The sequence below is a fragment of the Pongo abelii genome, chromosome 5 (assembly GCF_028885655.2).
Source record: "Pongo abelii isolate AG06213 chromosome 5, NHGRI_mPonAbe1-v2.0_pri, whole genome shotgun sequence".
NCBI lineage: Eukaryota > Metazoa > Chordata > Mammalia > Primates > Hominidae > Pongo > Pongo abelii.
This window is the reverse complement of record NC_071990.2, coordinates 50,005,408-50,077,496: the sequence shown is the minus strand read 5'-3', so window position 1 is coordinate 50,077,496 and position 72,089 is coordinate 50,005,408. Positions and strand designations below refer to the sequence as shown.

Genomic DNA, 72,089 nt, shown 5'->3' with positions numbered 1-72,089 from the left:
TTTAAATAGCTAACGGAAACTAACCATGGAAATTGTATGGGAACTGACAGTCTGATTTAATGCCCAAAGATGCGGGACCCTTGGTGCTGACTTAATTCTCTAGAAACGTCCAAATTTCCAAATGCCTAATCAGATATAGTTGTAGGTAAAACAATTAAATTAATAAAGTTTACTTTATATCCTCTCTCTCTCTCATCTCTTAAAAAAAAAATCCTTCTCCTTTTCAGAGGCTCTCTCATCTGCCCTGTCTCAACCAGTTACCTGGGAGCTTCAGGGTTCCAGTCCCACATCTACTAGGTCCCTAAAAACTTGTTGGGAAATTGTCGACTGTATCACCCCTCCCAGAGATATTTTTTACAGTCTTTGTGTCGGCAAAGAACATGAACAAGCACTTCTCAAAAAAAGACATACAAGCAGCCAACAAGTATATGAAAAAATGCTCAACATTACTAATCATTCTAGAAATGCAAATCAAAACTACAATGAGAAACCATCTCACACCAGTCAAAATGATCTTTATTTAAAGTCTAAAAATAACAGATGTTGGTGAGGTTGCAGAGAAAAGGAAAAGCGTATACATTGTTGGTGGGAATGCAAATTAGTTCAGCCACTATGGAAAGCAGTTTAAGATTTCTCAAAGAACTAAAAATAGAATTACCATTCCAGCCAGCAATCCCAGTACTGGGTATATATTCTGTATATGTGGGATTGCTGGGTATATACCTAAAGGAAAATAAATTGTTCTTTCCAAAAAGACACCTGCACTCATATGTTTAGTGCAGCACTCATCATAATAGCAAAGACATGGAATCAACCCAGGTGTCTATCAGTGGTGTTACATATGTGCTATAAAATTCTACGCAGACATAAAAAAAAGAATGAAATAATGTCCCTTGCAGCAACATGGGTGCAGCTAGAGGCCATTATCCAAGGCAAATTAATACAGAAACAAAACCAAATACTGCATGTTTTCACTTATAAGTGGCAGCTAAACATTGGGTACATGTGAACATAAAGACAGAAACAATAGACAATGTGGGACGATAGACATTCTGGGAAATATTGTAAATAATTCATGTGGTGACAGACACAAAGAAACAGAAAAAGAATCTGTATAAATCTCAAATGCACAGAAAGTTATTTCCACCTAAAAATACTTTTTGGCAATTCATGAAGATAAGAAAAATATTAAAGGTTTTGTTGTTAATTTCTATCATTAGCTTTATTAAATTTTATAGACTTTCTTTTTAACTCTATTGTATTTTGGATAGTGTCTTTTTGTTTCCTAATCTCTCATTAATTTCATTTTTTCTACTATAATTACCACGTAGATATTTATTGAACACATACTATGTCATAATAATGTTGAAGAGTTGTATAGATTATCTAGTGACAAATAGGTTTGGCCTCTTTGGTAAAAAATCTTACAGTCAAGTTATGGTATACATTAACACAAGAAGATATGAAGGTTGGGATGTGCAAGTGACAATTATAATAATCCTTTTCTTAACAGTTACCTGTGATTTTTATGCATTTAAAATTATAAAAACATGATATTTTGGTGTAAATTATTTTACTATGTAAATTGCCTGTCAATGGGTTAATACCATGTGAAAAATAACATATTGGTAAGTAAAAAGAAAACTATCTTTGCAAAGTTTTATTTCTAAAGAACGTGGGCAGAATTCTGTCCTTTGAGAACTGAGATACTGGAAAGAACTTTCCCAAATGCCCACACTATCAAATTTAGTTAAGAATGAACATGTTTAAAATACAATCTGGACAATATTTGCCTTTTCTCCTAATCTAGCAGATAAAAATAGTTCAACAAAGAGAAATGTTTATAAATTTCCTGCTGTTGCCTCCAAAAATTGTGCATGTAAAAATATTTTGCTATACAGCTAAAAGTAAAGGGCTTATCATTTTAACCCAATAAAAGTTCTAACTGTATTCAGGGAAATAGTATCACAGGAATGTGAGGAGAGTATTTAGGGTGTCCTCTTGAGACTTTTTGATAATTCCTAAAATTAAAATAACCTGCTAGAGATAGTCTCCAGTTTTTGACATTTTACCACAACCTTGTTTCAGAATTATAATAATTCAACCTCTTAATTGGAAAGATAAAAATTTATAGTTCAGGGTTGCTGACTCTAAAATATCACACAGCCAGATAGTATCGGTGCTGAAACTCAAATCTAAATGTTCCAGTTCAGAACGTTTCTAATTATACCCATTTATCTGCTGCACATTTAGAATTGATATTCATCTTCATTAGCATACAGGCTTAATGAGAAGAAAATCGCACGTTGATAGCAAATTGATAGTTGAAAGTTACACATTGATAGTATACTTGTCATTAATTTTTCAAAAATGTCAAAGATCATAAAGGAAGATTCTGCTTTAGACATAATCTATCTCTTTGCTGTTGAGCATTTGAAGACTCTTTAGAGCGAGTCTTCAGTGCTGTCAACAGACGATAATGTATTAGCCTGTGATCTGAATGATGTTTAAAATCTTCTCTCCAATAGTATGCCATTAGATGTATTTTTTTACATTTAAGCAGGAAGTGTAGGCAACTACAATTTTTAGAGGAAGTAATTTCTTTTTCAACCAGTTTACTGTTATTTCAGCTGTTTCAATTCAGCTTAGCAAATATTCATTGAGTGCATATTTTATAAGAATTGCAAAGATGAACATGACACAATTTTAGATCACAAATTTATCAGCAGCTAAGAAACAATTATATATATAAATATATATAATAGATATGTGCACACATATGATGACGTCAGTCTTTCTGATCTATTCTGAGAATAACATAAATTTTAATGAGTTTTAAAATATGGAAATGGGTAATAGAATTATTTTAAGCTCTAATAGGGTAAATATTGATGGCTGTAAGCCATGTAAGCTAAAGCTCTTTGAATCCTCACTAATTTTTAAAAGTATAAAAAGGTTCTGAAACCAGAAAGTTTGAAAACCGCTGCCTTAAGGCATTCATCATACATAAGAAAGTAACCTCACTTTTCTGCATCTAAGATAGGAGAATAGAGAAAAAAGTCCCTCCAATAATTTTCTGCTTCTTCCAGAAACAGAAATACAGTGCCATTGTTTGCCAGAATGGAGAATACAATTTATTTCAAAAAACTTTCTAGCACATGGCTAATGTTCAAGAAATATAGTTAGGAAAAATATAATGACTTGGAAAACAAATTAAATTAAGAAAACAAAACCTAGATGAGAAAGATCATGCTTCAGAACTTCTAACAATCCAAAATATACCCAGGTGTATTGTGGATTTATCACTGCAAATTACATATAATAAATTTACCCTCATGGTTGAGGGAGAAGCCATGAGAGGATGTAAGCACATTGAGATCTGAATGTACTGTTCTAGTAGCTATCAATCTTGAGTATGAATAAAGATTATGTGAGGAATTTGTTTAAAATTCATGTTTGTCATCTTCAGAAATGTTGATTATGTAAGATCTAGGAATCTGTACTTTAACGAGCATCCCGAATGTTGCTGATATAGGTTCACTATAGATCATACTTTGAGAAACACCATATTTATCAAAACTGAGATAATAGTTTAATAAGATCGTGAGACTCAAATGCTGAAAAAAAAGTTATAAGTTGTGAAGGATTATTACCTTTAGTGTTTGTATCTAAGAAGAGGTAAGTACTAGACTGACATCAAAATGATGATGATGATCATCATCATCAGTGTACTTCTCATTAGAGAAGAATAATGAGATGAGTTGTTTGTGAGGGCATTTGTGGGGTTAAACTGAGTGACAGAGGCTCTGCAAGGAGGAAGGCTACTGTCACTGCTTGTTCCTGGGAGATGACAAACCAGTCACTCTGGGGGAGGTGCAGAATAATTGCAATTGTTTAAAACAGGATTTTCCCCCCTCTTTTAAGGATGTCTCTACTCCATCTGCTGCTATGTGTGTTCTCTGTTCTTCATTACTCCATGCAACAGGTAGGATCTATGAATATAACACAGAAAAACAAATTGAAACTGTCTCTTCATAAAGCCCCCTGAATGTATGGGAAGCCCCTATAAATGTCTTGTCATCTCCTAATTCTTACAGCAAACTTTATTAATCTGTGAAGAGAAATAAGAAGAAAGCTGTCAAGAAAGAAAGGATGAAAATGTACAAATTTATATTTTAAAATAGCAAGCAAAATACATATGGCCTATATATACACAAAATATATGCAACACACACACACACATATATATATACAGAGTACTATGAAACTAGTTAAATCTAGTAGTAAAGTATAGATTTAAATCTAGTACTATACTTTAGTACTAGATTTTAAACCAAGTATTCAGAAATTCTACCTGAAAGGAGTAATTTTACATCCCTGGCTTTCTGCCTCTTTTCTAGCAATGATGTTCCTATTTAATTACTTGATAATTTAAAATTGTCAGTTTTATAAAATGTGGAATATATACCCAATGGAATACTATTCAGTTTAAGGTAATCCTGCCATTTGTGACAACATGGATCAACGTGGAGGACATTATGTTAAATGAAAAAAGCCAGACACAGAAAGAGAAATACTGGATAATTTCACTTACATGTGGAATCTAAAATAGTCAATGCCATAAAAGCAGAGAGTAGAATGGTGGTTGCCAAGGGAGAGAAGGAGGAAAAATCTGAGAGATGTTGTTTTAAGGTACAAAGTATCAGTTAAGCAAAATGAGTAAGTTCTGGAGATCTAATGTATAGCATGGTAACTATAATCAACCATGCTGTGTTGTATGCTTGAAATTTGCTAATAGGGTAGACCTTAAGTATTCTCACTACAAAAGAAAAAGAAGAAGAAAGGAATTGGATGTGGTGAAGACAGACAGAGAGAGAGAAAGAAGAAAGAAAGAAAAGAAAAAAAAGGAAAGGAAAAGAGAAAAAAGAAGAGAAGGGTAGAGAAGAGAAGAGAAGGGAAGGGAAGGGAAGGGAAGGGAAGAGGAGAAGGGAAGGGAAGGGAAGGGAAGGGAAGGGAAGGGAAGAGAAGAGAAGAGAAGAGAAGAGAAGAGAAGAGAAGAGAAGAGAAGAGAAGAGAAGAGAAGAGAAGAGAAGAGAAGAGAAGGGAAGGGAAGAGAAGAAAAGAGAAGAGAAGAGAAGAAAAGAGAAGGAAGGGAAGGGAAGGGAAAGGAAGAGAAGGAGAGAGGGAGGGAGGGAAGAAGGAAGAAGGAAGGAAGGAAGGGAGGAAAGAAGGAAAGAAGGAAGATTACTTTCAGAGAATAGGTTATCTAAAAATGTATTGAATCATGATTTTTTTGAAGATTTAATGGCTTATTTTTTTGAAGATTTAATGGCTATTAATTTTAAAACCAAAGTTGGGCACAGAAATAACTCACTGAATATCCCAAAATCTTATAATATATTTAAAGACAGCCATTTACCTACTGCTTTACTCTAACAAGAGGTTGGGACTGTCTCATAACTTTCAAAGCCTGCAAGAATGGTAATACTGAATAAAATACAGAGAATGCTAAATTTCGAGCCAGAAGTCTTTGCCCTTTCAATTATCCATTACCTTTTTCCTTTTTGAAATAAGGGTCAGTAAAATTCCCTGCACAGAATTGCACAAGAGAAAAGGAAAACTACAAAATGCTTTTAAAATGAAAGATATACTTGGTACTTAAGGGCACTGACAAACTTTCAGGAGTCCTGAGATAAGTTGCTGGTCTTCTTCCTTCTTTCACAGTAGCAAAAAACTGTTTGAGTGTAGGAATAACAGTGCTATTCTATAAATATTGATTAAGTTGAGGACTGTAAACGATTGAAGCTAGAGCTAGATTAAGGAAAAAATGTCTTCTGCCTAAACAAGTAGAATTGCATTTCATGGTACTCAAGATACAATGGTTATGCCAAAATTTCCTGTATATTTGGTTCCAGAATAAAAGACGGTCAAAAGGAAAGGGGTGCATAAAAGAAAGTGCACTTCCTGTCCAAACACATGTTCTCTGAGTGTGGAGTCATTCAAAATCAGAGTGGTAATATAGCATCATGATTATGGGAACAGGCTCCAGAGACTATTCAATGAGCTCAAATTCTAATTCCAACGTTTACTAGCACTGTGACTTAGGTCAAGTTCCTTAGTTTCTTGGGCCTTGAGTTTCTTTATTTAAGAAAAGAGTAAAATAATGCCTATTATATAAAGTGATTGGGAGGATTCAGTGAAAGAATAAAGGAAAAGTGCTTATCAGCTAACAGAGTTATAAATGCTCAATAAATTATCATATTATTCTTAAACTTTAATCTCACATGGCACTGGTTGTCATTTCACCTTGAAAAAGAGTTTCCTCAGGTAACCTTTTATGAATGGGCAATGTCCCAAGGCATCTACAGTCTGTAGTGTTCCTCCAAGGAGGAGTGTTTTTCATAATCAATGTTATTAAATAATTATTCATGAGTAGTATTTAAAAGTCTCTGAAGACTAGATCTGAGACAATCTTGCATCAAAGCAAGTTCTATGAGTCATATCTGAATAGACAGAATATAGAGAAAATTGTCATATCTGAATAGACAAAATGTAGATAAAATTGTGAAGATTATTAAGTCAAGAACTACTTATGCTCTGTTTCAGAGGTTTTTATGCTGAAGTTCATGGGAAGGTTACTCAGAAAGATTCATGAATCCTTTCATAGTGTATGCAAAATATTGCAGATATGAATGTTTGACAATTTCTCATGAAAAGCAATTAAACTTTTCATTAGATTCTCAAAAGGCTCTATGATACAAAAAAGGTTAAAAAATCTCTGTCCTAGCCTAATTTTACAAATTTTCCCACCTATGTCTGGATTGGTGTAAGCAGTAGTGCTGAGAAATGCAAAAATGTTTTAGCATTCCTTGGAATGCTATACTTATTATCTAGTTCAACGTGAGCAAGATAAACGCATAGCACATATTCTGCCTCTCAAAGGCTTTAAACTGAGTTGGAACACTAAATATATACACAAAATAATTAACTATATCAAGTGGTTATGATTAAATGTTAAAATTGAAGGAAAATATAAAAGGGGTAAGGGTGTAGTAGGTCATTGAAGGGAATGGGGAATGGAGCACAGCCATCCCTTGGTGTCCATGGGGATTTGTTCCAGGACCCATTCAGACACCAAAATTTGTAGATGCTCAAGTTCTTATGTAAAATAACCTAGTATTTGTATATAACCTATACACATCCTCCCATAAACTTTAAATGATTGCTAGATTGCTTGTAATATCTAATACAATGTCTACACTTCATTTCATTTGCATAGATTCAACATGGAATTTTTTTCTTAATATTTTCAAATCCACAAATGCCAAGCCCACAGATACATAGAACAGACTGTAATTAGGAAAGCTGTTGCAGAGGAGAAAAATTGAGTGGGGACAATGATAAATGGATGGAAGATAGTTTTTTAAGAGGACAGTGGCCCTCTTAGACAGAAGTAAAGATTTAAATCCAAAACAAAAGTCACTAGAAAAAAGAAGTGACTCTGGCCTAGCTTAATTGTGAAGAGCATACTTAAGGTATGTATAATGATTTGACTAGGTAGAGAAGATTTTGAGGAGCTCATTATAATACTTAATAATTTTTGGCTTAAAGTGTTAAGGAGCAGAAGTTGCTGAACACAAGACTTGTAAAGGGGAAAAACAGTATTTAAGAGAATAGAACATGGTTGGAATGTGAAGAATAAACAATTATTCCTGAGAGAGGGGAAGTCTGGAGTAAGTTAAGAGAGTGGCATTTTTCAGGAGTGTTCATAATTTATCCAGTGTATAATGTATTATGCAATACATTTATGTGTTTCTGTAAGGTTTGGAGTTCTCAAGCTGCTATACCAGCTCAGAGTATAGCAGATACATATAAGATGGCAAACAGTTCATCAGTTGAAAGACAACTTGAGTATAAGTGATGGCAGTCTCCAAGGGACTGTATGCTGCAGATCACTAACAAAGCCTTGAAAAAAGGCCTTTTTGGAGGAGGATGTGTAACTCTCCATTGATTTCACACACATCCAGGAGTCAAGCAATACCAACAAAAGCCTTGTCCCAACATTTGATATCATTCAGAATAGTAAAAGAACACTACTGTTTTGTCTATGAATATTATGTGGCATTATCCAAAAGTCACCTTGCCTTTCCTCTCAAGTCCCCCGCCTTGACAGAATATCAGCTTTCAGAAGATTAAATTATCATGTGTTCAAAAGTTTGAAAACAACCATGAAACTAAGGCTTTAAACCATCTCTTTTTTTTCTGCAGCTTCAAATGTTTTAATAACTTCATTCGTCTCTTTCTCCTGCCTTGCTTACTTTGAGTAATAGACCACTGTCTTGCACCTTTTCAAAGATTATTCTCAACTTTCATCTCTTGATCACATTAGGACTGTGAGCCATCAATAAGCACCCCAGCACCTCCTACTCTCAGTATCTTCCTTTTCGAAAAGTTTTCCTCTCATCCTACAAATATGCTAAGATTCTAATATTCCATTATTCTCTTTATTTTCATTGCCATTTAAAAGAGTGTGCACTTAGTGTCTCTACCTTCTTATTGATCATGTCTATCTTCTTCCTGGTTTCTTACCCCATCATTATCATCGTACTGATGTTTCCAAATTTTTTGATAAAAGGAACATACAACAGTTCTCTTCTTGTAGGATTATGGCATATAAATCCCACAGGAAGGAAAAATGAAAAGGAGGAAAGATTTCTCACACAATCTATGCCAAACATTGTGTATTTGTGCATAACCTTTCTATACTTGAACATTTCCTAAGTTATTTACTTTTCCCAAAAGACTGAGTATCTTTTCTGGAAAGTGCACACATATGACCCAGATTTCCTGAACTTTAAGTTAAACTTTCTCAACTTTCAAATATTTGTTCTTTTCAAATATATGTATCTTAAAATAACTTTAATGTTCTTTCAAACATCAAAGTTATTTTAACCATTCTATCCTTTTTTTAACTACAAATTGCCTTGAAAAGGAGAAATTTTATTAACATATATTTCATTATAATGCTTTGTGATATGAAAGGAAATATAATCTACTACAGATTCTAATGTTATCTTTGGGAATTATTTTTACAATTGAGAAGAGTTAATTTTCCATTAGTGCAAAATGTGAAAATGTAGCACTAAAGACAGCAAAACATGTGAAGGTCGAAGAGTGACTCAGCAATGAAGGTACAAGTCCACATTCTTATCACTAGTTTTATTACTTATGAACTAAATCATTCAACTGGACCTCTTCTTTCTATTCAGGTAAGCCATGTGGTGAAAATATATTTCAATCACCTAAAGCTGTCTCCTGGGAATCTGCCCTCTTTGACTGGACTGATCGAAGATGTAATTTCCTTTATGATATTGGAGCCATTTCATGAGATGCTCCAATTCATTCTTACACACAGATATGAAGGAAGAAGTTTAATATTTCACAATTATTGATGATTTCTCCATCATTAACAATTAGATCATCTTTGCCTCCCCTTCTACTGACACACACACACACACACATACAGGGTCACACTAGAGGATATCATTCCACTTGAATAATTTCTTTGCATTTAAAATATCTTTGAGATGCCTAATAACAGACTTCCATAATCAATGTCACTTCTCTCTGATCTGAATGAAGTTCTTCACTTTTTTAAATTTTTTTTATACTTTAAGTTCCGGGATACATGTGCAGAACATGCAGGTTTGTTACATAGGTATACATGTGTCATGGTGGTTTGCTGTACCCATCAACCCATCATCTACATATCTACATTAGTATTTCTCTTAATGCTATCCCTCCACTAGCCCTCCCCTTCCCTGACAGACCCCAGTGTGTGATGTTCCCCTCTCTGTGTCCATGTGTTGTCATAGTTCAACTCCCACTTATGAGTGAGAACATGTGGTGTTTGGTTTTTTGTTCCTGTGTTAGTTTGCTGAGAATGATGGTTTCCAGCTTCATCCATGTCCCTGCAAAGTACATGAACTCATCCTTTTTATGGCTGCATAGTATTCCATGGTGTATATGTGCCGCATTTTCTTTATCCAGTCTATCATTGATCAGCATTCGGGTTGGTTCCAAGTCTTTGCTTTTGTGAATAGTGCTGAAGTAAACATACGTGTGCATGTGTCTTTATAGTAGAATGATTTATAATCCTTTAGGTATATACCCAGTAATGGGATTGCTGGGTCAAATGGTATTTCTGATTCTAGATTCTTGAGGAATCGCCACACTGTCTTCCACAATGGTTGAACTAATTTACACTCCCATCAACAGTGTAAAAATGTTCCTATTTCTCCATATCTTCTCCAGCATCTGTTGTTTCCTGACTTTTTAATGATCACTTTGACAAACCTGACAAAAACAAGCAATGGGAAAATAATTCCCTATTTAATAAATGCTATTGGGAAAACTAGCTAGCCATATGCAGAAAACTGAAAATGGACCCCTGCTTTACACCTTATACAAAAATTAACTCAACATGGATTAAAGACTTAAACATAAGACCTAAAACTATAAAAACTCTAGAAGAAAACCTAGGCAATACCATTCAGGACATTTAGGTATGGGCAAACACCTCATGACTAAAACACCAAAAGCAATGGCAACAGAAGCCAAAATTGACAAATGGGATCTAATTAAACTAAAGATCTTCTGCTAAGCAAAAGAAACTATCATCAGAGTTAACAGGTAACCTACAGAATGGGAGAAAATTTTTGAAATCTATCCATCTGACAAAGGGCTAATATCCAGAATCTACAAGGAACTTAAACAAACTTACAAGAAAAAAAAACCATCAAGAAGTTCATCACTTTTAAGGATGCAACAGTTTTAGACATTGGCAATTTCTAGAATAGTTCTAGACACTGGAAAATAGGTTAAGTTTATCTTGTCCTTAAAACTTTTGCAAATATTCTGTATCTTATTGGCAACACTTACATTTACACCCCCATAGCATCCATATATCTAAATGTTTTGTTAAGCACTCACTTCTTTAGTTTCTACTATATGTGCCAGATATTGTGTACTTTCTCTTTTTTTAATTCAAACTTCTAGATTGATATTGTTTTATTTGCTTCAGTACTGTGTACTTTCAATTATATTAAATTTAATAACTGGAAGGAGAATAAAGAAAAGATGCTTCTACTGGCATACTGGCATTTTACAAGTACTGCTAAGTTGCACCTACTTCAACAGAAAATGATGTAATCACAGTAATGTGTCTTTTATAAGCAGTTACACAAAGAGATAGAACTACATTAATATTTTCATGCAATGAACATGGCCTTTTTCTTACCACCTAAGAAGGCCTGTATCTGAAGACTAAGGAATAAAATAGCAAAATAAAAACAAGAAGTTATAATGTCAGCTCCTAGTAATTTCTTCCATTTAGTTTTTGGATGGTTTCTTGAATTGTCCAGCAGAAATGAGACAGTAAATACAAATGTGGTCTATTGCCTCACAAATAAACATTTTAAAAAGCAAAGCTTTAATAAGCCTCAACTGAGAGAAAAGCAATAAGGAAAGGAAAGCTTGCATGGAGAAAGTGATGGGAAGGCAAGTTAATCATTAGACATTTTGGAGACAGAGAGGCCACTCAGAAGACTATAAAGAAAGCAGAACAGAGCATTTGTGATACATTAGGGGGGCCAGGATGGATAACAGTTTCAAGATGACATAGCTAACGCATTTATCTTCAGATGATCCAGTATAACAATTATCAGATTGGGTGTGCTATTGCTCACTGCCCAAGTGATGAATACCTTTATGTCTGTCATTACTGCCCGTCATACACATTATTTATTTTATATCAATTCTTCTATAACTGCTTACTTTTTTTTCTTTTAGCAGCTCCTCACGTGTTGAAACTGTTTACCTTAAAAGCAATGCTTAATCCTTCTTTACTGGCATATATATGTTTTTTTGCTATGGGAGTTATTTTTTCATAGTGGAAAGCAAAATTTTAACACAGGAGAAGAGAAAGAGGAATAAGAGGAAGAACTTTGAATCAAAAGCATGAGCTCTATGCAGAAGCAAAATTGAAATTTGAGAGCTGTATAATGCTGTTTTAGGACTTAAGATATTTTCTTTAAATGTAGTAATTTTAGATCACATATTTAAATGGATTCTTATCTGAAGAATACACATGTCAACACATTCTAGAAAAGAAAGAGCTTCCTTTCAGACTCATTCCTAGTCAAGTGTTGCATTCCACTCATATTCCCCAAAGTTAGGTCACCTGCAAGACACCCCAAGAGATTCTGGAACTATGCAAGCTATTCAGAGCCCTTGATATTATTGGATTTAGCAGAAGACCAAATCATAAGCTCAGATATCTATAGAACAGTCACCTGGATGTAGAATATCCTTCCAAAATTTGGTTTAGTTCAATGTTCATGCCAATATCCCAACCTCTGGCCTTGGAGTATTTCCCACAAACTTCAATGAACATAGAGGAGATAGCTCAATCCCATAAAGAGAGAAATCCCAAGAAATTATAGAGCCTATTTTGAAAAATTTTACTGGTTCTAAGGTTTAAGGTAGGTTAATGGGATGTCTTACTTTATGATCATTGCAATGACGAGGTCTAAAACCACAAGCAAAGACTTGAAATCAGACAGTGAGTAAAGCCTGTGGTCAAGTACAGGGATAGTGAAATGTGAAGTCTGGGGGATTATTTTGCCATGACTCTTAATGCATATAAAAGTTTAAATTGGGAAGTAGAATTACCCAAGTAGAGAAAAACTTGATTCATTTTTTAAGCAATTAAGGCACAGTTATTAATTCATTAAATAGTCTTACTAGGCTTTATATTAAATTAAATCTTTGGTCCGGGCGCGGTTGCTCACGTCTATAATCCCAGCACTTTGGAAGGCCAAGGCAGGTGGATCACGAGGTCAGGAGATCGAGACCATCCTGGCTAACATGGTAAAACCCCGTCTCTACTAAAAATACAAAAAATTAGCCGGGAGTGGTGGTGGGCACCTGTAGTTCCAGCTACGCGGGAGGCTGAGGCAGGAGAATGGCGTGAACACGGGAGGCGGAGCTTGCAGTGAGCCGAGATGGGGCCACTGCACTCCAGCCTGGGCGACAGAGCAAGACTCTGTCTCCAAAAAAAAAAAATAAAACAATAAAAAAATAAATAAATAAATAAGTCTTTGCTTTCCATTTCACAATAAAAGATGGGGGGCAGTAGGCAGGCAAGATAGTACCATAACTTTTCTGTGTGTATATACATCCTTAGTAATAGCACATTCTGAAAGCCCTTACTATGTTCTAGGCTCTGTGCTAAGCACTTTAAATGCATTTTCTTGTGTGTGTAATGCTAGATGCATCAGTCACATGCACTGTCTCACATGTAATAGCCTTTTAACAGCACAATAAGTTGAGAACTATTATTATTTTCATTTCAGAGAGAGGACAGATTAAATATTGTGCCCATAGATACTGAGCTAATAAGAGATAGAGTCTAAATTTGAACCTGGGCTCCAACACCAACGCTCCTGTGCCTAACTGATATGCAGATCTCTCCTTTACAATTCTTGTCTTCTAACAGGGAGATTCATCTTCTGTTCAAAGTTAACCTGTGTTCTTAGCCCCAACCCTCCTGTCTTCTGGAGTTTGCTTCATCCATTATCTATCCTTTCTCCACTCTCTTTGATATCTCCACCTTTATTCGTTTCTTTCCAAGAGAATAAAGGTAATAACTGTCCATTAAGTTAAAAATGAAAGATCTAATTCACTGATTTCCATAAAGCTCCATTATAGACAGCACCTTGGGAACACTTCTATTACAAAGCAATACAGAGGATAGAGGAGTCATTCTATGCACACCCTGACATCCACTCCTCTGCCTTCGTCACTAACAATGGTGTGAGCTGAGCAAAGCACCAAGTGGGAATTGCCATACCTGGTGAAGCAGCACTGGTGCCTGCCATGCCTGAAGGAAGATGTTGGCCACAAAGCATCAGGAAAGACAACAGGGCTTGGTAGAGAAGAGCAAAGTGGTAACATGATGGAAGACCAACAGAAACTGTTAGGGACCTCTGTACTCAGCGGAGGATTGGGAGCCACCAGGTAGAAACTATTGTCCTAGAAGAACAGCAAGAAAGGTGACAGTATTCAGGGGAGTATCCCTTAATAGCTGCAACTAACAAGAGTCATGAGTTTGCAATATCCACTGGGGCTCTGTAACCACAGCAGAAACTACAAGGTAATTAAAAAGCAAGAAAATTATTGCGTCTGAGAGAGAACACAAGTGAAGTAGCAGCAACACTCAGAAACTATAGGACCCAGTAGAGCCACTACCATTCTATCATGTGAAGCAGAATAGTGACTACTGCTGGCAAAATTTTCTTCATCACCGTAGGTGAGGCACCACCCAGAAAGCCCTCAAAATTCTTGGGAGAGAATTTATAATATAAAAAAAATTACTGTTTTTATAAAATAATAAAACATTAATAATTAATAAAATAGTTAATGATAGCAAAACTTTTCAAGGAAGCTGATATACTAGAAGAATTTACTTCCTAGTATGACTCTACGTGCCTTAATTTAAAATTGTGTCTGATATGTACAGTAAATCCTAAAATGAAAAAAGTTTTGTTCTAGGATTTCCCAAATCGTAGATGCTTCTTCTGACTGGAAAAGACCCATTTCATCAAGGGAGCCCTGAGAAGTATTCCATACTCTTTATTTTGAAGATGAGGACAGGAAAAGTATGAAACTGGGTAGCTGCCATGTTAATTTCCTAGGGCTGCTGTAACAAAGTACCACAAACTGAGTGGCTTAAAACGACAGAAATTTATTCTCTCACAAGTCTAGAAACCAGAATCCAAAACTGAAGTATAGCAGGATAGTTTCTTCTGGAGGCTCTGGGGAGAGAAACCATTCATGCTTATCTCTTAACTTCTGGTGACGGCTCTTCTTGGCATTCCTTGGTTTGTAGTTGCTTCATTCTGGTTCCTGCCTCCTTCTTCACCTTGCTGTCTACCCTCTGTGTGTGTTTCCTCTGTTTCTTCGAATCTCTCTCTTTTTAGAAGGACAACAGTTATTGGATTTAGGCCTACCCCAATTCAATACTACCTTATCTTAATTTGATTACATCTGCAAAGACCCTATTTCCAAATGAGGTCATTCTCACAGGTACTGGGGGTTAGGATTTCAGCCTGTCTTAAGGGGTGGATACAGAGGCACAATTTAACCCACAACAGCTGGTTTTCCTTCCTCTTTTCCTCCCTCTCTTTCTTTTTTTTTTCCTCTCTTTTTATCTTTTTTTTCTTTCTTTCTTTCTTACTTGTTACTGAAACCAGTTTCTTCTCCTGTAATCCCTGCCTCCCAGTGCTGCTATCTCTCTGTTAGCTGGGCTTATGGATAAAAACTGTGAGCCACAGATTATAATTATGTTGATCCATCCTTTCAACTGGTTTAGTAAATTGAGTTCAGCAGAGTAAATTTTGAGTAAATTACTGGTTTGTTTAAATTAATCAGCCAATTTGGGCAAAAAGGTCAATATAGTTGCAGATATAAACCAATATAATTTTAAAATAATAATGTATTTACCTTTTTGATAGTTCTCTAAAATAATGAATTTGATTTTCTTTAACTTTTAAGTTTTCTGATAGCTTGAATAAATTAACTAAACTTGGTAGGAACCTGACACCATCAAAGGATGAAGAATTCTGATGTTTCCATTCTGATTTTCTGTTGTTGTTTTTGTTGTTGTTGTTAGGAAACAAAACAATATATTTAGCCTCTTATTTTCAACTTAAATTGAGGATAACTGTAGACCTTGATGGGGAAAAGATAAACTCATAAATAACTATTTGCTAGTTATAGATCTGACAAATGGACTTTTAAAATATTAATCAATGGTACATATAAGCAAGAGCAGTTTTTCTTTATTTAGTAAATCTGTGCTCACTGATTTTTATTCAACTTACATATTGTCCAGAAACATTTCACTATTCCACGTGGCTCTTGTATTTCTTTTCCAAGTAGTTGGCTCTCTCTTTCATACTAGCTAAAAGCCAGATATAGAGATTTATTTGCTTAAAATAAAAAAATGCCATCTATTTTGCTGATATTCCATTTGCCTAAATAACAGCCATTATCATCCATTGTTGTATTAATGATGATTCAGTCACATTGTGACTTGCATCTAAAGAGGTCTGCCATAAATGTATTCATTAACTTAAAACAATCTGTTTTCTCCCAGTTCAAGAAACACAATATGTTATGTATCCACAAGCCTAAATATTAAAGAGTAACTTCCTGTGTTTGCCTACAGGTATAATAGTACACTGTTAAATAGATGATGAATCAAGGTGTACTGCAAGCCATGGAGCTGTTCCAAAGTTAGGCACATCCCTGGGCTAAAGAAAGCACATAAAGACCTTTAAGTATTTTTATGTGACTTCATGATTTTAGTTCCAAGGCCTTTCATTTTTATCACCAATGAAAAATAAAACGTCCTTTTGAGTTAGAGTTTGCAAAAATTTTAGCTTCTTTTTATATCCCTACTGGTTCCTCTAATATATCAATGTTTTTAAATGTTTATGTCTTCATTAGTATAAAAATAATGCATCTAAGTTTAAGAAAATTTGAAAATATAAAAATATAAGAACCACATTTATTATTATCCATAATCCTACCACCAAGAAATTATAATCAAAATGATCACTGGTATAATTTTCACCCTGTGATTAGAGCCAGTTCTACAGATTGTGGGAACCAGAGCAAATCAACCAGTGTGTTGACTTCTTTCATTCAAATATTTGAACATGGATAAAATCTAGTTTACAATAACAGTACAGGGAAGCATTAAATGGACCACAAAAACTCTAAAGGAAGTGATCTTTACGAGCAAAAAGTAGAGGACACATAATGGATAAATTAATATCACTTTTTCATATAAAACCTGAGGTTTCCTTTCGGTAGTTGAGAAGTTGGGTTTGAGTCAGATAAAAGGGAAAGAGCCTTAAGCTCATGCATTGTGTCAGCAGAAGCCACTGTAAATTGACAGACTGTTCTAGTCATAAGAATAAGCCAATGCCAATTTGACAGGGAGTCTCCACAGAAATTCAATCAAAACCAGAAATTGCAGTTATTACGCCTGGATAATACCTAGTAATTTGCTTTTCCTACATGCAAAATGATTGTGAAACAATATTACTGAATTCAAAAATCTTTTTAAAAAACATTAATAGACAAAATTTTTTATTTAGCTTAACATGACTTTCTTTTCTCCAGAAGTGTGTGTTTATAGATAAGCAATCTCTTGATTCTGACTTGCAAAAACACCCAAATTCAACCTCTCTGAATTTGTTAAGGAGGAGCAATATCATATACTGTAGCTTTTTTTCCAATACAGAGGAAGTCCTCAATAAATGTTTTGAGTGAATAATGAGATTACAGGGGGTACAGAGACGATACTGAATCACCAAGCTTCTTAGTTACAAACTACAGAAACGAAATATCTATGGAGAAAATGGCATTTTTGGGGAGGGTACCAGGAAGCTCACAAAACCGACTTCAGCCTTGAAACCCAAAGTCAAGAAACAAATCCCACCAAAGCAAGCTGATGTCACAGGCAAATAATACCATAAGAATATTCTAGTTTATAAAAATGCCACTACTGCTGTCACAAACATCCCCCAAGTTTTCAATTCCCATGCATTCTGCATAACTGCCTTCAAAATTCTCTAAGTTCTAGATATGAGAATCCAACTGATCAAGCTGAAGTCATAGACTTTAACCTGGCAAATGGCTGGGGACAAGGATTGGAAATATCTGCCCCAATGTGAGACTCAACAGTAGGAAACAAGGCTCTTATTTTAAAATTCCTTCAAAATAGAGTCTTGGATGTGGGTAGCCAAAAATGACAAAATAAAAGTAATATTGCACTTACTGTATCCCTACTGTGTCTCAGGCTTTGTTTGTAACTTTTTACTCAGTAACATTATGATCCTTATTGTGACTTCATTATGATTCTGCAAAGTCGTTATTATTCGTATGTTTTACAGAATAAAATAAATTACAGAATTTGTTACTTGCCCAGATTCACACATCAAGTCAACACTGTAGTTAGGATAGGAAACTAGGCAGTCTGGATTCAAGGTCTGAGGCTCTAAGCATCGATCTATACTGAAGGCTCCAAAATATTCCTAAACATCTCCCTTCCCTGCTTGTTATAATCCCTGAAGTTTCAGCACGCAGGGTTGTAATCCTCTAATAAAAACCTTTATTGATCTACCAAAATATCCATACATGTGACCCACCTATACCATGAAATATGTTTACCACCTTTAAAACTAAAAAGGTAAAACTGATATTCCAAGACACGTGATGAAGTTTTTGAAGTATTATAATGTTGATATTATAAAATCAGAAATACGTATATGAGGACATATTTATGTATAAATGTTTAGAGGGAGACCAGAAAGATGAATATCAAACTATTGCCAGGAGCATAAGAGTGAATGGATGGACATTCATACTTCACGTAGTTCTGTACAGTATGAATAAGTTAAAAAAACTTTAGATTTCATCATCTAAAAACTAGAATATATGTAATTATTTATATTTCTATTAGGAGAAGCACTTTTTCTAGGATGTAAGTAATACCTGAAAAACAGTAGAAGAGCACTGAAACCAATTTAGCTGAAGAAAAAGAATGACACAGTTTTAGAGTCAGACTGACTGACTTTCATTTTAATGTGGATACTGGAATTTTCTAAATGGCATTAGACTTCAACAGCCATTTCATGTCTTAGTTTTCCCATTTGTATAATGACAATAAGAAGAAAAAAAAAGCCCTATCTTGCTGCACTGTTTTAAGGATTATAGTTAGCATGGGTAAAGAGCCTGGCATGTATCAGCTGCCAGTAGATGTTAAAAATGCCACCAAATGCTTACTCTGAAGACATATCTGTGCCTAAGGCTCAGCAAGCTGAGGCATGCTGATAAACTATAGTGGGACATGAGACCAAGTTCTGGAAAAAAAAAAAAAAGAAATAAAGATCTGTCATATTTTCTGGGAAGCTCTTCAATTCCAACCTTATCTTTGAAAAGCAGCTTGCTCAAGACCATGTCTGGCTTATGTGACTTCCCCTTCACTTAAGCTGTGTACTCCCATGAGCCCAACTGCCAGGACACTAATCAGGCGGGATCTCTCTTGTACCCATACACAGGTTTCTGTCCCCCGCTCTCCTCCTCCACCACCTACCCCTTCTCTAGCTCCTTCTTCTCTTTTGTTCTTTATTTTATTTTGTGTAGTGGTTGCCACAGTCATTTATTATTAGTAAAATTAGGAATATATGTTTGGGACATAATCCTCTCTTGGCAAGGCTGTGGAGAGAAATATTTCAAAATTAAAACTCTTCTCTACCTTGACCAAGTAATCAAGATTGATGTCACCAATAGTAATGCATATTTATATTAAGTACCCCCTATAGGATGTGATGAGAAGGGCATTCCACCTCTGTAATCGTCAACCCAAAAATGTATAACCCCAGTCCAATTATGAGAAAATATCAGCAAATCCCAACTAAAGAATATTCTACAATATATCTGACTAGTACTCTTCAAAAGAGTCAGGATTATGAAAGACAAAGAAAGACTGAGGAACTGTCATAAAACATAGGAGACTAAGAAATTGTGGTGACTAAATGCAGTGTAGGACCCAGGATTGGACTCTGGAACAGAAAAAGGATTCTAGTGAAAAGTCTGGTGTTTAGTTAATAGTATTATAACAATGTTAATCTCCTGATTTCTATCATCATACTATGATTGTGTTAGATGTTAGCATTAGAGGAAAGTGAACATAGGGCAATAAGAGACTCTGTAATCTTTGCAACTCATCTGTAAATCTAAAATTATTCAAAATAAAACATTTAAAAATGTTGTCTGATTGCTAATGTTTTGGTTTTTTGTGGGTTTTGCAGTTGTTCGTGTTGTTTATTTGGTTGGTTTTTGAGACAGAGTCTCATTCTGTTGCCCAGGTTGGAGTGCAGTGGCATAATCACAGCTGACTGCAGCCTCCACCTCCCAGGCCCAATTGGTCCTCACCTCAGCCTCCTAAGTAACTGAGACCACAAGTGTGTGCCACCCACTTTTTTGTTTTTCTTTGTATTTTTGTAGAGATAGGGTCTCACTATGTTGCCCAGTCTGGTCTTGAACTCCTGGGCTCAAGCAATCCTCTCACCTCAGCCTCTCAAAGTGTTAGGATTATGGAGTGAGCCACCGTGCCTGGCTTGATTCCTGAAGTTGATGAGCTATAACCAGTTTTGATGACTTTATTGCCTAAATAGTATTTCTTCATTTTCACAATTCATTGTACTTATACAAAGGCTTTAATTTTAATCCAAAACACTGCCCCATCTATTATCGCCATATTTCTCTTTAATAACTTAGATTTTCTTATCTCTTCAAAATGTATAAAGTGCCTTTATATACACTCTCTCACCTAATCTTACAACAACTGCTTCAAGTGGACAAAGCAAGAATTCTCACTGCCACACTAAGGATGAGAAAAACAGTGACAAAGACAGTTTAAGAGATTTGCTTTATGGTATGTGAGTTAGTGACAATCTTAAGGAGAACATGGTTTGGTGCAATTCAACAATGCTTTTTTAAAAAAGAGCAAAGAATCTGAATAGACAGTTCATCAAGAAAGATACTATACAAATGGACAAAAGCACACAAAAGATGCTTGACATCATTAGTTGTCAGGGAAATTAAGATCAAAGCCACAAGAACACATCACTTTACACCCACGAGGATAGCTAGAATTAAAATTAAAAAAAATATATTGGTGAGGATGTGAAGAAATCAGAACCATCATATACTTTGGGTGAGAAGATAAAGAGAAAAGTCACTTCTGAAAATTGTTGGCAGTTCTTCAAATGATTAATTGTCAAGTTACCATAGGATCCAGCAATTCTACTTACTATATATTCAAGAAAAATGAAAACATATATCTACAACAAAAGCTTATACATAAATGTTTCTATCAGCATTATTTATAATAGCCAAAAGTTGAAAATAATCCTAATGTCTGCCAAGAAAAGGAAGAATAGACAAATGTGTTATAGCCATATATGAAATATTATTTGGCCACGAAAAGTAATGAAGTACTGATAGGTGCTTCAAGTGGATAGATCTTGAAAACATTATGCTAAGTAAAAGAAACCTATCACAAAAGACCTCACACTATTTGATTCCACTCATATGATAGTCCAGAATAGGGGACTCGATAGAGAAAGGGTAGATTTGTGGTTAGTTAGGGCTAGGAAAAGGGGGTAAGAATTGCTAAAGAATATGGGGTTTTTTTGAGGTGATGAAAATGTCTAAAATTGACTGTGGTAATAGCAAAGATACGGAATCAACCTAGATGCCCATAAATGATGGACTGCATAAAGAAAATGTGGTACATATACATCATGAAATACCACACAGCCATAAAAAGGAATAAAATCATGTCCTTTGCAGCAACATGGATGCAGCTGGAGGCCATTATCCTAAATGAATTAATACAGGAACCAAAAACCAAATACCACATATTCTCACTTGTAAGTGGGAGCTAAATATTGAGTACACATGGATACAAAGAAGGGAACAATAGACGCCAAGATCTGTTTGAGGGTGGAGGGTGGGAGGAGGCTGAGGACTGAAAAACTACCTATCCAGTACTATGCTGATTACCTGGGTGACAAAATTATCTGTACACCAAACCCCCATGACATGCAATTTATCCTTGTAAAAACCCTGAACATGTACCCCTTGAGCCTAAAATAAATGTTGGGGAAAAAAAAATAAGATGACAAATGGGCAAAATCTACAAACACATAATTCATAAAAGAAATATGCATGCCTAATAAATAAATGAGAATTTTTTAAATGTGCTGTGGTGATGCTTAAATGTATCTGTGGATGTACCAAAAACCATTGAATTGTATGCTTCAAATGGGTGAATTGTATGGTGTGTGAATTATATCTCGATAAAGTTGTTTTGAAAAATTAAAATTAAAAGATTATTTTCCACAATGAGTCGTCAGAAATAAAAATGTGAATAACGCATGATGCTCAAATCTAATAGATGAAGTAATTAATAATTGTGTAAAAACTGTGGTCTAGACATTCTAATTCTTAAACCATGAATTTTTTTTACATGTAATATAAATCATCAGCTGAGTAGTCAGGCAATTATCCCCCTTTTCAAAGCAGGAAAGCAACACATATGCTCCATAGAAGATCAATTTCTGTTTTTTTGTTTTTTTGTTTTTTTTGTCTTTTGTTTTGTTTTGTTTTGTTTGAGATGGGGTCTGGCTCTGTTGCCAGGCTGGAGTCCAGTGGCACAATCTCGGCTCACTGCAACCTCCAACTCCTGGGTTCAAGTGATTCTCCTGCCTCAGCCTCCTGAGTAGCTGGGACTACAGGCGTGCACCACCACACCCAGCTAATTTGTGTGTTTTTAGTAGAGACGGGGTTTCACCGTGTTGGCCAGAATGGTCTTGATCTCGTCTCCATCTCCTGACCACGTGATCCGCCCACCTCGGCCTCCCAAAGTGCTGGGATTACAGCGTTGAGCCACCACGCCTGGCCCATTTCTTCAGTTCAACAATACCAGACCAAGATGAAAGAAAAGAGAGAAGGAAATATTAGCCATGTACTTAATGAAACACTACCTTCAGCCACAATCCTGACACTTTCAAGGCTCTGTTCATCCTTGCTACAGATAAGGTGTCTCATTCTGAAAATTCTGGAAGTGTAAATAGTGAAGAGTAACCCACAAAAAGGGGATGCCTTTACAGAATGTAAACTCCAGCTCAACACTTACACGTGGTGATGATCATATTTGAAAACACTTTGTGCCTGATCTTTGGTTGATGGCATTTGTTCATTTAATATGCGTGTGGAGGTAAAGAGTGAATCTCTTTCCAGCAGATAAACTACATATATATGTGCATACAATTATATATAATCATATATATAATCATATATAATTACATTTAAATATGTAACATATGTTATATATAATATACATATACACATAAAACAGTCCCCAACAGAAAAAAGATGTAGTTTCAATATTCTCAATTTTAAAAGTACATACATATATTTTTTCTCGGTCTACAAAGTTTGAAATTCATATCAATTTTAGGATTCTGTAATTAAGCCTAAGTTTGGGAATATCTATTGAATATCTAAATGGAGACACACAAAGGTTCTCTATGATGTAGATCTCTCCTAGTTGAGAAAAAGAGTGATCCAAGTAGAAAAGTTGATATCATCATTTGATAGTACTTTCCAAGTTAAAGTAAAATAAAAAACTATAAACAGAAAATAGTTTTAAATTTTTTTTTTTTTTTTTTTAGAGACGGAGTCTTGCTCTTTCTCCCAGGCCGGACTGCAGTGGCGCTATCTCGGCTCACTGCAAGCTCCGCCTCCCGGGTTCATGCCATTCTCCTGCCTCAGCCTCCCGAGTAGCTGGGATTACAGGCGCCCGCCACCGCGCCTGGCTAATTTTTTGTATTTTTAGTAGAGACGAGGTTTCACCGTGTTAGCCAAGATGGTCTCGATTTCCTGACCTCGTGATCCGCCCGCCTCGGCCTCCCAAAGTGCTGGGATTACAGGAGTGAGCCACCGCGCCCGGCGAGTTCTAAAATTTTTAATTCTCTTTTTATGTTTCAGAAGTTTCTTTGATATTGTCAGTACCTTGAGATCAGTGTGAGCATAAGTTATCTCACATAGAAAAACAGTATGGGGTATATGAGATATCTTGCTACAAGCAATTATGTAGCCATATAAATAAATAAATAATAAATGGTTATAGAAAGAAAAACAATATGGTATAGCTGAAGGAAGTTAAATTTAGGAAATTGGGCAAACCTGTATTCATTATGGCTCTGCCATCTACCCGCTGTGCAACTTTGAACAAGTTGCTGAAACTCTCTGAGCCTCAAGCTTATCATCTCTCTATAGAGTTCTCTTTTAACTTGGAGAAGTTAGTTTTGTTGTCTTTGCTAAAGATCACTTCAGAGGCGCTCTAGCTCTTCTTCTGCAAAGTTAATCACATGAAAGGTGAAAAATCAACTTGTCTAAAGAATACAGGGGCCTCCTGGGAAGATTTTAACTGATATTCTTCAACATCTCCCTGGAATTCAGAATTAACACAATTCATAGACATAAACTAATATGTCCGTGAGAATTACCAGGGGCAAGAAATGATAGGAAGCCTCCTGAGACTGTAGAAAAAGAGAAATAAAGCTGTTGGCCATAGTTAAAACAGGCATTTTTAACTTGGAGTTCTATAAATATAATTCAGATGGTCCATATATTTAAATAGGGAAACAACAGTGCATTTAACTGAAATTTAACATTTTTTCTATTGTGAATGTAGAAAATAAACAACAGCATCATTAATAGTATTGGTAACTGCCACTAATATAAATCACAAATAATTTTCTCTCCTATTTTACTTGTTTCAGATATCTCAAAATATTATTTACACTCATTACTCCAACTTGGAAATTATGCTCATTATTAGACATGCCACAAGATTTATTTCATCCATTATAGAGAAGCACCTACATCAGATAGTTGGGTATAGGTGCTTCTTTTATATTACAGTATTTTGATCAGTGTATTTCAATAGAACTGGTTTCCTTGGTAATCCTATGTATTTTATTTTGTGCATTTAAAATCTATTTTGATATGGGATTTAGAGGCTTGTGTCAAAAGTGTCCATAGCACAAAAATGTTAAGGGTCCCTAGCTTAAGGTAAGTTCCAAAGCCTTGGGCAGCTGCTTTGGAGATGCTGGTGCTGATTTCTCTGGTCCTGTAACCCTGCTCAATTCCAGCGTTCTGTGAAATAATGCTGAGTGCCACCAGGTAAGAAAGCCCTAGGAAAGAAAGCCCTAGGGGAGGGCACAGGGCCATCCACCATAGATCTGAGAAGTTGCAAAGAACCTGTATGGGAAGAAAGACCTTTTTTTTCACCAGATCCCCTATGGCAGCAAGAAATGTTTGTGTCTGCTCCTCACTTGGGAAGAGAAGTTGGACTGGCCATCCTATTAGACTAAATAAAACCCACGGTCTCTTTTTGGAAGGAAAACATTAAAGAAGCACCAAAAAAGAGTCACTGGACCTCATACCAGTATGGCAGTTGGGCGCTTGAGTAGCTACACATATAAACCAATGGAGCAAGTTATGTTTGCAAAGTGTAAAAATATATCAAATTGCAGGCCAGTCACAGTGGCTCACACCTGTAATCCCAGCACTTTGGGAGGCCAAGGTGGGTGGATCACCTGAGGTCAGGAGTTTGAGACCAGCCTGCCCAACATGGTGAAACCCCACCTCTACTGAAAGTACAAATATTAGCTGGATGTGGTGGCACACGCCTGTAATCCCAGCTACTCGGGAGGCTGAGGCAGGATAATCACTTAAACATGGGAGGTGGAAGTTGCAGTGAGCCGAGATCATGCCATTGCACTCCAGCCTGGGCAACAGAGAAAGATTCCGTCTCAAAAAAATAATAATATGTGTGTGTGCGTATAAAATTGCAGTGGGACTAAACAAGGTGGGTAAATAGCCACCTAACACAGTCTCCAGAACAGAAAATGCTAAAGGTATTTTAGTACCTTCATCTTCCTAAATACCTCCCACCCTCCCGCCACCATTACAGATACACAAAGGTAGAGAGAAAGAGACAGTTTAAAACAGTGGTGGTCCTGTTTCAATTATTCTTTGCTATTAAAAATAAGCAAACTCAAATTAAAATTCCAAATAATAACAATTAGCTATGTTTTACATATATTCAGAAAATAAGACAAAGAAACTATGTTTCTTTCCTAAAGTCACACAGCAAGTTGAGGATCAGTCTAAGATCCCGTGTAGCCCACTGGCTCCTGCATTAACCCAGGAACACTTCGTTTATATCTGTGTATTTAGCTGGGAACTTGAAGGTTCATTTGCATGGTGTGTGTTTTATTTTGTTTGGTTTGGTTTGCATGAGAACGTGGCTTACCCATTCATGATTCTTTCCGATTTCACCTCATTTACTGAAGGCACTAGAAGAAAGCCATCCTGTAGTTTCATAGGCAGACAAGGCAACAGATAAATCATTTCCACTTTAGTACACCCACACCCTCAGCCTGTTGTCTTTGTGATTCAGAAATGTCAGGAGAGAGATTTCTAAAAAGCTGTTGAAATCTTCAGGTTCACGCTACCAGGTGTTGGTCTGCCAGGAATTTGGCCCTCCCAAGCTTCATGGCTAGAGCTTGATCCTCCCTTTTGTTCCAGGCGCAGAGAACCTGATGATAAGCCCTCACTGATTGAAATAATGAGAGAGTAGACAGCAGTATGAACGCTACTGTCAGGATTCTACATATTTATAATTTAAAATGAAATTTATTAGAGTAAAGCTGTTCCTCTCTCCCTTCCTCACACCGCTGACCTGCTTGCTGAGTCTTTCTGCCTTTAAGTCTGCCCTTAATTAATTCACTCAAATGATGTTTATCAATTATATATTGTGCTAGACATGGTATTATTCACTCTAGATAACAAATGAGGTGCAAAAGAGACACAGCCCCTGTCCTGGAGCTAACAGGCCAGTAAGGGAAATGGCCATTCTTAAAAATTACATATAAATACAAACACTACATAAATACAGCACACACAGCCAACTGTACTAAATGCAAAGAAAAGACCACAGTTCAGTGAGAGATAATAGTGGAAACCAGGTTCAAAATGGGAGACCAATGAGGGCTTTTCTGAGGAAGTGTCACTTCATCTGAAAACTGAAGAATGATGGATGATGTATATAGGCTAGGGGGCAGAGAATATGTGGGAAGATTTCCAATTAGAAAGAGAAGCTTATGTGAAGAACTGAACAAGAGAAATAATTTCCCAGATGGTACATGATGCAGCTTATTTCAATACAAATGTCTACATTCAGAATAAGGCAAAAAATCTGAATTCTTCAAAGTTGAACAGACTGAAGTCAAGTCCTGGCATAGTCCCATCACCTATATGAGTAGAATCCTCTACTCCCCATGTGTTGAGTGGTTGCTGAGCTGCTGGAAATGTCCCAGAGAAAGAGAGATGCCATCGGTCTTGGATTATTTAATATACTGTGTCATTTTTTATTAAAGAGTTTAAAACTGCATTGATTTATGATATTGTTTAGATGTTCTTGCAATTTATTATTTGATACTTGGTTTTCACAAGCTTATGCATAGTTTATTAACATATACTCTTTTCATTTAGGATTTGTTGGAGTTCTCATGAACACTCTTTAGGCTACTGCAAAACCAAAAATTAAAGTGTGAGATGTACACATGTATTTTCATAGCTAAGCATGGGAGCCCACTCCTCTTGTACTATGCTGTAAGGAGCAATGGAAATACTCATTTTTCAAAGTATTTGTATATTTATAAAATTTCAAATATCACTTAGTCCTAACATATCATGTTCTACTGTGGAAAATCATACCAGAAAGACCAAAAAATCCTGCTGCTTTGTTTTATAAATATTTATTACAATGTATGTATCCTGGCAGTCAGTTGCACTCTCTCTCCAAATTCTGCATAGAATATTTTGGAAATTGGGCTTCGTGAAAGAAATTGTATTTAACTGGTAGCTCTTAGTTCTCAAAAACAGGTTTATTCTGCCATAAGAACAATTCCAAAGGGGAGACAAGAATTCCTCTACCCATATGGTAGTTTTGAATTGCTTAGCATCTTATTTACACTTGACTATCTATCAGGATGATAGATTAGTTATGTTCCTGTTTAAGTTTACTCTCTTCCTATTTAAGACTAAAACATATATCACAACCCATTTGTGTACTTCCATATTTTCACTTGTGTAAATCCGAGTAAGGAGTCAAAAACTTCATAAATACACAAAACTGCTCCTTAAAGTCCTATATATTCCCCATTACTCATGGGATAATATTTAGCATCTAGCATCCTTGGTACCGAATGTGACGGTCTTTACAACACAGCCACCTCCATTACAACATTATTTCTGCCACTTCCTCCTTCTCTCTTCATCTCTTTTATAGTCCAGCTTTTCTTGACTGATTGCCATTTCCAAAACATGCCCTGTTCTTCCAAGATTTATACCATTCCCTCTATCTGTTTTACTTGCAAAACCCTATTTATTTTTTAGTTCTCACATCCATATTGTTTTATATGCTAATGTTCTTGGCCTAAGGCAAAAAGTGTCACTGCCTTATTTATGTGTTATAATACTTTTATAACCACTATCATATCACGTATTTGTTTTTATATAATCATTCACTTATATTTATGTTTTCCCAACTAGATTCTTAATTTTCTTAAGAAGTTAACAGACCAGTTATATATTTTGCTTTAGATTCATGTCTTCTACAAAGCCTACCACAATATTTGGCATACAATAAGCCCTCAAGAAATGTCTACTGAATTAAGTTAAACATGATTCTAGATGCCTGTGCAATAGATCACTGGCATCATCCAGCTTCTCACAATTTCATTGCATATTCTTCAAATCAACATTTAGAACAACAATTAGATTACAGAGCATAATTTTCCCCAGTGGGTGGGGCATTTTAACCAGTCTTGCCCATTTTTTTTTCTTGTGATGTCATTGGGGTGCCTTGAACATGCAGTCAAATTCCACACACAGAGCAGTCCTTTGTTCTTATCAACATCTCACAGCCTGTGAAGCTCTCAGTGTGCCTCTGACCTTTGCCACAAACATGAGGTTCAACTTCCCTCTCATGGCCATAGTCCTGGAAATTGCCATGATTGTTTTATTTGGATTATTTGTTGAGTATGAAATGGACCAGACTGTTCTCGAGCAGCTCAGCAGCACCAAGTCAACAGACATGGGCACATTCTTTGAGTTATATCCTCGTGAGTAGGCAATTTACTACTTTCTATATATTTTTGGGTTCTTCATTTTCTCAGAATGTAAAACAATTGAATACTACAAACCCTTGAGCTCTTTGTAGAATTATATGATGGTTATGAGTTCTAAGGATATTACATGTTTGTACTGTGACATCTGGTCTTCTTCTCTGTGATTAAGGTGTTTGGTTAGAACTTTTTCCTATTAAAATATCAGAACAAGAAGCTGAAAATTAAAATAATTGATGCCTTTTGTATTGCTTATCTACTGCTAAATGACCTTTTTCCTTCAGTTGGTCACTAGTTCTGCAAAGAAAAGTATCACACTTCCTTTGCATTCCCAACTGAAAGGGCCAAAGGTAACTTTGGAGGACAGAGAGTTCTAAGAAAATGGAGTTATAAGAAGGGAAACCTAGATTTCATGTGAGGACCCTAAGGAATGAGAAGGGGTATTTAGTATGATGTAAGAAGTTAATGGAGTTTTAATCAAAAAGGTGTACTCAGAGTTTTACAATATTCTGAAAGGAAGTCAGTTTGTTCCTTTGAGATGAAAAGAAATGTGTGAATACTTAACATATTTTAAAGACAAAATCCTTCCTTGGGAATGATGATTGAGCAAAGAGAGAAATTTAGTTTCAAGTTTGGAAGGGTAGGCTGTAAAATAGTTAACATAACAATGATAACTACCATTTACTGAGTCCTTATTATAAACCAACACATCCATTACCTCATTAGCCAAGAAGGAAGACAGTAGTATGTCACTATTACATAGACTATTTGCTTTTCTTAAGTAAGGTTCAAATAATCTAAAAAATTTAAAAATTATTTAAAATGGTACAATGTTTATTATACTTCATAGCATATGTCTAAGCTTTTTAAAAAACAATTTGAAACTCTTTTTTTTATTCCGACATTTTTTGAGGGAATTAATATAATGGGGGTACTCCCATGTAGAAATAGTGGCCTAGAATTGCTAAGTGACATAGGAAAAATATAAAATTGAAAGTTAAGGACAGAGTTAGGGTAATAAGACAGAGAAAACTAGACTCCAAGTTTAGCTGTCTTTACACTGCATAGATGTCCGAGAGGGTTCTTGATTAAATAAGTTTTATAATTTGCAAGTTAGAGAATAAAACAGAAAAAATTCTGTTCAACTATGTATGCTTTTGTACATTTCATTCATTCATCCATTTATTCATTTAGTACATATTTTATTAAGCACTAAGCATGTGCTACAGCAAATTTATTCAAAAATAAAACAGATATGATTCTTTTATTCTAAGACTCCACTATGTGATACATTTGTAAACAAAGAGATGCAATACAATGTTAAAAATGCCAAAAATATGATCTAAGATTAATATGATTTAAATAAAATTATCTTAAGACTTTAAGAGCTTAATAATTGTATCATTCAAGCTGAACTTTCTAATTTCCAGCACCAAAGCTCCTAGGTAAAACTTCAATTCACAATTTGAGATCAAGACTAGGTTGAAGGAAAGTCACTAAACATGGTCATTTTTCAGTAGCCTAGCAATAGATGTATAATTTTTGAACATCTAGTGTGCAGCATAATGATGATAGTTAACAATACCGTATGGATACTTGTAATTTGCTGAGCGGATATTGCTTCAATTTAATCTGATCACCCCCCGCCCCACCCCCACCGACACACACAGGTACACATACACACACACACACAGGTGTACACACACAATAATAACAATGTAGAGGTAATGAATGTGTTAACTAGCTTGATTGTAGTGATCATTTCACAAAATATATGCATATCAAAATGTCAAGTTGTATACCTCAAATGTATATAATTTTATATGTCAATTATATCTCAATAAATCTGTTTAAAAATATAGTTTAGTAGTCACATCACTCTTCTACACTACTTGTAAAAACATGAAAATTTATTGATTTTATGATTCATGAAGAAAATATTTATTAAGCTACCAATTCTTGTAAGCAGTCTTCAACTCTCCCAAGCTTGTAGGCACTAGGCAGTGAATAAAACAAACAAAATGGGATTCCATTGTGTGTATATGCCACAATTTTTTTTATCTGTTCATCCACTGATGGATACTTAGGTTGATTCCGTATCTGGGCTATTGTGAATCGTGCTGCAATAAACATAAGAATGCAGATATCTCTTTCTCTTCAATATACTGATTTCATTTTCTTTGGAAAATCTCTAGTAGTGAGATTGCTGGTTCATGTGATAGTTATACTTTTAGTTTTTTGAGAAACTTCCATATTGTTTACATTATAATTTACATTCCCACCAACAGTGTGTAAGAATTTCCTTTTCTCTGCATGGAGGTAGAGAGTAGAATGATGATTACTAGAGACTGGGAAGGGTGTTGGAACAGGGAAAGTGATGAAGAAAGTTTGGTTAATGGCTACAAATATACAGTTAGATAAAAGGAAAAAGTTCTAGTGTTTGTCGTACAGTAAGGTGACTGTAGTTAACAACAATATATTGTATATTTTGAGATAACTAGAAGAGAAGATTTGAAAGGTTTCCTATACAAAGAAATGATAAATGTTAAAGGTGATGGATATCCTGAATAACATGATTTGCTTATTACAATTCATATGCATTTATCAAAATACCATCCACATGTATCCCATAAATGTATATAAATATTATATATCAATTTTAAACAGAAAAGAAAATGAAAAAAAGACAAAATGGGCAAAGTCCATGTCCTCAGGAAGTTTATATTCCACAGAGGAAGACAGACAAGGAGATGTGTGACCAGACACATCTGAATGTCTAATTGTATACCATATATTTAGATGGTTAAAAAAAAATGCCATGGCTGTAAACGAAGCAAGATTAGAGACATAAATGCATTTGGACAAGAGATGTTTTTTCAGCCTCTCTCCACCAGGGTTATGTGAGAGAACAAAATCCTAATAACTCAAGGCATCCATTGCATGCAATTAATTAACTTGTCTCCTATGCACCTAGAATGCCACAAAGTGAAATTTTACATGAAAGGTAGCCTTCATTCACTCAAAATGCTGTCCATAACCCAGTCTATTCACAATTAAAAGTTCTCTCTTCAGTAAAGGTGGGTCTCAAGACTCAAAATTCTGGAAAATTCTCATCTTCCAGTTCAGTTATATTACTCCTGCTTAAAATCGTTCATAGAATAGACTGAGAAAGTACATGACTGAGGTGTTATATACATATATATAATATGTTATATGTATTTCCCTACATTTCAAATAATTGACTTACACAAAGTTTATGTAATGGTATAAGTTAATGGAGAACAGATTGTTAATATTCATTAATAGAAAACAATGTTCAAGTCAAATGAGTAAACATTTTGGGTGCCTACCTAGTTCCATGCCCAGTGCCAGTGCAAGGATTCAAGCAAAGAAAAGGCTCGGTTCCTCCCCAAGAAGTTCACAGTACATTATGATAGTTCTCAATTGTAGTGCGGTAAAAGATTTGAGTATTTCAAAAATAAATGAAATTGTATATTAATCTACATTTTAAGTAAACTACAGAAAATACAAATTTATTCTCATTACTTGTATTCTGTCGTGCTTTTTTAAACAGTAGAGAAGGGAATTAGGTTACAGAACCCTTGGATTTGCACACAACCCTAAGCACAATTATGAAACTATGTTATGTACCTGAATATCATGTTTCATGCCATGAATAACCCCTGAGATACTCATTTTGATAAACTAGCTATACTCCATGGTTTTTGGCTTCCATAGCACCTATCAAAGTGCTGGTCACCCTGTTGAGTCAAATAATTTAACAAGCTCTGAAGTTTGACTGTGTCTGTCAGCTAATCCTTGCTAACATGTAGACGGACTAGAGAAAATTAAGGTTAAAGAGAAGGCTCTCTGGGGACTGTTTACATTTTATTAGAGATTCCACAGATGCTAGGTATTTAATATCTAGGGGACATTAAAATCATATTAATGATCTTTTTATACTCTGTGGCATTAAAAATCCTTTAGTTTATCTTGTACTTTGACTGGCTCATTTACTCATGTGTCACACTGTAATACTGTTACATTGTCCATTTGAAAAATATTGATTCACTGACTTATACAGGTCTTCCAAAAGTTGACATATTTCCATATATAACATAAAAAAGAATATTCGTTAATATCATCAACAGTCTCTCTAGAAAAGCCTTGCCAAGTATCAGGAAGTTGATAAGCTTGTGATAGCAGACACCAAATTTTCTGAAATTCTAATTGTTTAAAAACTGAGAATATATCATAGCTATAAATACTGTCAGTTCTTTAAATTGAGATGATAGCCTCATTTCATGCATTTTTCAGAAAATATCTGCCAGACACTCAAGTCTGAGAAGCAACAATGTATGTGTCAGTCTTTCTTTCAAGCAACAATGGAATCTTATTAAAATGTTTCTTGTTCAATTAGCAACTCAATCAATCACAGAAGTGCTTTTTTTCTAAGATATCATCACATTTCAGTAGTGCTTTACTTATATTTGTATTTCACCAGGCTAATTCATACATATTAAAAAGACATGTCATACACGAAAGGCAAATACAATCCTAGAATTGTCATGAAAATAGTTTTAACTTCTCAGACTCCCTGAAAGTCAGTCTGCAGGACACCCAGATATCTGTGGGTCACACTTTGGGAATCACTGAAGATAGAGGTGAACTGGCAAAGGATCTACACATCACTTGAAATCCTTTCATGACTTTCACCAAAAGATTCAGCAAATCTTCATGTTACAAACAAAGGTAGCTGATTTGTGCTGTGTAAACAATTCCTAGGAAATGGTTTGCTGCTGCTTTGTTACCTGGAATTGTCATGATAACTGAATTAATATACTGTCTGTAATATGTGACCTAACAATAAGATACTAGTCTCTAGCAGAACCGATGTGATGCCTTTGAATTGAACAGTTTTGCCTGCTTAAAAGGCCTGGAAGCCATGGGCACAAATAGAACTAAGACCTTGGATTTGAAATATCATTCCCCACTCAGGGACTCATTGGAGAAATTGATGGTTCCAGGTTGGGACAAAGAAAGCACAAGGTAACCCAAGTGGTTAAAGACTAACAGGGCCATGTGAAAAGGACACAGGATCCTGCTTGAATGGGGCATCAACAGGCCAAATTAGGAATACATGCAGTGTTAAAATAATAATAACATAATGGTAATAGAAATTCAAATAAGGAAAAAGGGATTCAATAAGCCCACAGAAATATTGCATAAAAGAGAAAAAGAGGAGAAGGAGGAAGCTCTTCTTTATAGAAGAATACTAATTAATATAAAAGGAGAATAGACATAGAAAATTACAATTTTGAAATTACCAATGTAATAATTCATTTCAGCAATGTTCATCATGGAAGCCAAAATCATTGGGTGAAAAGTTATTGGATAACATGGCATTCACATGTTCTGAAAAAGTCACCCAGAGATTACTTGATACTTACAGGGTCAAAGTTACATTTATAGTGGAGAGATCTGGCAACACCAGTTTTAACCAAGTGGTCAAACCTACCATTATCAGTAATAGGAAAAACAAATTATGTGCTTCCTGGTGTGATCTAGTGGGAAGTACACAATACTATCTGTATAATATTCTTGACAAAAATATTTAGTCTGATTCTAATCATGGTGAAACAATCAAAAAAATCCAAATTGTAGTGCATTCTACATAAAAAATGAAATAATACCAGCAATGAAAAGCATGTAAGAGAACTGCTCTAAATCAAAGGCGTCTAAAGACACATGACAAAGTAAATGTATGAAACTTGAGTGAATAATTAATCCAGAAATTTTATAAAAAGACAGTCTGGGGATAGTTGGAGTAATCTGAATACAATTCTATGTTAGATCATATTATTATATCAATGTTGGCATTTCTTGGATGTGATGCTGATATTATGGTATTTAGAATTCTATGGTATTTTACTTAGGAGATGTACACCCACACACACAGAGAGAAAGGAAGTGTGAAAATGCTATTAACTGATAAATCTGAGTGAATAGTATGTAAGTGTTTATTGTATTCTCTTTTCTAAATATTTGAAACATGTAAAAATAACATATTTAGAGGGAGGAAGGAAGATACTGCCCTAAGGATACTATTCTCTCAAAAAAGATGAGTTTAGAATACAACCCCACTGGTTCAAAAGACTGCCAAAAAGTTATATGTATAGCAAACTACCTTGCCAGCCTTGAGCCACTAAAAAGCTGGCCCTCACCAGTAATCTATTTATTTATGAATAACTCAGGCTGTTCCTAAAAAGCTACAGGTGGCAGACTTTCTGTTGAGTTCTCTGAGACAAGCCACCTAATGACTCCTATCTTCAGACTTGCATTCACTTTCTCCTGCAGAAGTGTTTAACTGGCAGTGTTCCATCAAGTCTATTTGAATAACTGACGAATGAGCACACAGAGCAACAAAACAGACAAACAAACGAAATAAAAGAAGAGGGATATGCACAACATGGGTAACACTCAGAGAATGATTCTTAAAAGGTATCTAGAAGATTTTCAGGTAAAGGAGTATTGTGGCTGGGCTCATACCTGCACTTTGGGAGGCTGAAGCAAGAAGATAACTTGGGCCCAGGAGTTTGAGATCAGCATGGAAAACATAGTGAGACCCTATCACTACAAAACATAAAATAAAAATTTAGCTGAGTGTGGTAGTGTGCACCTGTAATCCCAGCTACTCAGGAGGCAGAGGCAGGAGGAGGTCAAGGCTGTAGTGAGTTATGTTCATGCCACTGCATTCCAGCCTGGGCAACAGAGCAAGACCCTGTCTCTCTCTGTCTCTCTCTCTCTCTCTCTCTCTCTCTCTGTCTCTCTCTCTGTCTCTCTCTCTCTCTCTCTCTCTCTCACACACACACACACACACACACACACAAAGTGTTGGGTGTGAGATGGAGTGGACATCATTCCAAGCAGCTGGCATATATACATATCTATATAGGAAATAGAGGAAAAGGAGAGTTTTGTTTCATTTTGTTTCTTTTGGGTGGTAGAGAGCGTTAGAATAATCAGTTACATCTTAACATGTTGAGTTATTAAGTGATATGATTTGGTTGTGTCCCCAACCAAATCTCATCTTGAACTGTAGTTCCCATAATTCCCACATGTCGTGGGAGGGACCCAGTGGGAGGTAATTGGATCATGAGGGCAAGTCTTTCCTGTGCTGTTCTTGTGATAGTAAGTCTCACAAGATCTGATGATTTTATAAAGGGGAGTTCTCCTACACCAGCTCTCTCACCTGCCACTATGTAAGACATGAGTTTACTCCTCATTCGCCTTCCACCACGATTGTGAGGCCTCTCCAGTCATGTGGAACTGTGAGTCAATTAAACCTTTCCTTTAGGAATTACCCAGTCTCAGGTATGTTTTCATTAGCAGTGTGAGACAGATTAATGCAGTAAATTGGTACAGGTAGAGTGGGATGCTGCTGTAAAGATACCTGAAAATGTGAAGTAACTTTGGAACTGGGTAACAAGCAGAGGTTGAAACAGTTTGGAGGGCTCAGAGGAAGACACGACGGTGTGGGAAAGTTTGGAAGTTCCTTGAGACTTGTTAAATGGCTTAGACCAAAATGGTGATAGTGAGATGGGGAACTTGTTGGGAATTGGAGTAAAGGTCACTCTTGCTATACAAAGAGGCTGGCATAGTTTTGCCCCTCCCCTGAAGATCTGCAGAACTTTGAACTTGAGAGAGATGATTTAGGGTATCTGGCGGAAGAAATTTCTTAGCAGCAAAGCATTCGAGAGGTGACAGCGCATAACAGTTTAGAAAATTTTCGGCCTGATGATGCAGTAGAAAAGAAAAACCCATTTCCTGAGGAGAAATTTAAGACAGTTGCAGAAATTTGCATAAGTAACCAGGAGCCAAATGTTCCCTCATCACCAAGATGATGTGGAAAATGTCTCCAGGGCATGTCAGAGACCCTCATGGCCATCCCTCCCATCACAGGCCAGGAGGCCTAAGAGGGAAAAATGGCTTCATGGGCCAGGCCCAGGGCTTCCCTGCTCTATGCAACCTCAGGACATGGTGCTCTGTATCCCAGCTGCTTCAGCGCCAGTCATGGCTTAAAGGGGTCAATGTACAGCTCCGGTTGTTTCTTCAGCGGGTGCAAGCCCCAAGCCCTGGCAGTTTACATGTGGTATTGGGACTGTGGGAGCACAGAAGTCAAGAATTGAGGTTTCAGAACTTCTGCCTAGATTTCACAGGATGTATGGAAGTGCCTGGATATCCAGACAGAAACTTGCTGCAGGGGAAGAGCCATCATGGAGAACCTCTGATAGGGCAGTGCAGAAGAGAAATGTGGGGTGCAAGCCCAAACACAGAGTCACTACTAAAGCACTGTGTAGTGGAGGTGAGAAGAGGGCCACTGTCCTCCAGACCCCAGAATGGTAGATCCACTGACAGCTTGCACCGTGCCCCTGGAAAAGCCACAGACACTCAACTCTAGCTGTGAAAGTAGCCTGGAGAGGGGGCTGTACCCTGAAAAGCCACAGAGGCAGACTGCCCAAGGCCATGGGAGCCCGCCTCTTGCATCAGTGTGACCCGGATGTGAGACATGGAAGCAAAGGAGACCATTTTGGAAATTTAAGATTTAAGGACTGCCCATTGGATTTCAGGCTTGCATGGGGCCTGTAGCAGCTTTGCTTTTGCCAATTTCTCACATTTGGAATGGGAGTATTTACCCAATGCCTATACCCCCATTGTGTCTAGGAAGTAACTAATTTGTATTTCATTTTACAGGCTCACAGGTAGAAGGGACTTGCCTTGTCTCACATGAAACTGTGGACTTTTCAGTTAATTCTGAAATGAGTTAAGACTTTGGGGGACTGTTGGGAAGGCATGATTGGTTTTGAAATGCAAGAATATGAGATTTTGGAGGGGCTGGAGCAAAATGAGATGGTTTGTCTGTGTTCCCACTCAAATCTCATCTTGAATTGTAGTTCCCATAATTCCCATGTGTTGTGGGAGAGAACCAGTGGGAGGTAATTGAAACATGGGAGCCAGTCTTTCCTGCGCTGTTCCCATGATAGTGAATAAGTCTCATGAGAGCTGATGGTTTTATAAAGGAGAGTTGTCCTACACAAGCTCTCTTGCCTGCCGCCATGTAAGACATGACTTTGCTCCTCCTTTGCCTTTCACCATGATTGTGAGGCCTCCCCAACCTTGTGGAACTGTGAGTCAATTAAACCTTTTTCCTCTACAGATTACCTAGTCCTGGGTATGTCTTTATTAGAACTGTGAGAACAGAGTAACACATTAGGGCTTGCAAGATATCCTATTGCAAGATATAAAAGTAGAATAGAACAAAATTAACAACATAAATTAAACTCTACTAATGAATGAGATGATGCTGAGGATGCTGCTGCTGCTGATGGTGGTGGTAATGGTGATGATGATGGTGAAATTGTATCCTGTCAGGTTCTGGTTACCAACCTCAAATCCAAATTTATTTTTAGCAGAAAAGTAGAACAAATTTTAAATTATAATAAAACCACTGATTATAATGATGCTTAATTTGTCATAGGCACTGTATAAACTTATTGTGTATTTATTTTCTAATCCTCAAAACTACCCTTGGAATACACATGTTAAGAAGAAATACCTGCGGTAAAGTTGAGGTTTAGAAAGATTAAGCAATTTGCCCGAGGTCGAATGTTTAATAAATGAAAGAGCTTAGTCAGATTCCAACCCAGATTGTCTGCCTCCAAAACCTGTGTTTTAACCACTACGTTCTATAGGCAGCATTGTTTATCAGGTAGGAATTTGGGCCACATTTGTCTACATGGATTGATTGTCTCCAACAGATTTGCCAAAATATTTATTGGTCTTCACTAACATCAGTCAACTTTTAAAGGGTGAGAATATATTCTTTGTGGGAAAATGAGTTCACTCAGTGAAAACACCAAGGTGAGTGATCTTATATCCCTGTATTCTAAACAAAAATTGTAGAATTCAAAGCAATTGCTGATGTTTTCCAAGATAAGGCACTGTGAGCTTAAAATATATAAAGATATATACAGACAAACACATACTTACACATAGAGATAAAATTGTTTTTTACACAAGTGATAATATGGGGGGCTTTATGCATGTCATCAACTAATAGCAAAGAAACAGGTTTGGCTATTTGAAAACGGCTAAATATTGTGGTTTCCCTGAAGATTGATTCTACATGTGATAGTCCTAAATATACACCAATATCAAAACATAAAAGTGTGTTAGATGTTAGATGTACACCAGAGTTTACATGTTTATTCTGGATATATTTCACATGCACTCTGTACCAGATACTGGAGACATAGGAGGTAAATAAAGCACATGCCCTCATGGAGCCTTATGAAGTATTAGTCCCATTTTACAGGTGAGGAAATCACTGACTATCCAAAGACACACAGCTAGTAAACAATTAGAATGGAATATAAACTACCAGCTAGCATACAGCTAACACAGTGTCTTTGATCAGTGTGATGCCTCTCTAAATGTGACAGATGCCAGGCACAGTGGCTCATGCCTGTAATCCCAGCACTTTGGGATGCCGAGGCTGGTGGCTCACCTGAGGTCAGGAGTTCGAGACCAACCTGGCCAACATGGTGAAACCCTGTCTCTACTGAAAATACAAAATTAACCAGGTGTGGTGGCACACGTCTGTAGTCCCAGCTACTCAGGAGGCTGAGAGAGAAGAATCGCTTGAACCCAGGAGGCAGAGGCTGCAGTGAGCCGAGATCGCACCACTGCACTCCAGCCTGGGCAAGACAGAGTGAGACTCCATCTCAAAATAAATTAATTAATTAATAAAAATAATAAGTAATGAATAAATAAATGTGAAAGACACAACTTATCACAGCCAGGGGGATGGGAATGCTAAGAACAGTGTAGGATTCTAATGCCTTGAGATTTCTCCACTTTTATAGTTTTCACTATTCTCTTTCATTTTCTGTTAACAACTTTCAGGAAAATACTTGAAATAAAAACACTGAGTTGCTATGATCTCAGGGAGCAGCAAGGAATGGGAGAAGGGAGCAAGGAAAATGTAGGCACCTGGTTCCATCTCCCCTGCTATCTTGGCCCAAAACAGAGTGCAAAATTTGCTGTGCTGCTGGGCAGAAATTTTTAAGTAAATCAAGCCAGCACTTTCTGTTTTGGTCTAAAACGTTTAAAGAAAATGAAAGTTTTACACTGCTTACTATGAATCCTTAAAAGCATAGTTGATTTAGATGAGGGTTTCTCCGCAGCAGCACCCTTAACACTTTGAGCCCAATACTTCCTTGTGGGAAGCTGTCCTATTCACCACAGGATGTTTGGCAGCATCCCTAGTCTGTACCCTCAGGACATCAGCGACACCACTCTAACTCCTCAAGTTGCAACAACCACAAATGTCTCCAGACATTGTCAAATGTACTCTGGGGGTTAATATTACCTTTTGTTGAGAATCACTGATTTAGACAAGACTTGATAATCCTTAAAACCTGTTGGAAGATTTCTCCAAAGTGCAAACCCCTAAAGAAATTCCTTTTCTTCTATAAAATGGACACTGTATTCCTTTAGTGGCAGAGCCTTGTACCACACAACTATAGTTGTGGCCCTCTCCCTGGTCCCCACCTACAAACTCTTAAAGCAGGATAAATGATAATGCAATAATCCTAGTTGTTTATAAACCTTTTTATTCGTATATTTCACACGGAATCATTATCTGTCAAGAGCCTCCACAACTTTTAAGCTCTTATTAATTTAAATCATAAATGAGGTTCTTAAGCCCCCTTGTGGCGAAAAGCAGTAACAAGAATTACATCAGAAGAGGGAAAAATATTGAAGCACAGTTAATATATGAAATTTCTTTACCCCAATATAAAATGTCTGGTTTTCGGCCGGGCGCGGTGGCTCACGCCTGTAATCCCCGCACTTTGGGAGGCCGAGGCGGGCGGATCACGAGATCAGGAGATCGAGACCATCCTGGCTAACACGGTGAAAACCCCGTCTCTACTAAAAATACAAAAAAATTAGCCGGGCGTAGTGGCGGGCGCCTGTAGTCCCAGCTACTCGGGAGGCTGAGGCAGGAGAATGGTGTGAACCCGGGAGGCGGAGCTTGCAGTGAGCCGAGATAGCGCCACTGCAGTCCGGCCTGGGCGACAGAGCGAGACTCTGTCTCAAAAAAAGAAAAAAAAAAAAAAAAAAAAAAGTCTGGTTTTCCATCAAAGGAGAAGGGGGGGTGAAATCTGCAGAATAATTGTTCCACTAACAGAAATTATGAAATTAGATAAAACAATTTCTTAAATTAGTTGGTGTATTAGCTCGTTTTCACACTGCTGATAAAAACATACCAAAGACTGGCAATTTACGAACTAAAGTTTATTTGACTTACAGTTCCACATGGCTGAGGAGGCCTCACAATCATGGTGGAAGGCAAGGAGGAGCAAGTCACCTCTTACATGGGTGTCAGCAGGCAAAGAGAGAGCTTGTGCAGAGAAACTCCTGTTTTTAAAACCATCAGATTGCCAGGCGCGGTGGCTCACACCTGTAATCCAGCACTTTGGGAAGCCAGGGAGGGTGGATCACAAGGTCAGGAGTTCGAGACCAGCCTGACCAACATGGTGAAACCCTGTCCCCACTAAAAGTACCAAGTCGGGCATGGTGGCCCATGCCTGTAACCCCAGCTACTTGGGAGGCTGAGACAGGAGAATCACTTAAGACTGGGAGGCGGAGCTTGCAGTGAGCCAAGATCGCACCACTGCACTCCAGCCTGAGGGACAAGAATGAGACTCTGTCTAAAAAAAAAAAAGAAAAACCATCAGATCTCGTGACACCCACTCACTGTCACGAGAACAGCACGGGAAGGACCTGCCTCCATTATTTAGTCATCTCCTACCGGGTCCCTCCCACAACACATGGGAATTATGGGAGCTACAAGATGAGATTTGGGTGGAGACACAGAGCCAAACCATATCAGTTGGTAACTGCACAGTTTAAAACCAATAAATTACAGGCAGAACCAGAGTGCTCTAAGAAAAAAAAAAAAAAAAGAATGTTAGAAAAAACTTCGTGTAATTAAAAAAAATGAACAAAATGAAAAAAACTGAGTCTTTATTTTTATTCTAGTTTGTGACTATAAACAAGTAACCTAACTTCTCTGTGTCTTAGTGTCCTGACCTAAATGCAAAATAAAATAAATTGTAGAGCTAAGACACTTTAGACATCATGTAATCCAAGTATTCCTTAAAAGATAACTGAGTCCCATAAAGGTTTAGTAAAACCATAGTAAGAATCATGCATATCCCCTGAGTTCCTGTCCAATTTATTCTATGATCTAGATCAAATTTTTACATACAAAAATTAAATGGTGGGTGACAAATCAATGTGTAAAGGAAAATGAATATATGTGATTATCTCTACTTCAAAAAGCAAAAAGGGAAACAGGTTGATATTAATTGACAAATGCCCATCAGCGAGTGAGGTAAAATCTCAGTTCCAGGGTACCCTGGGTAGGTATGGGATGGGAATCAACACCTTAAGGATCAACACCTGAGGGAAAAGAATTTGGGCAGAGAAGGAGAAAGCCTCAGCTGACCCTGCAGGAGGCTCTGAAGCTAGGATTGTCCAGTTTTAGGTGGTCCTTTTCTGAGACAAGCGGTTGCTCATGTGAATCAGTTATTGTGTCCAGACTACTCGAGGGAAGAACTATGATCTTGAGCAAAACAAGAACATTTTCCAGAGAGAATTGAGAGCTTAGGGCTTCATCTGGCGGCACTCCTGACAGCCAGGGAAAATGGGAGGAATAAGTCTTTTGATCTGAAGGGGGCATCTGGGCAGCACATCTCAGCATCCACTGCAGTAGACAAGCCTGAGTAGTGTACCACAGTCTCTTACCCTCAACACACTAGCCCCTGAGCCTGATGGCAGAACAGAAGTAGAGAGGAGCCAAGAAGCAGTAACATCTCTGTGTGCCTCGGAAGCCAGAGCTCTGCTTCGGTTATTTTATACCCCTACAGTGCTCAATGAATGGAGAAATCAGGAAAGTCAGGTTGGAGTTCAAATCCTGACTTCACCCTTTGGGCAAATTAATTGACTTTTAATGTTGGTTTCTTCTGGGACATATTTTCCAGGCACATCCTCCCTCATATCTATTTCCACTTAAACCTCTGGCCACAATGGTGATGTTTAATTAAAAAGAGACTATGGGGCCGGGCATGGTGGGTCACACCTGTAATCCCACCACTTTGGGAGGCCAAGGCGGGCAGATCACCTGAGGTCAGGAGTTTGAGACCAGCCTGGCCAATGTGGTGAAACCTCGTCTCTACTAAAATACAAAGATTAGCCGGGCACGGTGGCATGCGCCCGTAATCCCAGCTACTTGGGAGGCTGAGGCAGGAGAATTGCTTGAACCTAGGAGGCGGAGGTTGCAGTGAGCCGAGTTCATGCCACTGCACTCCATCCTGGGAGACAGAGCGAAACTCCGTCTCCCCCCCCAAAAAACAGAGAGAGAGAGAAACTGTGGTACCCCATTCAGGTTTGTCTACTGTAGTGGATGCTGTTATGTACTGCTCAGATCCTCCCTTCAGATCAAAGGACTATTTCCAATGCAAAAATGTCAATCTCATATATGGTTTATCCATATATATGTCTTACCAACTTAGCTGTCAGTTTCTTGAAGGAAGAGCTCAAGTTTTCACTATCTTGCGTTTGATCATATGTTTTATTGGCATAATACTTTACTGTATGCAAATCCTCCTACACAGGTGATCCCACTTGGATTATTCTGTGAAATAGGGCCTTTACAATGTTGCAGATGAAAACACTGAAGCTCATAGACAGTAAGTGACTTGCCCAGGGTCACACAGTCATGTGATCGAACTCAGGTACCTGAGCCCATATCCCCAAACACCAAGTTGAATATTTGTTACTCAAGAGGATACAGCCTTTATGTTTATTAATGCTTCATGGTTCATAAGGTGCTAACAAAGAAATTATCCCATTTGACTCAAATAATGATCTGGTAAGATTTTCGTGGCTGGTGCTATTATACGTATTTGATAAATGGAGACTCATCCATCAAAGAAACGTACTACTTCTTCTCTGATATGCAAGCTCTTATGCCAAGTTAAAGAGAGCCAAGTATGAATGGTTCCAAACCCCTTCAATCAAGAAGTTCACAATCTAGTGCAGGAGATGGACACCTTATTGACTATTACAGTGTGACAAATGCTAAATAAATGCTAATATAGCATGACAATGATAAAGCTGAAGTATATACACAAAGCTATGTAAATGAAAACAGAAAATAATTCTGTTTCCTGAGAGTATTGGGAAAGTCTTCAAGAAGGGGTGATGCTTGCTCTGTGCTTTGTAAGGCTGTCCTCTGGTGGAAAACAATGTAAAATTCCTCAGGCACAGGATGAAAGACACACTGTTGTAATAGTGCATAGTCTTCCCAATAAAAAGCTCCAACACTGAATAACTTGCCAAAGTCTCTTGGTTAGTAAGTAGTCAAGCTGGCATTGGAACAAGACTTTTGCTTCCCAGTTAAATGCTCTCTTTTCCTAGTGTGTTATACAAAGGTGGTAGCACTTAATAAGTGGGATATACTATGATGCAGTACTTTCTTCATGCTCTCCTAATGCAGATTTTTTTTCCTTTACTCTTTTCCAGTGTTCCAAGATGTACATGTTATGATATTTGTTGGGTTTGGCTTCCTCATGACCTTCCTGAATAAATATGGCTTCGGCGGTGTGGGTATCAACCTACTCATTGCTGCTTTGGGCCTCCAGTGGGGCACTATTGTACAGGGAATCCTGCACAGCCAGGGACAGAAATTTAACATTGGAATCAAAAAGTGAGCATCCTTACTATGGGCTGAATGTTTGCGTCCTCCAGAATTCATATATTACACTCTTAACCTCCAACATGATGATATTAAGAGGTGGGGGACTGGGGAGGTGACCAGGTCATGAAGGCAGAGTGTTTATGAATGGGATCAGTGTCCTTGTGAAAGAGGTCCACAGGAGACTCCAGACCCCTTCCACTGTGTGAGAACACAGCTGGAAGGCACCATCTACCAACCAGAAAGGGAGCCCTCATCAGACACCAAGTCTGTCAGCATCTTCATCTTGGGCTTCCCAGCCTCCAGAACCATAAGAAATAAATTTCTGTTATTTATAAACAACCCAGTTTATGGTATCTTGTTATAGCAGTCCAAACAGACTAAGACAATTCTTTATTTTTCAACCATTGCATTTTCAAATCAATCGTTTCTCTGGTAGTTCCCTGTCATTTACTGTACTGGCTGGCAAATTGCCACGCTTGTGCAACAGAAAATTGTTGAAATTCAAAAATCTGAATCAATGCCTTCCTCTACTGAACTGGATAATACATTCATGTCTGTAACCTCTCTGGTTTGACTTTGAGGGTATGAGAAACCCTCTTCCATAAAAGTATTATTCCTTCCATCTCAGCTACAGGGAGCAAAAATTTCCCATTAGTTATTTTTCAGGTTGTTTCTAAAATGTAAACATGTATTCTTGTTGTGCAATAGTAAACACACACCCCAGGAAATAATTCACTTATTAGATCAACGAATATAAAGTAAAACCCTAAATGAGATAAAAGGTAAGTTAAAATATGTACATTAGAGCAACTAATGAGTGTCTGGTCAAAAAGAGGAGGAGTAAGGAAGTGGGAGATGATGAGTAAGCACTGGATGGGCCTGGTGGGAGATGGGATTGCACTTTGGTCAGTTTTATGTTGGGTGTGCATTACTCTTCAATTTATTCTTGTTTCCCCTCAGCATGATAAATGCAGACTTCAGTGCAGCCACAGTTCTGATATCTTTTGGAGCTGTCCTGGGAAAAACGAGCCCCACCCAAATGCTGATCATGACAATTATAGAAATTGCTTTTTTTGCTGGCAATGAATATCTGGTTGGTGAAATATTTAAGGTAAGAGTTAGAAAATTTATGCTTTCCTAGCTTTGGGCATCAGTTCTGGCTACAAAAAAACAATGGGTGTCTACGGTGTATGGGAGCAAATCTTGGTGAGAGTGATACCATAGGAAATAGTAAAAATAATCATCATTTACTGAGTGCCTACTGTAAACTAGGAGTTTTGTAAATATTATCTTATTTCATCTTCACAACAACACTGCATGGCAGGTATTATTTCTATTATCATATACACACCATAAAAACTGATTATCACAGATGCTGAATGGCTTGCCAGAGTCTGAATTCACCTCCAGATTTTTCTAATTCCTCAACTCCTCTTTTGCCTATCAATGATCAATTCCTTTTTTACATTTTTATTACTAGGTGAATAGCCCTATATAAATCCTTGTAGTGGTTTTTGTTAAGGCCTCAGTCAAACTTTTTTCTCCACAAATATTTCATTGATTCCTCCCAGGAATAATAAATAAATAAAGAACATTTGGTGGCACTCTCTAGTACTTTGTTATTTTGTTTATATTTCTGTTAACATTAAGTCAACTGCAAATATTTTTGATAACTTTCTAGATGTTGGGGACTCAATGACAAACAAAATATGAAAGTTTCTGTTTTTATAGAGCTTACACTCTAGTGGGAGAGACAGAAACCAAATAAAGAATTACACATTCATCCACCCACCCAAAGATACAAACACACAAATGTTATTATAAATTGCAATATATGCTACGACAAACACGTAGGGTAGGTCTATGAGAAAGTGTAACTGGAAGATTAGTTTAGATTGTAGAATCAAGGAGGGGTTCCCTGAGTAAGTGACAGTTACGCTGGACCTAAAAGATACCTAGAAGTTTTCAAGTAACTAATGGGGAGAAACGTTCTTTAAGCCAAGGTAGCAACAACCAGTCTTGAATTAGTGATGAGGAACTAAAAGAAAACTTTTAGAGTAAGGTGAAAAGACTTGACCAATACCAGAGGAAACCACCAAGGTAAGTGGGTCAGATTAATAAAGAATCTGTAAACTCTGTGTGCTAGCTGAATGAAGACTTATTTGATGGTTCCAAAGGGAAAAACAGAGAAGGTTATTTTGCCTACAAATATGTGAGCATTTCAAGATAGGCACAGACTCACATGGTATTTGGAAAGTCCAAGCACGATTAATTGCCACCTCCCATCTTCCTGAAGCCACCTGGTGAAGCAAGGCAAGGTTTCCCAGCTGGGAAGGGACTAAGTGTTGCTGGGAGGCTAAAGATTGCTAGATAGATCATATATGCTGGGAAGATATTTGACTCATTACAACCAAGTGTGGATCTTCAAGGGGACTGGGTCTGTGTATGTCTAGTAAACAAAGGAACAACAACTAGGAGACCCTTTTTACTTAAATTTGAAAATCTTTCATAAATAGATGTGTGTCATCTTACTGTCTATAAGTACAATATGACCCTCTGAGTATTCCCTCTAGAGGAAAGAAATGTAGAAAACTGAGTCAAATCCACATCATATCCTAAAGCGGAATCTAAATCTCTTCAAATGAATCTGGGACCTCAGCTGGTTTTCAGGTCATCATAGAGCCGAATTTAAAAAATATGGGTAAAAACTCTGGTTTTTTTGAAGTTTCAAGTCTTGAGTTACAATTAGGTGAGCTTTAACTGCAATTTCAAGTGAACATATCATCTTCATTTTGTATCACAAGCAGTATCTTTTTTTTTTTTTTTTTTTTTTTTTTGAGATTAGTTCTTGCTTTGTCACCTAGGCTGGAGTGCAATGTGAAGATCATAGCTCACTGTAACCTCAAACTCCTAGGCTCAAGTCATTCTCCTGCCTCAGCCTCCCCAGTAACTGGGACTACAAGGCGTGCACCACCATGCCAGGCTGAGCAATACATATTTCACTCGAAATCTCCATCACCTAGAGAAGTAACCTCGCATGTCTTGTGTCCCCACCAGGGAACTAGCACTTTAGAAATATGTTCTTATCTAAGTCTCACCACAAACTCTGTTGAGAGTGGGTAATATTTCCCATTTTACAGAACACTTAAATCAGAAATGTTTAATAATTTGTCTAAAGTCACATTGCAAGGAAGTAACTGACCTAGGATTGAAAGTCAGTTCTGTATGGCTCCAAATTCTGTGCTATTTCTATTTTACTCCCTGTTTTACCCCTCTTTCTCTGACACAATCTTTCTGTCCCTCTTTAATTTTTTTAAGTTTTTTAACCAACAATGCAATTCTTTCATTGACTTTCCTCCCATAAATGAGTCTCAGGTTCACCTCTATATGAATGCTATTTTGTCCCTCAGGCCTCTGACATTGGAGCATCAATGACGATCCATGCCTTTGGGGCCTACTTTGGCTTAGCTGTAGCAGGCATCTTGTATCGATCTGGACTGAGAAGGAGGCATAAAAATGAAGAGTCCGCGTACTACTCAGACTTGTTTGCAATGATTGGTGAGTGTGGATAAACTTGCTTGAATCTTATCTATTTGAAAAGGCACTAGGGAAGGTTAACTTCAACATGGGTGTGAGATGCTCAAAAAGAACATCCAAGCTAGGCATGGTAGTGAACGACTGTAGCCTCAGCTACTCAGGCGGCTGAGGTGGGATTACTTGAGCCCAGGAGTTTGAGTCCAGCCTGGGTAACATAGTGAGACTCCATCTCTAAAAAGTAATAATAACAATAATAATAAATTTAATTAAACTTTGAAAAAATGAGCATCTTTTGCATACTACTTTATGCTGGCTCAATTCTCCTCTTTTCTCTTAACTGTAGATAATCAAGACTAAACAGAGACATTGTCAGTGGGCAAAGGAAACTACATCCTCCAGGCTGGGCGTGGTGGCTCACGCCTGTAATCCCAGCACTTTGGGAGGCTGAGGTGGGTGGATCACGAGGTCAGGAGTTCGAGACCAGTCTGACCAACATGCTGAAACCCCGTCTCTACTAAAAATACAAAAAAAAATTAGGGGGACATGGTAGCCCGCACCTGTAATCCCAGCTACTCAGGAGGCTGAAGCAGAAGAATTGCTTGAACCTGGGAGGTGGAAGTTGCAGTGAGCAGAGTTCAAGCCACTGTACTCCAGCCGGGGCGACAGAGGGACACTCCGTCTCAAAAATAAATAAATAAATAAATACATAAATAAATAAAGCAAACTGCATCCTCTGGACTGTCTTCCATATTCAGAACTAATATCCCTTCTTTTGGTTCACTACAGGGACTCTCTTTCTATGGATGTTTTGGCCCAGCTTTAACTCGGCCATTGCTGAACCTGGAGACAAACAGTGCAGGGCCATTGTAAACACGTACTTCTCTCTCGCTGCCTGTGTGCTCACAGCCTTTGCCTTCTCCAGCCTAGTGGAGCACAGAGGCAAGCTCAACATGGTAAGTGCCGCCTTAGCCCTCATGGAAATTTTGCTTCACAACACTGACAGTTGCTCAGATAAGTAGTAGGTAATTTCTGCATCACTGCTGAACTCTCAAGACAAATCAGAAGCAGACCTTGTAGAATGTTTTAAAAACAGCAACATTTATTCATTAATTCACTTATTCATCAAATCTGTACCCTCGGCTGGGCGCAGTGGCTCATGCCTGTAATCCTAGCACTTTGGGAGGCCTAGGCAGGGGGATTACCTGAGGTCAGGAGTTCAAGACAAACCCGGCCAACATGGAGAAACCCTGTGACTACTAAAAATACAAAAAAAAAAAAAAAAAAATTAGCCAGGCGTGGTGGCAGACACCTGTCATCCCAGCTACTCGGGAGGCTGAGGCAGGAGAATCACTTGAGCCTGGGAGGTGGAGGTTGCAGTGAGCCGAGATCATGCCATTGCACTCCAGACTAGGCAACAAGAGCGAAACTCCATCTCACAAAGAAAAAAAAAGAAAAAATTTTTATCCTGGAAGATTAAAAAATGTTCTCAAGGAATTTACGGTCTAGTAGAGAATTAAGGTAGTCTTGTAAAAATCTTTGATTTGAGGTATATTTCTCTAATAATAGAGTTAACTGCTCCCAAATTCTGAGAAAAGATTTCTTAGAAACTAGATTTATCAAACAGCAGAAAAAGAGAGTGGGATGATGCACACTGATTCTATTCTCCCAACTGCAAGCATTCCTCTCAAAGAAATAACAACTAAATGCAACGTGGGATCTTCAATAGGATACTAGAAAAAATTTCAGTGGGAATAATGGTGAAATTCAAATGTTTTTAATAGTATTTTATCAATGCTAATTTTCTTTCCATGGTTATGTAAGATTAACATTTTATTTGAGAAACTGGACGAGGGACATATGGAAACATTCTGTGGCATTTTTACAACTTTTATGTGTCTGCAATTAGTTCAAAATAAAATATTTTTTAAATTCCGCCAAATTGGTCTCTTGAGTTTCTTGCCTATGAGCTAGAGAAACACCAGTAAAGGAGTAACCCTCAGCCAGTCTACCTTTCTAGCTGGGTGGGGCAGGTGGGGTGGAGTGGGGAGGAAAATGCAATTGTAATTTATTTTTTAAGCACAGCTGAGGACATGTATCTTATTTCTCCACAAATTGTCTCATGAGAGGTCATTAAAAACAATGAAAAGGAAAAATTGCACACTTCAGTGTTTCTCTTTTAAAAGTACTGATGACCTCTGCTTCTCAGACAGAACAGCCAGACTGCAATTTTCCTGAGAAATTCTTATAAACAAAAATTGATTCCTGGCCAGGCACAGTGGCTCATGCCTGTAATCCCAGTGCTTTGGGAAGCCAAGGTGGGTGGATCACCTGAGGTCAGGAATTCCAGAACAGCCTGGCCAACATGGCAAAACCCCATCTCTACTAAAAATACAAAAATTAGCTGGACATGGAGGCGTGCACCTGTAATCCCAGCTACTAGGGAGGCTGAGGCAGGAGAATCACTTGAACCCAGGAGGTGGAGGTTGCAGTGAGTCAAGATCGCGCCACTGCACTCCAGCCTGGGAGACAGAGCAAGACTCCATCTCAAAAAAAAAAAAATCAATTCCTCTTTCCTTCATCCTCAAATGTCCTCAATCCAGTGACGTTTGCAAAAACTATTGTATTTCATATGTAATGTGTACATTTCAATGTCTCTACATTTCCTCTTTGAATATTGGAATATCATAGACTACAAAACACACAGTGGCCATAGTCATCTTTTGGTTCATGATAACCACAGATGTGTTCCAAAAACTGCATAAATAGAAAAAACATTGCGAGAATATTTGCTCTAAACACTCCTACCCTCCCACTACAACATCTTTTGATTTTCTCAAATGCCTTCCACCACTGGCCTTAAAGAGTTAAGCTGATTACTCATTCACTACTAAGGGACTGGCAAGAAAGATACCAAATGTCAACTTCTTGAAAGAAAGGCCTTCTATAAATCCAAACAACCCTCTTTTTAAAAAAGAACCAATAGCCCTTTCAACTGAAGAATGTGGTATAGGTCTCTTGAACTCTAGAATCCTCTGATCCTTCTGAATTCTCCATCGTCCAGCTCATCTCATTTATGTTTCTGCTGCTCACACAGGTTCACATTCAGAATGCCACCCTTGCTGGAGGAGTTGCTGTGGGCACTTGTGCTGATATGGCAATTCACCCATTTGGTTCTATGATCATTGGGAGCATTGCAGGAATGGTCTCTGTGTTTGGATACAAGTTCCTGACTGTAAGTACAGCAGATGTTCTGAGTCAAACTCTGAATCTGCACCATTTTTCTCACATGTCCCACCAGCAGAAAAAAGCTATTAAATTTTATTTTATAAACATTTTTATTTGGAGGCCATTTGCCTTCTTTTTGGAAATACCACTCCCATTTCAGAGGCTCAGTGGTTCTACTCTGCCCTGACTTCTGTGTAACAGGAAAGAATCCAATATCAATTTTTTATAATTTAGTTTGAATTAAATGGTAAGTACATGGGCATTACTTTCCTTTGGGGCTGTTCCATTGAAGTTGTTGTTGTTATTTGTCTTATGTAATTAAGGACTCTGCTCTTTTAAGAGATTTAGGATGTCGGCCAAGCATGGTGGCTCACAGCTATAATCCCAGCACTTTGGGAGGCTGAGGCAGGCAGATCACCTGAGGTCAGGAGTTTGAGACCAGCCTGGCCAACATGGTGAAACCCCCGTCTCTACTAAAAAATATATATATATATATACAAAAATTAGCCGGGCATGGTGGCAGGTGCCTGTAATCTCAGCTACTGGGGAGGCTGAGGCAGGAGAATCAGTTGAACCTGGGAGGCGGAGGTTGCAGTGAGCCGAGATGGCGCCATTACCCTCCAGCCTGGGCAATGGAGTGAGACTCCGTCTCAAAAGAAAAAAAAAAGAGAGAGAGATTTAGGATGTCATCAGCAGGTGAGAAGGAGTAGGATGTGAAATGACTCCCTTCGAATCCATCCACTAAAGACTGAAATGGGCAGTTTTGCCACAACTATATATTCAAATCCTTTAACTTTAAGTGGACTTCAGATATGGATGGAGAACTGTGCTCTACGTAAAATTTCTTCTGGGTGGAGAAGGAAATGGGGAGATGTAGTTCAGAGAATGCAAAGTAGCAGAAATACAGGAGGAATACGCCTAGAGCGCTAATGCACAGCATGAGGATTATAGGTAGTAAAATTGTACTGTATATCTGTACATAGAATTTATCCTAAATGAGATTTTTAGCTACTCTTACCACAAAAAAAAACAACAAAAAAAGTAACTATGTAAGATGTTGGAGATGTTAATATTCTTCACTATAGTGACCTTTTTCTCTCTATATGTATCTCATAACATCATGTTGTATACCTTAAATATACATAAAAAATTATTCATAAAATAATTCTTCTCCATGGAAGAATAGAGCTCAGCTATAGCTCTCTTTCAGTTCTAGAGTTCTATACGTCTAACAAAATAATAAACCTTCTTCCTTTTATAATTTTAGCCACTTTTTACTACTAAACTGAGGATCCATGATACATGTGGGGTCCATAACCTCCACGGCTTACCTGGTGTAGTGGGAGGCCTTGCAAGCATTGTGGCAGTAGCAATGGGTGCCTCCAACACGTGAGTAAAAGAATGGATTTTTCAGCCCCTGTGGTCCCATGATGTTTTCTCTCACTCTGAGAAATGGGAGAGTTTTCATTTTAGCAGTTCTGGCCATGGTTTGTATTGTCTTTACTGGAGCCAAAGAGACGCACCTGAGAGAAGATCATTAGAATAAAATTATATTGGAAGAGGCATCTTAACTGAAATTGTTAATTTAAAAAAACTAACAACGTTATTTTAAATGTCTTTACCAGAAACAACTGTCTCTTAGCAGACAGGGAAATTTGATAAACACAGTCAGATTATAGAAGGCTTAGTCTTTTTCTTTATCTCTCCAAAATGGAGGAGGAGGCACATATGATGAGCTGAACAGTCAGTTCCATCCAATCCACACACAGAAGGATGAGTTGGAATAATACAGAAAGCAGTTGGTTCTGCAGAATCAACAACACTGGTATATGGCCCCAACTCTGCTACTAACTAGTTATGTGACCTCTGAGATATCACTCAGCATTTCTGGTTTTCAGTCTTCTCCTCTGTAAAATAAGAGGATTGGAGTATTTATTCTCCAAATCCCCTCTAGCTCTATCAGACGTAGATTCTTCCCTAAGTTGGGCATAAATGTTTACTTAAATAACCAGAGGAAAAACAACTATCAAGCAAACCCTGGAGAATGGAGGGGATGCCACAATACTGGAAAAATTTGGTATGAATGTCATCCATGTGAAAAAGCTGAGAAGATCATAGAGTCCAGATCACGCAGAGTAAATAAAGAGAAATCAGAATGCTCAATTTTTTTTAATTGTATGTACTTTAAGTTCTGCAATACATGTGCAGAACGTGCAGGTTTATTACATAGGTACACATGTGCCATGGTGGTTTGCTGCACCCATCAGCCAGTCATCTAGGTTTTAAGCCCTGTGTGCATTAGGTATTTGTCCTAATGCTCTCCCTCCCCTTGTACCCCACCCCCCAACAGGCCTGGCTGTGTGATGTGCTCCTCTCTGTGTCCATGTGTTCTCATTGTTTAACTCCCACTTATAAGTGAGAACATGTGGTGTTTGGTTTTCTGTTCCTGTGTTAGTGTGCTGAGAATGATGGTTTCCAGCTTCATCCATGTCCCTGCAAAGGACATTAACTCATTTTTTTTTATGGCTGCATAGCAGAATGCTCAATTTTTAAATCCAATTGAAAGCATGAAGAAGAGGGAAATGTGTGTCTAGAAATGTCTGAATGACCACTAACTAGAGGTGCATAATTTAAAAAGAAAAATCTTATCTTCAGTTTTAGCAGATTAAAATTTAACCCTGTTGAGACCAATAATAATAAATACTTGAAAAACGCATTTAATCATATTTCCTACTAAGTAGTTTGCTTCCTTCTTCATGTGTACAGTTGACACATTTCTTCTGTATTTTTTTTAACACTTTCTGCAAATTTAGAAGACAACTCCAGAATATGCACATCTTTTTCAGTTCCTGAGACTGTAGAGATCAAACACTAAAATATTTTAATGCAAATTAAGCATGATAAAAGCATGTGTGAATGAGCTCAACTCCTCAGTGTTGGAGTGTGCATACACTGTGCAAACACACTAAGAGGTGCCTATGATTAAGAATTATTGAGCATCATGCCTAGACCAGTTTCACAGATGCAATAAAACAAGTCTATCTGGCTCTCAAAGGGGAGGCCTCACTGGGTGGTCAGACATTGGGTAAGTCTCATGGTTGAGGGTCTGGTCCTTGGAAATGCAGGTTTAGAAACGTCTCAATTTATTCGTTGGCGGGGGTAGAAGGCAGAGGAATATCAGAAGAGGGGAAGGGGGGCAAGCCTTGAGGGTCCATTCACTTCAGTAAAATTTGCATATTTCACACCAAATAAAATATCACCTGAGAACCAAACTACTTACATGTGTCTATTCAGAATATTAAAATGCAAATCAGGTTTTTGGTAAGCATAAAACAAGAGAAAGTTAATATTCTTAAGGGACATTTTTGCAAATTATAGCAGCATAACTCTAGTAATGCTGTTAATTTTGTATAAGTCAGTGTTTTCCAAGTTTATTTGATCACAGAACACTTGTTATCAAAAATATCTTTTACGACCTTGTAAAAGATCTTGGCAAATTCCTGTAAAATTGACAGGAAATTTACAAAAGAAGAAAATCAAATAAGTATATATAAAATACTCAACTTCACTCATAATCAAAGAAATGCAAATTAAAACAAGCTACCAGTTTTTCACTTATCAAAGTGATAAAGTATGAATGAATTAATAATAATAATACTGAATAATGGCTAAAGTAAAAAATTGGAATATAAATCGTGCAATTTTCTATTTGGAAAAGTTCTTAAGAAGTAATACAGACCGGGCGCAGTGGCTCAAGCCTGTAATCCTAGCACTTTGGGAGGCCGAGGCAGGTGGATCATCTGAGGTCAGGAGTTTGAGACCAGCCTGGCCAATATGGTGAAACCCCATCTCTACTAAAAAATACAAAAAGTACCCGGCATGGTGGTGAGTGCCTATAATCCCAGCTACTTGCGAGGCTGAGTCAGGAAAATTGCTTGAACGCGGAGATCACCTCACTTCACTCCAGCCTGGCAACAGAGCGAGACTCCGTCTCAAAAAAAAAGAGGTATATGTAGCCTTTTACTAATGTTCTCATTTCTAGATAGATTTTATATTAGGAAAATAATCAGACAAGTTCATAAGCATGTTCAGAGGAGATGTTCTCACAGCATTTTTAAAAATATGAAACACTGGAAGCAACCAGTACTTTGTACAGTGTAACGCCCTGTAGCAATTCAAACTATGGTCCAGATCTACACTGACTCACATAAACGGACCCCTAAAACATATTTAATGCAAAAATAAGTAATATAGCAAGATTGCATTTTTATAAAAATACATGTTTTTATTTCACATTTTTATTCTGATACAATCTGAGGGATATTAAACTTTTCTGCTTCTTTTCGTTATCTGCAGTTTCTAATGTTTTCACAATGATATGTTACTTGTGCAGTTTTTTTATATATTAAAATATTTACACCCTTCAAATGAGGAGAAAAAAAAAGGAATCTGAGTTTAGTGCATCCTCTCCCTTGGATGATGAGACTGGAAGACCAAAAAAACTCTCATTTTCCAATTGTTTTATTCATTGGAGTCACTCATTCAGTCTTTCAACAACTCTTTATTAATTGTCTGCTATGAGTAAGCTGCTGTGCTAAGAAGATCCCCACATTCCCAGGTCATTTGTCATTCATATAACACCTTTATGCACTTCAATGGCCTTTTATCACATTCTTTCATTCTCAAAATTACAAACTATCTTTTACTAATTTCAGTTTAAGGCAATGACTTCTAAGATGACACATAGCGATATACTTGAATATCTTCAATGAGCTATCTCTACAATATACGCTGAAATTAGCTTTTCTGAACTTATTGATAGATTTTTCTAATTTCATCATAACTATTTCATTAGAATGGAGTGAGGAGAAATAGTAGCTCATGTTGTTTTATGTATTACTCTATCCTCTGTTCCTAGAAAAGAAACTGACAGAGAGTGGATACTCAATATTTCTTAAATGAATCAGATCAGGGATCAATTTTTTGAGAGTGCTAAACCCTTCCTAAGGAAAGTCTTACATCCAAAGTTTACATTAAAAGATGATTCTCTTCTTTAAGGTGTATCTCAGAATTTTCTAACACTGCTCAAGAGTTTCAAAGAAAATAAGAGTATGAAAGAAAAATTATAACAAATGCTTAATTTGCTGGTGTGTAATGTTACACTCTGGCCTGAAGATGGCAGTCATCCACGCCCTCAGTGGGCGAGACTTTCTTTGGCTGGGATCCAGGAAAGACACTGAATCTTTTTTGTTTGCTTCCTTAGGTCTATGGCCATGCAGGCAGCTGCACTGGGTTCCTCTATCGGAACAGCAGTTGTTGGAGGTCTGATTACAGGTCAGCATAAAAAGTGAACACTTCCCTGTATCTTATGGTCTCAGATTATTTACAATAGATAATTAATGAGCAAGTCAATTGCTAAATTCAAAAATGTTCTAAACTTCTGGCAGTAAAGTAATTATGTCAGTTAAAGGGGATGATTTTATAATAATATATAAACTACTATGCAGGTAGATTTTCCTCTTCAGCATCACAACATGACTCATTTTCCCTCTACCGTCACAGGTTTAATTCTAAAGTTGCCTTTCTGGGGACAGCCATCTGACGAGAACTGCTATGATGATTCTGTTTATTGGGAGGTACTGTACAGTATTCTAAACAAGAATGTGAATGATGACTCCATTAGTGAAAGCTTTACTCACTTGAAGCCTAGATATCTGTGTGGCATATGTGTGATGAAATTGAATTAGCCTGGCACGGTAGGCAGCTCACACATGTAATCTCAGCACTTTGGGCGGCTGAGGCTGGAGGATTGTTTGATGCCAGGAGTTTGGGTCCAGCCTGGGCAACTCTCTACAAAAATTATAAATAATAAATTTAAAATTTTTCTTTCAATGGGATGTCAAGTGTAAAAGAAAAAATAAATAAATGAAAAGAAACTGAATGAACTACCTATTTATAGAGAGAAATTGAGATGATGTGCCCAGCCAGATAAAATCAGAAGTTATGGTATTTTCTAAAGCAGAAAGAAAGAAAAAGAAACAAAGAAACAAGAAAGAAAGAAAGAAAGAAAGAAAGAAAGAAAGAAAGAAAGAAAGAAAGAAAGAAAGAAAAGAATGTAGTTAGCAAATGTTGTTTCACTCCTCTGAGAGCCATAAAAAGCTATTCATAAAAATAATATGAATTCTCAGAAATAGTGTGAGATTTTATACCATATATAGTCCACAGGTTTATTTGGTTAAAAAAAAAAGAAATTTAACATAATTTTAAACTATGCCGTAGGTAAAAGTAGTTAAAAGCAAGTGAAATATACAAGGTTGAAGAATTTGAGTAAGTACACATCGGGAGGTCTTATGAATAACTTTTGTTATTCATCAGCCTCTTTCTATCCTCCAGTTTCTCTTTACTCTATTGATACTTCTCCCAAATTATTTCCTGCAAAGCTTGAGAGGCACAGATGTTTGGGTGTTTTCAGCAAAATTTCGGAGAGAATGAGTTTGGAAAAGCGGGAATGTAGTCAGGGTGGGTGAGATAAATGTTTTATTCTTTTATTATTCTTCAACTCAAAAAATTTTTATTCCCAGTTCTTTCCAAGTTTGAATAATAATTACCAAAAATATTTTTGTTTCAATACTAACTTCTGACAAGCACAGTGAAATAAACTATTAAGTGTCCTCAAACTTGTTTTTTTAAAGGTCCCTAGGTTGAGAGAACCTGGCAATTATTTCCAAGGACATGGTGACCACAGCCAGCTGGAACCTGAAGTCTAAACACCATTCCTGCTCTCCAGCTTCCTTTCCCATTATCCAGAATCAAGTCCAGATAAACAAAAAGGCAGTAACCAAAGAGAGTATGGACCAGAGTGAATAGATCCTAAGTCCCAAATGGCCAGTGTAAAAATGTCCTTATGTCTGATGCTGTCTCTTCTTCTTCAATGATTAATTGAGGGGATGTGACTCATAAAACAGATAATCAAATAGATCTTCTCCAGGATTCCTGAAATGCTTTTGGCAGTGAGTAAATACAGAGTAAACATGTCAGTTTCTTAATTTAGACACTATGTCTTCAATCCCAAATATTATAAAACTGAAACCCATGAAGCAAGAATAGATGTGAGAAATCTATGTAAAAAAAATTAAAGACATGCATGTGTGTAAAGTAGTAATATGATGATTTTAGGTAGTGCTTTATATTTTAAAAATAGTCTAGTTAGTAATGTTGTATCCTTGCGTGATATTATTCTTAATTCTTTTTGCATGTTTACTATTTGCAACGAGCTCAAATGCTATCTGATCAAAGTCTATTTTGTATAAAATGTCCAATAATTAAATATTGTTATAAAATAAAACATTAGTCTTCGACTCTCCTTTCTTCGGTAGTTGGAATTCATGTCAGCAACAAGCACACGCCTGTGCACACACACACACTTCATATTTAGTCCACATTCAATTTAAATATATTATTTATCATGTATTTGCTATTTTTAAAAAATCAAGTTAATGTCTCATTATAGAATGTTGTAAAAAGTTAAATTTTAGAAAAGATAACTGACATAGTCAAAAAGTCATTTTTAAGAAAATCGAATAACTTATTTTTTCTCTCTGGAAGCTTTTAAGATTTTTCTTCTAGCCTTGGAGTCCTGAAATCTTCCCAAGATGTATCTAAGTGTCAACAAGGAAATCAACTCCACCATAATTAACAGAATGCCAGCTTCTGAATGAACTTAAAAATTATAACTAAGAGTGGATTATTTAATATCTTATTCCTTGAAAAAATTATATAATTTATATTTTATTCATGTATCTTGACATAGTTGACTTCTTTTAAACACACATCTGAACTTCTTTCAAATAGATGTTTTGGAGTGTGCTCACTTATAAAGTCCACTGTTCTCTCCTTCTGATCCTTACAAAGAATCATTTTCATTACCAGGGTAACGAGACCTCCTCCCCGCTCTGCTGATCATAAAGCAAATATTAGAGGGTCTTGGGTATACTCAGGAATATAAGTAAGTCTATCGTTTTGATGTGCTAAGGAACTGGTTCATGATCATCATCACTCCCTGGCTTGTAAACACTCTCTCCTGCCTCCTGCAAGGCAGTTCTTATAAGTAATAAAGCTTTATTTTTCAAATTCTGAGTTAGCGGTCTTTTCATAGTAGAATAATATCTTTTTTATCTATCTTGCCTGGAATTTAATGAAGCATTTTAATTGCAGTACTTGAGTCTTCTGTTCAGTTACATTTTGTTTTACTATTTAGTAACTTTTTCTTCTTCAACTGTTAATTTTTTCTTTTTCTGGCACTCTTGTTATTCATATGGAAAGTCCGCTCAGTCTCTTATCCAAGATCTTCGCAATCTTTATTTCATTGGTTCCATTCATCCACATCTTTGATTTATTTTTGTTTGTTTCTTTCTTTGTAAATCATGATCCCTTTTTGTAGGTCCAGCAAATCTGTGTGTGTGTGTGTGCATACACGCTTGCATATATATGTGCTACGCTTGAATTTCCTTACTTACTTTTGTAATTTTGTTTACTGGAGAGGTGTGCTATTTTTATTCAAGTTCAAGTTCAAAATCTGTCTGCAAAACTTAAATAACATGACACTTTATCTGTTCATGCACACACAAAAAAAAATTTAGGATGTTAACTAATACTCTATTTATAATAATTGATTGATTTTATTAGAAATCTCAAGCTGTACTTACATGATCAGTTCCAGGAAGTTTTTGTTATTCTTTGTTGTTATCTAAATCTGAAAGATTGACTCATAATTACTAACTGCAATTTCAGAGTTTGGTGAAAGCTGAAATCTTCAGGCTTCCCCAACCCTTTTTTCTATAGTCTGTAACCTGTTTCTTGCACAAGACAAGAGAACTGCTGAGGAGGGTCGTGGGCGGACTTTTCTAGTAGCTGCATTTTATTAGAAGCCACTTACTTTGTGTGTTTTCTTGATTCTCTTCACTTTGAGTGCTGGAACCATTAGGTGGATTGTCCTTTTTCTTTTTGTCTATTCACTGAGGGTTAAATTCCAGCTGCTGAGATACCTTGGGTGTCAAAAATCTTAAAAATGAAGGAAGGGACAGTAATCTCTGCCTGAATGGATTAAAGTTTTGCCAGATGCCAAAATAGAACTCCCCTGGATTGGCACCTAATGGAAATCTCTTTGTTCATTTGTTTCGTCAGCTGCCAAAGCTTCGTGTTATCTTAGAATCAGGGCCAAAAGAAGCTCAATGTATCTGCTAAGCCCTCCTGCCACCTATGGGGGACCAGAAAGACCCACTGTCATTTCAGGAACACTCAATTGAGAAGCTACATCACCATCCACTGGGAATTCACAAATCTCTGCAAACCAGCAGTACCCACATCCTTACCCCATGACTCTCTACTGTAATGCCTAACCTGGTTTTTACTAACTCTGTTTTTAGACTCTCCCTTTTCCTTTAATCACCTAGCCTTGTTTCCACCTGAATTGACTCTCCCTTAGCTAAGAGAGCCAGACAGACTCCATCTTGGCTCTTTCACTGGCAGCCCTTTCCTCAAAGACTTAACTTGTGCAAGCTGACTCCCAGCACATCCAAGAATACAATTAACTCATAAGATACTGTGGCAAGCTATATCCGCAGTCCCCAAGAATTCATCTGATTGATAACGGCCAAAGCCCCACGTCTATCATCTTGTAATAGTCTTAAAGCCCCTGCACCTAGAACTATTTACTTTCCTGTAACCATTTATCCTTTTAACTTTTTGACTACTTAACTTCTGTAAAATTGTTTTAACTACACCCCCCCCCTTCCTAAACCAAGGTATAAAAGTTAATCAAGCCACTTCCTCGGGGCCGAGAGAATTTTGAGCGTTAGCCATCTCTCAGTCGCCGGCTAATAAAGGACTCTTAATTCGTCTCAAATTGTGGCATTTTACTAACTCGCTCAAGTACAACAATTTGGAGGCCCCAGCGAGAATTAACGCCACCAGGCAAGAGCCAGTCTTGCTCCAGGCTCCCCTGGAAGGACGGCCGGCCTGTAAGGAGGGCGCCACCTGAAAAAAAAGTAATTTTCAAGTCCCTGAAAGGTGACCGTCTTCCAGAGGAGAGCAGATTGACTACCGTGTAAGTGCCCTAAAATTCAACATCTAAGTCCTCAGCTTCTGACCCCAAGGTCAAGTAAGTCAGATTTGACTTCCTAGTAAGAAAGAAGCGGCCCTGACGAAGGCGTCCCTCTTTTGACTCAGCCGGTTACTCTAAGACGCTAGTTAGTTAAGCCTTAGTTTTCTAGTAGGTGCCTTTGTGTCTTAGTTTAAGTAAGAAGTAGTCCTGACGAGGACCCTCCCTTGACTCAGCTCAAGACTCAAGAGGCTGGGGAGCTGAGCCTTAGTTTCTGGCAGACCAGTCTCTCTCTCTCTCTCTCTCTCCCTCTCTCTCTTTTTCTGTCTCTCATCTTTCTCCTGTTCAAGTTTCCTGGAGAATCACCAGGAAAGAGGAAAAAAAAAAACAACAAAAATCGGTTATAAACTCTGTGTCAATAGTTTGCAGATGTAGGAAGACAAAGGCTTGCGTTTGTCTTCCAGTTTGTAGCTCCACGGCAAAAGCTACAGAGTTCGAGTAAGCCCTCACCCGCGGTTCCGTAGAGACCTCATAAGGCTTAAGGCAGCATCAGGCACAGCTCGATCCGAGCCGGAAGTTTATACCCGCCTGCCAATGCTAAGAAAATCCCCAGTCCCCTCAGGAGGAGCAGCCAGGCAGGCTTCTGACTGATCCCATCACAGGACCCCTCCCCTTGTCTGTCTAAAATAAAAAATAAATAAATAAATAAGAAAAAAAAAAAAGAAAAAAAAACTATCAAAACTGTTTACATGCCCTAAGATCAAATTGTTTGTTTTATGTTTATTGTTCTGTTTAGTGTTTATTGTCTTGTTTAGTAATTGTCAAAATTTTGCATGTCAGGACGTCAGTATTTCCCAAGACGTCTAAGTAAAAACTTCTTCAAAGTCCTTAGTGCTGAATTTTTTGTCACAGGAAGTTAAATTTCTCATCAATCGTTTAGGCTGGCCACCACAGTCCTGTCTTTTCTGCCAAAGGCAAGTCAAGTGTTGTTACAGGAACGAATGTGAAGAGCATTCGTCTGATTAGAATTTCTGGCACCATAGAAGTTGTAAGCGTTTAGATTGCCATACCCCACGTCCAAGTGATTAGACCTCCTCTAGATTAAACCGATGGTAAGTTCAAAACAGCTACCCCGCAGATTTCCTTGCTCACCTCTTTTGTCATTCTGTAACTTTTCCTGTGCCCTTAAATAGAACACTGTGTCAGAAAACCCACGCCTCCCTACACCTGTCATGCTTTACTTCGTTTAGACTCCTACTCTGTTCCCCTGTGGCTACTCTCTCAATCTTAAAAACGACCCGAGTCGTTTCCCCCTCGTCCCTGCCACCTACCCCGCACATCTCGTTTCCGGTGCGACAGCAAGTTCGGCGTCTCCAGGACTTAACTCTGCTCTCACTCCTTGAACTCTTAAAAGAAAAAGCTAAATTTAAGCTATTTGCCTTTAAGTCGTAGAGACATCAAAAGTATTTAAAGTACAAGTCTAGAGGAAGAAGAAGAAGGAGAATGCCTAGATCCAACCAACCCAGGAGACCTCGGGCTGGCCTCTAGTCCCCCTCCCTCAATCTTAAAGCTACAGCAATGTGGCAAGTAATATTAGCTGTTGTAGTTTTTCTGTTCTTTCTAGTTATGTTAAATTCTGTTTTTCCGATACTGCAGCCCCCCAGGGAGTGAGTTTCTCTGTCCGTGTTAGATCCGATATCTCTGCTCAAATTCTGTTAAATTGCCTTCTTGAAAAAAAAAAAAAAAAAAAAAAAAAAAAGGGAAACACCTCCTCCTGGCCTTGCAAAGGTTGGAGCCCCCCTGCAGTGTATGCTAAAAAAAATATTTCTCTTAGTTTCTCAGAGGAGACTTTCCTCCAACATAGAGGAAGGAAGTTCTCTGTAGGTTTTGTCGTTGGTGTCTTCCCAGAATCTAAAGGTTTCACATCCTTCAGACCTGGTTAATGCTCAGCTCAGGAGAGGTCCTATAGTTTAATTGTAGACAAGGTTAAGAGGGACACATTGAAGCTCCCATCTCCCCACTTAAATAAGGTATAAAGATGTCACTCCATGTATTTTACAACTCGATAATGTTACATGTTCCATTTAAAGTCTGCTCTTTTAAGAGCAGACACAATTCGTTTATTTCTTTGTAACCCTCACATCTTCAATAGAGAACATGTTTTAGGGAAGCTTGTTTAGTGGATGAATGGATAAATAATTGAATGACTTGAACAAGCCAAGGCAATCAGCCTCAAAGAAGCAAAGGGACCCTTTTTTAAATTTATCTGGTTACTCATTTATTCAATAATAATTCATTGAGCACTGGCTAAGTTTGACTCTATAAATACAAAGTCATATAAGTAAAGCTCTTGACCACAAAAAAATTGTTTGCAGCTTATCCTGGAATATAGCTGGTGGATCAGTGACATACTAAAGTGTCTGTACTAACAGGATCTATTATAGTAGCATACACAGGGTGATATACATAGGAGGAGACAAGAACCTAATCAAATTCAGCCACTTGGGGAAAACTTGCCAGAAAAAATTTTTTAAATGACATAAAGAAAGCATACAGCTAAGCAGAGACCGTATTAAGAACCAACTCTACTGAAAATAAAACTGATACTCTTTTCCCTGGAGACCATTCTGCTCATGAAATGAAAGATTGGAAGTATGCTCAATCAATTTTCTTCTTCTTTTTGAAGATAGAAGTTATTTGTGTGTGAGTGTGAGTGCTAGTGTGGAGTAGGTCAGTTAGGGAGATTAGCAAATGGGAGGAGTTAGCAAACCCATGAACTATCAGATCTCTCCACTCTTCACTTTACTTCCTGAGCCACCTACCTCTATCCCCGTCCAACTCCAGACCTAAGTTCCCTTCTATTTTAGGAGTATAAAATCTAGTATTTTCTAACTAATAATTTTGGCTTTTATCTTGGCCTTATTTTGATGGGTGTCCATTGAAAATCTCAGAATAGTATATATTCCAGCTTCATCTAACATAAATGAGAGCAGTTATAGTGCACCCTAGCTTTGTTAACCAGACAGACACTTCCAAGAATTAATTTGATAGAAAGTATAATTCCATCAGGCTGGGCGCAGTGGCTCACACCTGTAATCCCAGCACTTTGGGAGGCTGAGGCAGGCAGATCACCTGAGGTCAGCAGTTCGAGACCAGCCTGGCCAACATGGTAATACCCCTCCTCTACTAAAAATACAAAAATTAGCCAGGCGTGGTGGCATGCACCTGTAACCCCAGCTACTCCGGAGGCTGAGGCAAGAGAATCAGTTGAATCCAGGAGGCAGAGATTGCAGTGAGCCCAAATCATGTCATTGCACTCCACCCTGGACAACAGAGCAAGACTCCATCTCAAAAAAAATAAAATAAAATAAAATAAAAAATATATATATAATTACATCAAATCTTCTTTTGAACAAAGTCCTTCTCCCTTCTTTTGGCCTTGAATTTAATCCCTTTTTAGTCTTTTACTTATTAAGTATCTTTAGACAAAATACTTTCTCTCTGAGCCTCTTTATTCAGTTATAAAAAGAGGTAATACCTACTCTGCAGAATTATTTTGAGGATGAGGTGGGACAAACAATTCAGTCTATAACAACCGTCGGATCCTGATACCCCATTCAAGTTTTACCAAATATTTTCATGATTTCCATTATCGCAAAAGGATCTAGTTCAGGATCCCACTTTATACCTAGTTGCTTGCCTCTTTAGTCCTTCAATCTGGAACAGTTCCTTGGTGTTTCTCTGACTTTCATGACCTTGACACGTTTGAAGATTGTAGGCAGTTATTTCATAGAATGTCCCCACTCTGGGTTTTTCTGATGTTTCCCTATGATTAGATTTAGGTTATACAACTTTAAGTGCAATATCACAAAAGTGAGCCTATATACTGAATTGCATCCTACCAGGTGGAATTCTTTTTGAACTTGTTCCATTATTAATGATTATTCACTTCAATCATTGATGGAGAACGTGTTTATCTGCTTTAAAGTTTCTTGTTTTTATCTTTATAATTCATTTTATTTTGTGTGAAAGCAATATGAAATATTCCACATCCCTATGTCAGTGTCCTATTCCTCCTTAATCTTTCAATGCATTCATTTATTAACTTATATCACTATAGATTCATGATTTTTTATTATATTATATTATTTACAATACATTATAAAAACATTTGTTGTGATGGTGAAATTGTCCCAGATTTGCCAGTGCAAGTATATTCATGCTGGTTCCTATGTCTTTCTGAGATGTGCTCATCTTATCCTTTTCCTGTTCTAGCTCTTTTCTCAATTCCTAATTTCTTTGTTTTTGTCTTTGTTTTTTTGTTTGTTGGTTTTTGAGACAAAATTTTGCTCTTGTTGCCCAGGCTGGAAGGCAATGTTGCAATCTTGGCTCACTGCAACCTCTACCTCCCAGGTTCAAGTGATTCTCCTGTCTCAGCGTGCCAAGTAGCTGCGATTACAGGTGCCTGCCACCAAGCCCGACTAATTTTTGTATTTAGTAGAGACAGGGTTTCACCATGTTGGTCAGGCTGGTCTTGAACTCCTGACCTCAGATGATCCACCCGCCTCAGCCTCCCAAAGTGCTGGGATTACAGCCATGAGCCACCGCACCTGGCCTCTGATTTCTTTTAGTTGTGTTTACAGTCTGAGATCTGCAAGCTAGGTGTGCTCATTGCTATTGGGATGTTGCCTTTCTCCAGCCCTCTCAGTTGGAGAGAGAGGGAATATAAATGTCTCTGAAGGCATATATTTGCATCTACAATTATTTCTATATCTATCTATATATTTTAATATTCAATGAGTTCTGCTATAATGCTTGTTTTGAAAATGTGAATCTGTTTCAGTACAATTGACATATTAAGGAACAAACTGAGCATAGCATATATTTTGTGTTTGCTTATGCATTATTTTGTTTACAAGAAACACAAGATGAAAACAGAAAACTGCATCCAGCTGAACCAAGCCTGGACCCAAAATATGCACATACACACATGCACAAATCTCTACATTACCTCAGTTCATCTCATGTGCTATGAGCTATACCCAGCACATCTAATGTCGCAGCTTTCTGTCTGATTTAAAGTAAACCTCTTCCACCATTGCATAAGTTGCAATTCTTCTGTTCCCCACTACCACAATCAAACTTCAGGTCCTTTTCAAGGTAAAATGACATATTTAGTATAAAATTTATGTACTTCTTACCCACTTAACGTGTAAACTGTACTATCATTTTTAAGTTTCAATGTTTTGTGCGTGTGTCAGTAATGAAGTATTTGAGTTTTGTGCTCCAATATTATTTTTTCATAAGCCCGGTGGGTTTTATTATGTAATTCTGCATGGCACAACAATGTTAAATAATCAGCATGTCATGTTATAAAAGAACTGATTCTATCCAAAACCATAGGTTTGTTGCCGTGCATGGTGGCTCACACCTGTAATCCTAATACTTTGGGAGGCCAAGACAGGGGGATTGCTTGAGCTCAGCCTGGGCAACATGACAAGACCCCATCTCTACAAAAATAAATGAATGAACCAAGCTTGGTGGGGTGTGCCTGTGGTCCCAGCTGCTCAGGAGGCTGAAGTGGGAGGATCACTGGATTCTGAGAGTTCGAGGCTGCAGTGAGCCATGTTCATGCCACTGTACAACAGGCCAGATGACAGAGCAAGACCCTGTCTCCAAAAACAAAAACAAAACTATAATTTTGCACAAAATGTCTAATTCTAACCCAACACTCAAGGATTCATTCTGGTTTTCTCATTTTCTGTATTTGGAACTCCTTTCTCCAACAGCAACAAATCAGATTCCTATCATCCTTACTATAATTACTTAATTGATCAAGCTCCTGTATGTAGCCAATCTCTCATTGCTACTGTTGCCCCATTCTCCATGCAGATGGCTTCCACACCACCCACAATCAGGCTCCATACCAGGGTTTCCCCTGTGTGTATGCCACTTCACCCTGCACAAGGCTATGACAATGCACACCAGACAGCTCTTCCCTGTGGTAACCCTTCTCCCGCCTCTTGGCTCTTATTCTCCCCAGGAAGGAGCCCTCTTACATGCACACGCTCCCCAGGGAGCAGCCCTCTTACATGCACACACTCCTCACACTGCTCAGGCTCCAACATGTCGTGATCTCAACCATCACATCCCCTCATCACCAGGTGTGGACACCTACCTTGTTCTACCCAACTCAAAGGCTATGTAACTGAATTGTTCATTAAAAGAAAAAATGAGAGAGGAAGAGCAAGAAAGAGAGTTGCCATTTTGAGCAGAGGAATAAAGAGTGGTGAACTATCACTCTGGGAGAATTCTATTTCCTGGACTTGCATTACGGAATTAGCTCTATTTTACTTTGGAAGAGTCTTTTACTCTTCTTGAAGGAGTGAGCTGGGGACAAATTCCTAGCCTTCCTTCTTCTAAAATTCTAGTGGAATATACACAAAATGGGGCATAAAATGACTAAAAAGTATTGCTCCATAAACTGATGGTTTAATAATCGTGGATGTTTAATGTGTTGTGCATTAAGGAAATTCATTTTATCCTTGATTTCAAGCAGAAAGTGATTTTTTAGTTCAAAGTGAGTTCTACATGTCCATGATAAAAACATATAGAACATACTTTTTTTACAGATAAAATGCTGCCACGGAGGGAGGAAAAGTATGTAGGGACCAGAGCACACAAGCAGTGAGCTGTTATGATGCTCCACTACATCCTGGTTGTCTGTTTGTTGACTTCTCCAGCAAACAGTCAGGATTTCGTTTATAATAGAGAAAAACAAAACACACATTCATTGATGCACACCTCTCCACTATTCTTTGAATAAGTGAATTAAATTATTTATTTAATTAATGAAGGCTAAATTTAAAATCTCAGGGCAAAGTAACCTAAAGCAAAATAGTGTAAGAAGAAACAATTGGGAGACATAGGAGGATCTCTAGGATCTGACCCACAAAGAATCTAGTTCAATCCAAAACTAGTCCCCTAGAAACACTTTGTTTGTTTGTTTGTTTGTTTAAAATCACTAGTGTTTTAGTGAGCTGGGAATGAGAACTTAGGCCGGACACAGCGGCTCACGCCCGTAATCCCAACACTGTGGGAGGCCTAGGTGGGTGGATCACGAAGTCAGGAGTTTGAGACCAGCCTGCCCAACATGGTGAAACCCTGTCTCTACTAAAAATACAAAAATTAGCCAGGCCTATAATCCCAGCTACTCAGGAGCCTGAGGCAGGAGAATCGCTTGAACGCAGGAGGCGGAGGTTGCAGTGACCTGAGATTGCGCCATTGCGCTCCAGCCTGGATGACATAGCAAGATTCTGCCCACAGTCCCCCCACCACCAAAAAAAAAAAAAAAAAAAAAAAGAAAGAAAGAAAAAAAAGAAATGGGAATTTATATCAGATCACAAAATGCATTCTTTTTAGTGTATTGACCCTTCATGCACATAGTGAATTGTAAAATTTTGCATTCTGATTTGTAGGTTCAGTCACTCTGTTCAAGCCCATTAGACATCTTCAAAAGTCCAGGGTAATATACTCCTTTCAGATATCATTATATATTTATACACAATGATATTAAAAATTCACGTGTCTGAAGTGAGCAAAATCAGGCAAAATGGTCTTCTCATCATTTTTTTAACCAGCACACAGAAGTTTTTTGTTTTTTTTACTGACATGCATTTTACTAAACTCCTGGAATTAAGCCAAGCTGTCTATCCCGTGGTAAAACACACCAAGATGTCTTATAATACAAGGTTTTTGAATAAATGCATATGTGTGGATCTTTGTTCTCTAAATCCTTTTCCTCATTTTAACAAGTTTTTCAATTAACACGCCAAATACTAAATAGCAGAGATTTGACACTGTTTAATTTTACCTGAGCCTTGTGCTCTTAGAAAATGGTGAAGGTTAAAGGGATTCCCTCTGCCACCATACACACACCCTTTTGTGTTCCAGAAAATGTGTTACTGCAAGAAAACACCCTTCCCTGTATGACTTCGACAAGACTCACAGATACCTCCTTGTTTACCTATGACAAGGCCAAGCACAGACCCTCCAAATTCCTATGCTTTAATGCATAAATGCTTAGCTGAACTACTTGTTTTTACTAATCAATTGGAACAAAAATGCACGTTAACCAAATTGGTTAAGCTTCTCTCCTCCCCTCAGGCTGCTGAACTTTGGCTCACCCTCAGCCTAACCAGCATAGAACCTCTCCTGAGAATATACTGCCCTATAGTGAAATATTCTCTGATGTTCTCTCCAATCATGCCACTCTTTTATGCCGCTTCTCCAAAGCCAGTTCTTTCTGGCCTTGTTTATACCTCTCCAAACCCTTAAGACAGTAATAGACCTATGGTCTTAGTATTTTCCATATTTCAAGAGTCCCTCCTACTCTGTTGCAATAGTCCCTTTTCCTCCCTGCCAATAATCTTTTGGAATTAAAGCCTGTCCTTACTATGTTGGATTTATTTTTTATCTGACAGATTCTACTGAATATTGAGGCTATATAGATTATGGGGTACATTTATATATAAATTAATTTAAGTTAATATTCACACTAAAGAAGAATGTGGCAAGAAAAATAAGCTAAAGTTCAGAAATGAATGTGAAGATCCAGACATAACTCCCACTCATTTGTTTGAAAGACTCTGGGGTGATTTTAGGATGAGTGTGTGTATGTATGTGTGGCAAATATTCATGAACCCAAAGATACCATATATGAGTGTGGATGCCAAGGCCCTTGGCTCTCTAAAAGCCTGCTAAAAAAATAATCACTGACATGGAACAGATTAATTAATAGGAGAAAAGGCATACAAATTTGTTGAACATGTATACACTGGAGCCCTCAGAATGAAGACCCAACATTCTAAAAGAATGTGGCCTTTGACACTAAAAAGATCTGAATTTGAATTCAAGTTCGCTCCTTTTATTATGTTGCTTGTGGCAAGCTACAGGGGAAATTTCCATTTTTATGCTTAGGTTTAACAAAGTATTGACAGCCATGAAGAAATATGATTGGACAAAAAAGGCATGATCTAATGCTTACAGACTAAGTGAGAAAACCCAGTGTGTTAGTCTGTTCTTGCATCACTGTAAAGAAATAACTGAGACTGGGTAATTTATCAATAAAGGAGGTTTAACTGATTTGTGGTTCTGCAGGCTGCACAATCATGGCACCGGCATCTGCTCAGCTTCTTGTGAGGCCTGGGGGAGTTTTACTCATGGCAGAAGGTGAAAGGGGAGCAGACACATCATATGGTGAGAACAGGAGCAAGAGGGAGAGGAGGGAGGTGCCACACACTTTTAAACAACCAGATCTCACAAGTATCATAGGACAGCTCCAAGCTATTCATGACGAATCTGCCCCCAAGACCCAAACACCTCCCACCAGGCCTCATCTCCAACATTGGGGATTATATTTCAACATGAGACCTGGGGAACAAACATCCAAACGGTATCACCCAGCAAGGCCTGTCCATCTAGATTTTTCTTGGTTTCTCTGTGTAGCATTCCTTTCTTCTGAGTATGAGGCAGGACCCTTTCTGAAATGGAGGTCTTATGACCTACAGTCAAACAAGGTAGGTCAGATAATTTCATTACGGCCAGTTTTTACACAGAATAATTTTAGGTTTTATGGCTGGCATTCGGGAAAAAGCGCTCTTATTTCTTTGGGGAAGAGAGATTCTAGTTTCTATGGCTAGTCTCAGAGGTGAATGGGACTGAGAGACAGGAGGCCTGGAGAACTTCAGAGAAGAACTATTGTTTCTGAGGCTGCTGCTGTAGTCTTCATTTTAGGGTATTTGTTTTCTGAGCCCCGACATATGGTATGGCTATCTGTGAATATAGAATTTTTTTTTATGTCTTTTCTCATTTTTTCCTTTTTATCCTATTTATTTATTTATTTGAGACAGGGTCTCCTTCTGTCACCCCAGCCCAGGCTCAAGACATGCTCCCACCTCAACTTCCCAAGTAGCTGGGACTACAGACACCACCAAGCCTGGTCAATTTGTAAAGTTGTTTTTTGGGGGGGTTTTTTTGTTGTTGTTTTGTTTTTTAATCAAGTCTCATTATGTTGTACGGGCTGGTCTCAAACTCCTGGGCTTAAGTGATCCTCCTGCCTCAATCTCACAAAGTACTGGAATTACAGGCATGAGCCACCGCACTCAACCTCATTTTTTTTTTTTTAACATTCTTCCTTTCTCTCTTCTTTTTCCTCTTTCATTGCACCAGAAAGCATCTCTTTCTTTCATTTCTACTTCTTCTTTTTTTTTTTTCTTTGTTATTGCCCAGCTGTCATGAAAATACTGTCTCCCCTTACTCCCATCTTACCCTTTCCACACCCTTGTAATCTCAGGCCTGAGCATAGAACATCAAGCCCCTCTTCCTGAGGAAGAACCCTGAGGCCTAAGTCAACTAGCAGGCCCTCTAAGAATGTTTTTGGCATGTTTGTGCCTTACCTATTCTAAAGTCATTTAAGGCAATAATATTTACG

At 37.6% G+C, this 72,089-nt stretch overlaps 1 protein-coding gene across 1 annotated transcript; it reads left to right on the top strand.

Moving 5' to 3' along the window:
- Positions 1 to 28,726: 28,726 nt before the first annotated feature.
- Positions 28,727 to 58,719, top strand: RHAG (Rh associated glycoprotein). The gene is made up of 10 exons (XM_002816975.5): positions 28,727 to 28,904; positions 44,562 to 44,745; positions 45,697 to 45,847; positions 48,147 to 48,294; positions 49,060 to 49,226; positions 51,368 to 51,505; positions 52,766 to 52,887; positions 56,762 to 56,832; positions 57,061 to 57,134; positions 58,191 to 58,719. Exons 1-10 carry the CDS (start codon positions 28,748 to 28,750, stop codon positions 58,263 to 58,265), a joined length of 1,287 nt encoding a protein of 428 aa, XP_002817021.4. The 5' UTR covers positions 28,727 to 28,747; the 3' UTR covers positions 58,266 to 58,719.
- Positions 58,720 to 72,089: the final 13,370 nt, after the last annotated feature.

Coding starts and splice junctions, on each gene's coding strand:
- RHAG (XM_002816975.5), top strand. CDS start 28,748: ATGAGGTTCAACTTCCCTCTCATGGCCATAGTCCTGGAAATTGCCATG. Junction 44,746..45,696: donor TTTAACATTGGAATCAAAAA/GTGAGCATCCTT, acceptor GTTTCCCCTCAG/CATGATAAATGCAGACTTCA. Junction 48,295..49,059: donor AGACTTGTTTGCAATGATTG/GTGAGTGTGGAT, acceptor GGTTCACTACAG/GGACTCTCTTTCTATGGATG.